At 54.7% G+C, this 66,838-nt stretch overlaps 2 protein-coding genes across 5 annotated transcripts in view; both read left to right on the forward strand.

The window, feature by feature from the left end:
• TBC1D21 (TBC1 domain family member 21) overlaps window positions 1–875 on the forward strand; it is a 13,061-nt gene extending 12,186 nt beyond the window's left edge. For 3 of the 4 annotated variants that reach the window (XM_040493220.1, XM_040493221.1, XM_040493223.1), the window contains 2 exons: window positions 294–377; window positions 525–678. In XM_040493220.1, coding sequence (XP_040349154.1) covers window positions 294–377; window positions 525–617 — 177 coding nt within the window. In that variant the 3' untranslated portion in view covers window positions 618–678. Of the gene's footprint in view, window positions 1–293; window positions 378–524; window positions 679–724 lie in introns of those variants that run through there. The other variant, XM_040493222.1, reaches the window with a different exon arrangement.
• Window positions 876–33,172: 32,297 nt separating this feature from the next.
• On the forward strand, window positions 33,173–57,409 carry LOXL1 (lysyl oxidase like 1). The gene is made up of 7 exons (XM_040493224.1): window positions 33,173–34,661; window positions 48,479–48,587; window positions 51,472–51,609; window positions 52,092–52,248; window positions 53,044–53,139; window positions 54,798–54,913; window positions 57,069–57,409. Exons 1-7 carry the CDS (start codon window positions 33,512–33,514, stop codon window positions 57,073–57,075), a joined length of 1,773 nt encoding a protein of 590 aa, XP_040349158.1. The 5' UTR covers window positions 33,173–33,511; the 3' UTR covers window positions 57,076–57,409.
• Window positions 57,410–66,838: the final 9,429 nt, after the last annotated feature.

The raw sequence follows: 66,838 nt of genomic DNA on the forward strand, positions 1-66,838 counted from the left end.
TCAACACGCTCTAGGGTGGCAGCTCGATTATAAAACGGGCCCTCCTTAGAAGCCCGTGCATCACTCAGTGGAACCCTGGTACTCCCTAGAGCCCAGCAGGAAAGCTACATTTACCATCTCCCCCCATATATCAAGTTCCAGTGGTGAAATATCAGGCACTGTGCTGGGCTGGTTGGAGAGAGATCAGGTGGCCCCAGTGACTGCCATGGGCAGCCGCCTTGTCCCTTGAAGCGGGAGGCAGTCGCCTGTGCCCAAGGAGACCTGCTTCGTCCCAGCTTCCTCTCTCTGCACAGGCCTGCAACAACCTCATTGACCTTGATGCTGATGTGCTGATCTCTGCTGCCTGCTTGATTTACGCTGAGCTCATCCAAAGAGGTGTAAGTTGCCTTGATTATTTGTCTTCCTCCTCTTCTTCCTCCAAGAAGCCTTCTCTGATTTCCCAAGCCCAGCCCAAGCACCCGGCAGGCATATTCGGCTTCAGAGACACAGTTCGTGTCTGGTTCTTTGCTGCTTTCCATCTGCAGCTCCTGCCTCCCCAAGGAGACTGCACTGCCCGAGGACACGGCCCTCGCCCCTGGTTCCCTGTGTCCCTCCCAGTGGATCAGGCACAGGACTGAGCACCCAGGGGTTCTGTAGAATGTCACTAGCTGGACAAACGTGAAGAATGAGCTCAACAGAGCAATGTCTGTCCACCTCAATCTGCCAGAACCCTCCTCTTCCCCAGGCTCCTCAGCCGTTAAAGGATTTCTTTCTCTGAAGACTCTCACGATGGACAGATGCCCTCAAAGAACAGAAGGAAGGTGGTGCTTCAGCCATGAAGTCTGACGGGGCGTTAGGGTGAGAGTGTAGGTAGTACAACTACAATAGAAACAGGCTTTGGACTCACAGTTTGTGGTGGGCAGTGTATCGCCTGGCGACACGTGAGGGCAGAGAGGATTGTCTGATAAGAAGAGAGGCCTGGGGGGCGAGAAGGGCCATCACGAGCTGGAGAGAGGGCAGGCCCACCAGGGAGACCTTGCGGGTCACAACTCTTCCACAGCTGAGGGCTTTCCAAGGCTACGGTGGTTCCACACTCAGACGCAAATGGGTAAGGATGTAAGTGACTTTGAGAGCCTCCCTGCCTCCTGTGGAAGACAAACCGAACGTGTCTAATAGGCCTGATCAATCCCCGAGACCAGGTCCCGAGAGGAGGGCCTGACCGCACAGCTCTGCACACACGACCCGCGTCTTTCCCCTTCCTCCCAACACGGCGACCACACATTAAAGTGTTTTTCCAGGGCTTTCCCTGGCTGTCTGAGGAAGGACACAGCCCAAGTCTCTGGCTAGCAGGCCATTCCCCTCCTGGGTTCAAAGCCTCCCGGTCACGCGGTCCCTTCTCAGCCTGGAATGCATCCTCAAACCAAACTCTCCTCTTCAGCCTCACTCGGTTTCTCCAGAGAACCGTCCCCTGGCCCAGGCATATCGATTGCCCCCTGGGTGCCCTCCCCGGACCGGACCGTGCCACAGCCCTGAGCCCCCTGCCCAGTCTGCTGTGCCCTGGGGGCAGACGTGAAGATTGGCCAGAGGGGCTGAACCTGCAGAGGGGCCGGGGCTGGCCTGGTGCCCCCATATCTGCTCTGCAAGTGTGTTCATCTGCTCGCCTGTGCGCACATGCACGCACACACACACCCCTGCCCAGGGGTTACACCTTCTCAGAGGGGCTGACGCATGGGCAGGAAGGATCCACCGGTTTTGCTGTGACCCTGGCCCTCAGGAGGAGGCATAACTATCCTCACTCTTCCCCAGCTTCCCCCTTCTTTCCCATCCTGTCATTCTCAGCGACCGTCACTCAAAAGGCACTACGTCCCCAACTAATGTCTGGTCTCCTTCCCCTCAAGTGACAATCCCCATCCATGGCTGGCTCTGAGTCTCTTGGCTGCCGTATGTCTTCTGGGGGTGGGGGGTGTTGCTGAAGAGTGCGGCCCTGTTCCCCCACCAGCGTCTTTTCTGCATGGCCAAAGAGCCAGTGCTTGCCGGGCAAGAAGGCATATGGGTAAGTTCATGTACTACGCTTCTTGGGTTTATGTCCCCAAGACAGGTTAATTTAAGTAAGGGTTCCTGCATGGAATACAGTTCTCCAGAAACAAAACTGTGTTTTCATTTTACCAAAGAACCAGAGTAAGAGACATTTCGGCGCGCGAACCGTGACCTTGGGGAGAGTCCATAAGCACAGGAGATGTGCTGTTCCTAACGCATCCTTTGGCCTGGTAGCATTAGTTGGCCTATGATTGTTGGCTCAGACGTATACACAATGCCAGACATCTATTCCAAAACCAAAATACTCAAGAAGTCACTCTCTAGGCTGATGGTTTTCAAACCTGTTTTTAAAAGCATGTGTTTTGGGGCACCTGGGTGGCTCAGTCGGTTGAGCGTCCAACTTCAACTCAGGTCACGATCTCACGGTCCGCGAGTTCGAGCCCCGCGTCGGGCTCTGGGCTGATGGCTCAGAGCCTGGAGCCTGCTTCCGATTCTGTGTCTCCCTCTCTCTCTGCCCCTCCCCCATTCATGCTCTGTCTCTCTCTGTCTCAAAAATAAATAAACATTAAAAAAATTAAAAAAAAAATAAAAGCATGTGTTTTTAAGACCACCGTTATACAATTTTCCTCAGGAGCCCAGTGTTTGAGGTTTGGGTGGGGAGTCCAGGGCCCTCCTCCCTGTGATCTCCCTCAGGCCCCTCCTCGACCCTCGCGTCATTCCCTGTGGAACCTCTGGCCTACTGGGAGCACGTTTGAAACCTCTGTTGGTGTTACACATGACCTGGATTAAGTCCCAACCCTGAATTGACCCAGGGTCAGATAAATTCCAGGCTATGTAGCGATGGGAGTAAAGATCTTAGAAGAGCGGACTTTTCTCGGCTCATCTGCAGCACCCCTGGCCGGTGGGGTGTGGATTAGAATCAGCCCACTGTGCTGCTATGCATATCATAGAGACGGCCCAGGCTTCTCCTCACTTCGTTTATCACTTTATCATCCAGTGTTATGTTTTTCTTAGTAGACCAGAGATAGACCTATGGGAAGCTCTGGAACCCTAGAGCCTGGGGCATCTGGCTGGCTCAGCCAGTTGAATGCCTGACTCTGGATTTTGGCTCAGGTCATAATCCCAGGGTTGTGGGATTGTGCCCTCATTGGGCTCCGCGCTGAGTATGGAACCTGCTTGAGATTCTCTCTCTCTCTCTCTCTCTCTCTCTGTCTCTCTCCAGAGGTGGTTCGCTCTCCCCTCTCTGCCCACCTTGAGTGACCCCCAGCCCACTCTTTGTTCCTGGAGCCAGGATAGTGGCTCTTTACCCACTAAGAGCTTTGCAGAGGCAGCATGTATAAAGATCCAAGTTCTCGGGGCCGCAGAGCCTGTGTTTCAGACTCAGAGGGGGAAAGGAGGTGGAGGAGGCCCACAGAGCCTGGGCCTGGGCTGCGGCTACAGACCCGTGTCCAGCGAGGGGGAAGGGCTCCCCCTAGCTGCAGGAGGACGCATGTAGCTGGGGGGGGGGTGCAGGGGGGGGGGCTCCACTCCCCAGGACCCAGCCCCAGTGACCAGACTGGAGGCTGGAGCACTGGCCTGTGAAGAGGACCGTGAGAAAGAAGGAAAAGCAGGAAAAAGAGAAGTTTTAGCAAACGGAGGGAGGGAGTGAAATGGGAGGGAATATGAAGTCTCTTCTTCAGCTAACTAACGCCTGCCACTCACGTCACGGACCATCCACAGAGCCAGCAATGTAGGTGGAACATGGCAAAGTGACAAATGGCACCTTTGTAGTGATCCTCAAGGCCACTGCTGCTCACTGATGTGTCTCCCAGACCCCTCCCCCGCCCCCAGACCCAATCATACACTCACACTGCAGCCTCCAGGTACCCCTGGAGATTTTGTTGTTTAACCGGATTGGGATGTGACTACGTCTGGTTTGGAAACGTCTTCTCTTTGTCTGCTTTTCAGAAAAAGGCCGTTGGGATCCATCTAGACCAAAGGAGTTCTCCTCCTCCCTGACTGCAGGCACTCGCCACCCCCCAACACACACACTTCATTCAATTCCTCACCTGAGTCCTGCCTGTTCCCTAACCCCTACGTGGACCAGCCGGTTCTGGAACTGCTGGGGGAGGATAGGTGACGACCTGCCCTCTGACCCTCTTCCTTCTGGGCGGATACAGGCCAGGGTCTGCAAGGCCAGAGCTCATCAGTGCCGAGGCCTGAGCCATGGTCAGAGGCCATGCCTCGGTGCCATGGCCAGAACCCCACCAAGTAGCCTGGCCCTCGAATCTGGAGCTGCAGCCCCCACCCCAGAAGACAAGGGAGCACGTCTTTCCAGATCCCACCTTCCCACGGATCCCCGAGGAGCCTGAAGCCCCAGAGGGAGGGGACCATGACAATGAGGAGTGGGCTGGAGCTCCCGGAGGTCCGGAACAGGGAGGGTGCTGTGGCCCTAACCCTCACGGTTGTCATAGCTGCACTTGCTGAGTGATTACTATGTCCCAAGCCCCGTGCTAAGCGCATCATAAGCCTTCTCTCCCATGGCCTCATTCAGAAGACAGACACCATCACTACCCCCTTTTTCCTGGTGAGGAACCAGAGGCGCTGGGGTGCATGGCCCACGATAGCAGAGTCAGAATATGAACGCTGGCAGGCAAACCCGGGAGCTTACACTATTAACACCACAGTACTGGCTCTGGGGCGGTGCCCTGTGTTCACCTCCTTGCCTGCTCCCAGCCTGGCTCAGATGTGCCGTCTACCCCATGGCCCGCACCCGTCTCCCGTCCGGTCCTCTGCCAGACCGCCCACCTCGCAGGCCACCCCTGCCCCCCACGGGGGGTGGGGGTGGGGAGATGATGTAGGGCTGGACAACTGGGGAACATGCAGGAGACTCTGTGCCACTTCCCTCAGCCTGCCCATGCCTGCTATGACCCCCGGAAGTTTGGAGAAGGCCAGACCAGAGCCATGTTTCCCACATCTTGTTTTGCAACCAAGTTCAGGTTACTCCGGTCATTCCTTCTATGGGGCGAGGGCTGAGCTGGGGCTCTGGGGTTATAAGGACGTCGGTGCGCAAGGGTGAACGTGAGGACCCAAGCGGGGCTGCCGAGCCCTCTTTGCCAGGCGCCAAACAGTGGCGGCAAAGCCTGTGAGGCCAGAATGAGCCAGATTGTGAGTGTGGGAGAGGAGGGGTAGAGGAGAGCCGCACAAGATTAGCCCACCCCACCCCAGCCCCTGCCACCCCGCTCTGGACCGGCCCTGGGCCGGAGGTGGTAATGGAACGAGACCAAAGTGGAGAGTGGGGAAGTTCCAGTCATTGCCAAGTACAATGCCACATTACCCAGCTTCCTTACCCAGGAGGGGAAAGGAGTTATTTCTGAGATCTGAAACAAAAGCACTAACAGCCACACTGTCTTGCCAGACCCTGGGGCTAGTGAGCCTATAGTGGGGAAAAGATTAGCAGCAACCAGAAATGAGGGAGGTGGGTCAAAGGGAGGCAACAGAAGGCTGGGGGCAGGGTGGGAAGGTAAAGTCACAAGCAGTTGCTTTTAATCTTGGTGACCCAATGGAATCACCAGGAAGCTTTTAAAAACAACCCATGCCCAAGGCCCACGGATGAAATCGGAATTTCTGGGGGTGGGGCCAGGACACTGGTATTGTTTAGAAATCCCCCCCTCCATGATTCCAATGTGCAGCCAGGAATGAGAACCCCGGTGCTCAGAGCAGGTGTCGGATAGAGTGGGATTCGTGGTTTAACGCCCTCCCTCCACTCAGGATGGGAAGAGACTTGCCCAAGGTCACACAGCAAGTGAATCATGGCCTGGAGAGGACAGGAGTGGCGACACAGGGCACTATCCTGAACTGATACCAATACCATGGGGCAGAGCCCACAAGGTCACTGCAGTTGAGCCCCCCACCACTGGTCCAACCCTGGACCACACCAAAGCCTCCGGCTGCCCCTGCCTCGCCAGCTCTTTCCCGAACTGCTCCACCTCCCCACCTTAGAGCCCTGAAGCTGAACGACTCTAGAATTAAGCATCCCACCTTTTCTGCACCAGTACATTAAAAAAAAAAAAAAAGATCTCTTTAGGGAATTAATAAGTGCCCAAGTCTCAAAGGCCTGACCCTCACTTGCAGTGATATGCAAATGGCACCTGAACACCCACGGTGCAGCACTCAGAAGCTGGGAGCAAATGGGATGCAAATGTATGCAATCATTATGCAAACAAGGGCAGCCCCGGATTAATGGCCTCCATCCTTCAACCAGACAGCAGCTGTCTCTTCAGGTACAGGCATGGCCGGCAGGGAGGCCTGTCAGAAGCATCCCGAGGAAGGGTCAAGAGAAGCGACTGTTCTGACACGGGCCTGTTGATGATCTTCTCTGAGAAATCTGGGGGGCGGGGAGGGGGGCGGTCCGCCAGGCAGGGGGATGTTCTTTGACTGGGCTCCTTGCCCAAGTCCCAGGTTCAAGGCCAGGCAGAGCTGTGGAGGAGAGAGGTGGTGACACGGATGGCGGAGGTGGCTGAGGCAAAAGGAGAGGTGATAGTGGGAAGGGATGGGGTGGAAATCATTGAGGATAAGGCAGAGGTGAGGGGGGTGGTGTTTCTGGCGATGGTGGTGATGACGGGGTGGTGAACATGGGCTGGGAGGGGATGGTAGCGGCAGTGGTGGTGACGATAACGGCATTGGCAATATCGCAGGCGACACTGGGGGCAAGGTGGCGATGACAGAGGTAATGTTAACAGTAGTCGTGAGGGAAAGGAATGCAGTGGGGAGGAGGAGGACAGTGATGCAGGGGTGCTGGGAGAGAGTGAAGGGCAGTGGCGGTGACGGTGGTGGGTGACCGTGGCCACGATGCCGGTAGCATAGGTGGCCCGGGTGGAGTGATGGGTGGTGACGGTCATTGTGTGACCAATATGAGCTGACCGACGGGTGGAGATGGGGGAGTTGGTGAAAATGGGCTCTCAAAACCCTTCACCTCAGCAGCGGAGGGTGTTTGAGAACCTGTCAGATGAAGGCAGGGGGACCAGGGGGGAATGTGAAGAGGACAGACAAGGTCTGCCGTGATGGGGACGGGAGAGTCGGGGGAGGCCCCCAACGACAGACCCAGAGAAAGCTCAGAGACAACTCCTGACTTCTGTCTCCTTGGCAAAGACTCGGCTGTTACACCCCAGTTCCGCTCAGGGAAGGTGTGCAAGTGACCCCACGGTTGGAGAAATCACAGCCCCACTGAGCTCTGTGAAGTGGGAGGAAGTGTGACCACCAAGTGAACAGGTGAGTTTGTTCTCTCCTTCCGTTCCCAGCAGAGGTGGCTGATGGCAGGGTCACGGACTCTGGAATGAAGCTGCCTTGTGGCAGTGGGGAAGAGGGGTGAGTGTCGAAAAATAGCACGCGGTAACTGGGGCTTGGGAGACATTGACAAATGTCTCCTCGGGAGAACTTGTCTCTCCTACCCCATGGCGCGGATCCTCTGCACTTCTCCATCACCCTCCCCTCATCTCGGTCCCTTCAGTGAAGGGTTCCAGAGCTGTGGGTCTGACACTATGCTCACAGCTCTATTTCCCTCCTAAAAGGCCACAGCCTATAGTCCATAGGCTCCAGAATCAGATTCCAGGTAATAGCTGGGTGAGCCTGGACAATAAGCCTCTTTGCGCCTCTGTTTTCTCACTTATAAATTAGAAATAAAAGTACCTACCTTATAGATTATAGTATGGATGTCTATAAATGTGTTTGGCCCAGCAAACGTCAACTTAGAGACCCCATAGCTGTCTGGAAGATACTGAAGGAGTAAGGTGCACCAGTGTCACTTATTCTGTAACCCCAGAAGAAGTAGCCACAGGAGAGGGCATCTCCAGGGCCCATGACTTCCCACAACCCCAAGGCATAGCCTCTACAATAAGCCACCTCCTTCTTGTGGAACCTGCACTTGCACGTTCGTCCTGTAGAGGGCGCGCCTCCTCCACGAACCAGGATCCCACCCGGAAGGCAGGGCCGCTCCAAGGAGAAGGCAACCTGCCCAGAAGTTCCCCTGCTGTGGCTGGGTGTAGGGGTTGCAGGGGAGGAAGCCTAGTCCCCTGGGCCAGAGCTGTTTTGGGGGACTGGAAGGGGAGCAGAGGGAAGGAATCTGTTGTTCTTGGCTCTCAGAAGTCCTAAGCCGCCTACTCTGGCTGCAGATTTGCCTGGAGCTGGCCGTTAGCTTCAGAGGGAGGAGCCCCTGGGATCCCCTTGGAAGCATCTCTGGACAGCCCCAGAGCCCCGTGAGCAGGTGCAGGGAGCACCGTGCCCTCTCCCAGGCCCCCCTTCTTGACTGGGAATTCCCCTCCCTTCCCAAAACACGCACACAGTGCGTGGTCCAGCATCATTCACTGTGAGTGATGAGAATCGTCCTGGTGGCCTGTGGACCATCACCACCCAGGGTGGCCTGAGGAGAGCGGGACCTAGCAGAGTCATCATCTCGGGGTAGTAATGAGGACCACCTGGAGAGGATCTGTCAGACTCCTCCCTGGGCCCGCAGGCCTCCATCCACGACCCCCGCCACTCCCACCCCTCCGCTGTCCCCACTAGCAAAGGCGGTGCTCCAGGACACGCCCCCACAGCCAGCAGCCGCGCCAGCCCTGCCCTCCCGCTGCAGGGTGAGCCTCAGGGCCAGTGCTTGCGGCCAGTTCCAGCTGCCCGCAGGTCCCCATGTGGGCCTGGAGTGGGAGGCCGCCTCTGTTTTCTCTACCCAATTTCTAAACATTACCTGTTTCACCGGGTGAACAACCATCCAGGGACCTCCCCTGTGTTTTCTCCACCCAAGACCAGCAATGTCCAACAGAAACATAACGTGAGCCACAGAAGCATCTTTTAATATTTTGGTAGCCACATTAAAAAGTAAAAAGAAACGGGTGAGAAGATTTATTTAACCCAATATAGCCATAATATTACTGTCACAACTGTGTAATCAATATAAAGAGTATTTTAAAAAAAATTTTTTTTAATGTTATTTTAATTTACATTTGGGGGGGGTAGGGGCAGAGCAAGGGGGACAGAGGATCTGGAAGCGGACTCTGTGCTGACAGTATGGGCTTGATATGGGCTTGAACTCATGAACCGCGAGATCATGACCTGAGCCAAAGTTGGACGCTTAACCGACTGAGCCACCCAGGCGCCCCATCAATATAAAGATTATTCACGAGATTTTTACATTCTCTCTTTTTTCTACTAGGTCTTCGAGCTCCAGTGTGTATTGTACATTTTCGGCACATACGTCTCAATTGGGATGAGACACATTAAAAGTGTGCGGTAGCCGCCTGTGGCTAGTGGCTCCTGGATGGGCCAGTGCCCGTTGGTCGCTCACACTCGCTATCTTCTGGTCCCCAATCCCAATAAATGTGTGTTGACTGGCTTACAAGCTGGTGGTCTCCTGGGAATCCTGCAGCAGCGGTGACTAAAAGGCCTGATGAGCTTTAGTTTTTCTACTTTTGGTTCTCCCAGTTAGGGGGCCCTGGGAGCCTCCCGGGGCCCTGGAAGCCACTCAGAGCCAGAAGGGCCATCAACTCTGCTGGAGGAGGCTGCCATCTGGTGCGGGCCCACAGAGGGCTCACCAGGGGCGCTCTTCAAACCCAGTCCCCAGGGCACTCAAGGCACCAAGCCACACTCCCCGAATCCTTGTCCTGGCCCATTGCCCAGCTGATGCCACATGTCGTTCTGCCCCGCAGGAGCAGAGGGCCTTTGTGTAACACGTAAGGGATGTTAATATTTAGATGGTGGAAAGGATAAGGAAAGAGTTCCGGGAAGGCAACAGTCTGTGCAAAGGTCTGGAGGTGGGATCTGGGGGACAGGAGATGGCAGGGAGCCAAAGGGAAATGAGGGGAGAGAAAGGAGCAGCTGTTGGCCTTGGAGGGTGTGTGTGTGTGTGTGTGTGTGTGTGTGTGTGTGTGAGAGAGAGAGAGAGAGAGAGGGAGAGATGTGCACTAACTGCCAGTCTAGACAAGGTGGAACCATGGAAGTTTCTGAAAGTCTGGCTTTGAGGCACAGCAATCTGGAGCTCACGCAGAGAGGACTGGGAAGGGAGAAGGGAGAGGTGAGTAGGGAAGTGACTGCTTTGGGGTAGTTAATGTGGACTTGTGCCCTTCTGTGGTTGGCAGAGAGAAGCAGTCAAAGGCTCAGAAATGGGCCACGCTGGAGTCCCCAGGCTCCCCCCCATGTATCTCTGGGAGGGCCTGGGTAACACCCACAGAGGGATTCCAGTGGCTTCTGTTACTGCGACAGTGAGTTGGTAGGCATTTGCTTCTTACTTCCCTTCTAGACTCTGGATTCCAGGCTCTGAGGTCTGAGCTGTAACGATGGCCTCCCGCAAAACCAACCCATCCCTGCCCACTGAGAACCACTGCTGGACTTTTGTGACAATGTGAAAGGGCCATCCCCCCTGGGTAGATGAAGCCCCTTGGCAGATGGTGCCTTTGTTTCAAGCAAAAGGTTGAATGGCCTGCCCAACATGGCGCAGCTGGCAAGAAAATGGTGAGTGACGGGAGGCAAAGTCACAGAGCAGTGAAGAAGCGCCAGGCAGACCTAGGGAGCATCTTGGCCCTGAACTTGGGCATTCGTATCACCCTTCCAAGTATCCATTTGCTCATTTGTAAGATGGGAATGCTAGCTAGGGTTCTTCCCAGGATTAACGACAGCGGTGCCTGGACGGTGCCTGGCAGCTGTAGAAACTGGGAATAGAACCCCAGTTCCCTGCTCAGGGAAAGATGTGGACACACTGTGGAGCTCCTTGGTAGGTGAAGAAGCCTAGAATGTTAGAAAGTGGTCCGGTGCCAGGCCTGCAGACCAGAGGAGGAAGGCTCAGGAGGGGGCACCTTCCAGAGCTGCGGGGATACTGAGCTGTGCCCCCAGACCTCCTTCCGGACCAGGTGAGTGTGGCCTGCAGAGGGCTCACGGTCCCTCCCCAAGTACTGCTCTCATCCAAGGCCACACCCCCTGCCCGCCGCAGCCCCATTCAGCGAGTGTGGGTCATGTGCCAAGTGCTCTTGCGTCCATCTGGAACTGTCTGTGACTCCCCAGCAGTTCAGCGGCTCCCTCTACCCACCTCTGCTCCCTTCACTCCCCGCAGGAGAAGGGCACTCTCTAAGAGCATGCAAATCTTCGTCACTGGGTCTGCTTCCTCTGGTGCTGGAGCAAATCACTCTAAACTTGGTGACTTAAAACACACATAAAAAACACATGGTTATTCTCCTACAGTTCTGGGGACCAGAAGTCCAAAAGCAGTCTCATCTGAGCTCACATCAGTCAGTAGGGCTGGTTCCTTTTGGAGGCTCTAAGGGATTTGTTTCCTTGCCTTTTTTAAAAAATTTATTTTAATGTTTTTATTTATTTTTGAGACAGAGCATGAGCAGGGAAGGGGCAGAAAGAGAGGGAGACACAGAATCTGAAGCGGGCTCCAGGCTCTGAGCTGTCAGCACAGAGCCTGACGCGGGGCTCAAACTCACAGACTGTGAGATCATGACCTGAGCTGAAGTCAGACGCCCAACCTACTGAGCCACCCAGATGCCCCTCCTTGCTTTTTCTAGCTTCTGGAGGCCGCCAGCATCCTTGGCCTACCTCTGTTTCTGTTGTCATCATATGTCCTACTTCCTCCTTGCAACTTCTTGCCCCCCTTTTATAAGGGCCCTTGGCATTACATCAGACAAGCAATAGTCCAGGAGAATCGCCCCATCTCAAGATCCCTAACTTAATCACATCTGCCAAGTCCCTTTTGCCATATAAGGTAACAGGTTCTGGGGATCAGGATTTGGATATTTTGCAGGGAAGGGAGGGTGTTATTATATAGCCTTTGACACCAAGAAACCGAACCCAAGCAAGCAGCCTTCTCCCCTCAAGCTGGAGGCCCAATGTGACGCTGCTCACCTCCTCCCAAGCACCCTCTTTTGGACATCTCCCAAACAAGGACAGGCTGATTCCATCCAAGGAGCAGGGGAAGGGTCTGGCTATGGAAGTAGATCCCTGGTCTTGAGGGTGTGTGATAACCAGCTACCAGGAAGGCTTAAGCAGGCTGGGGAGGCTTTGAAGTCCAGGAATGCCCACTCCTTTTCTCTGCTTCTACATGTTCATCTCTCAAGGCTCAGCTGCCCTAGCCCAGGCAAAACAGCTGCCTCCTCTTGGGCCTCCACCGTGCTCGCTGGAGCCCCCACTGGTGCATATGACCCCAAACTGCTGTGTGCATCTCGTTGCTCACCTGCAACTTCCCTAGACTGTGAGGATGGGTCTTCCTCATTTCCTCTCCCCCTTCGATGCCTGGCATGGGATCTGCTTCCCTGGAGAGAAGAGGCCTCGTCTGCTTCCACTCGATCAAATAAATGCTTGCAGAACTGGGTCATGCCGTGCCCGTCCGTGGCTCCCAAGATGAAAGATGGGGGTACAAGGTGTCAGCTCCATGCTCTGGCTGTTCTATGTGAGTCAGTGCAGGCTGGGGCTCCCTGGGGAGGGCCCACCCACCCTTCCATCCATCTGGGGCTGCCAGCTGGTTGAGTAGCGCATTCCTGCCCCTGCGGTTCACCCACTTGCTCTCCCTGGCTATGGGCAACTCCCCAGCCTGCTCCCAGCTCCCCTGCTCCCCAGCCCCCAGTACCTTCCAATAGGGCTCCCATTTTCCATACTTTTCAGAATAGCTTCTATTCTCTGTATTGTCTCTCCTCCTCCCCATGAGTCAGTCCTCTTTGGCTTCGGCCCCTTTATCCCACTGAGACCACCCTCCCAGAGTCACCAGCAACCTCTGTGCCACCTGGTCCAAAGGCATCACTCAAAAGGCACTGACCGGAACAAGCTTCTCTGCTGCTTCCCACCCTGGTGCCCACGCCATAGGCTTCTTGGTCTCTCTTCACAAGGGCATTCTCTGGCCCTGGACTGAACTTGGCCCGCACATAGGTCAGACTGGAATGCCAAGGGCATTAACCACCCCCCCCCCCAGGAACAACCCCCAACCAACAAGGGATGAGAATTGGTGGATGCTTGCCCCTCCATTGGACAGTTCTAAGGCACGTCCCCACTGGGACTGGACCCCCATCGCCAACAGCAGAAGGAATAGCGCACATTTGCTCCGCTTTCCTCGCCATCTGGTCTCACTGCCCCACTCCCTCACCTGCTTCCCGAAATCCTCTCCAAGCAAAGGACTGAACTCAAATCCTTGTCAACAAACCTGTTTCCCGGGAAGCCAAACTAAGGCAACAGATCATGTTACTCTCCTCGTTGCCCACCAGGAAAGATCAGACTCCTTCATTCGGCCTTCAAGGCCCTCAGGGATCCTGGCCCCGCGTCTGCCTCTTCTGTAGCACCTCTCGCCTTTCCCGTCCTCAGCCGTTACACTCTGGCCACACTGAACTGCTCACGGTCACCTGCGCTGCCCGCAACGGCGATTTTCCCTCCACTCTGGCTCTCGCCCTCCGCCTGCAACGCCTTGCCCCCTCTACGCTTCTGTTTTATGCTCAGAGGGAGACTACAGTGGCCGCTCGTTGGCCAGCCCCGTTAGCAGACCCCCAGCTCCTGCAGGCAGGCAGGAAGCCCCTTCCCCTTGCCCGGTGGTGTGCTAAAGTCAGCTTGCACCGGCTCGAAAGAACCAAAGCACATCTTCTCCCACTTCTGCGTTCAACTGACATTGTGTCGGTTAGCTTGCGTCAGCTGTGGTGAGAGTATTTACACCGTGGAAATTGGCAAATGCTGCAAATCAAGGATTTAGTTTTCTTCAGCGAGCCATCATGGCCTTTGGCCCTCCCCCCCCCCCCCCCCCCCTGGGGTCCCCAGGTGTGATGGCATCTCGGTACGTCAGGGATGTCGGTATGTGGTATGTCAGTGGGCTCATGGCACAGGACTCCGCTCAGAGCTTCCTTCAAGAGGCAGGGCTGAATTAGCGGGGGCGGGGAGGGGGAGTGCCTGCTGGGCAGCGTGGTGCCCGGATGGATGCAGACAGGAGCCAGGGACCAGAGTGCAGCCGGGTGTCTGTGTGGGTCTGTGTGTCTGGCAGGGGGGTCTAAGTGTCTCCGTGCGTCTGTGTGTGTGTGTGTGTGTATTCGTGTCTGTGCATGTGTGTCCGCATGGGTCTGTGTGTGTGTGTGGGTCTACATGCGTGTCCGTGTCTCTGCGTGTGTCTGTGTAGTAAAGAGAGACTCCAGGAAAAACAGAGACTAAGAGATACGGGGACGGCAAGGAAGAGCCCAGGAGAGAAGAGAAAGAGAGACGTGGAGAGATGAAGCTCACAGACAAACAACGTTCGCAGAGAAGAAGAGAAGGGAGTGAGACAAGGCAAACAGGGAGGCAGACGGAGAGGCAGAAAGACAGCCGGAGAAAGGGAGAGGACAGAAACGTGAAAGCCAAGGGCAGCGAGGGAAGAATCCAGTGACAAAAAAGGACAACTCAGGAGTGGTGCAAAAATGGAATAAAAACAGGAGCAACAGGGGAGGCCGGAGAGGGTGCCGGGCCAGGGGGGCCCCACGGAGGCTCTGCTACATTCAAGGCCCCGGGGTGTGCGCGGCAACTTGCAAGACAGGCCCAGAGAGCGGAGAGCAAGGCCCCACAGCCACGGTGTGGATGCCTCCCCAGGTATCAGTCAACTACTTGACCCAAAAAGCAAATGTTTGATTGCCTCTTCAATTTAGGTACTAAATTCCTCCGTAATTCAATAACGCGTTGCCCAATTACTCACATGACGAGTGATTTTAAATCAGGTAAAAAAATATTTGGGCAATTAAATCGCGAAGTGATTTGATTGTTTCCGAAAGAAATTCCTTCCCAATGCTCTCTGGGGTTTTTCATTCTTCCTTCTTAAACAGCCCGGGGGAGGGACGTGTAGACCCACAGATCTGCCTGGGGGCTCCCCCACCCTCCACCATGGGATTCTGCGAATCTTTGAGGTTAGGACCCCCAGATTCACCCCCTTCCCCTTAGTCGGTGGCCGCAGTTAGCTTGTACTGGCTCCGAAAAAACTTATTTGCACAGCTTTTCCCAATTCTGCAGGTAGGGGCATCATGTTGATAGCTTGAAATCAATCACGGGGGGCAGCATTTACACCATGGGAATTGGTAGCTGCGACAAACGGGTTCTTTTTCTTCGTTCAGGTGAGTTCCTTCACCCACCTCCCTCACCCCCACCCGTTTAGGGTGCCCAGGTTGCTCAGGTGTGAGCCTCCCTCAAGGGGCAGAGCAGAATGCCCTTTGGGGAAGGTCAAGTGGCAGAGCCTGGATGGGAGTGCTGGGCCGTCGTCCTTCCCCTCAAGGCAGTGTGGCCTGGAGGAAAGAGCCCTGGCCCGAAAGGCAGGCAACCGCAGAGAATCCTGATTGTCAGTCAGGGAAACGCAGGCCGGGCAAGGGAAGTGGCTGGCTCTCAGTCACAAGTGACACGGATGGGATGGGCCAGGCTGGTCTCCGGGTCTCCAGCCCAGTGCCTCTCTGCTTGCCTAAGAGTGTCCTGGAAAGTTGGTGCAACTTCTACACATAGTTCTGTTGTTATTTATAGCTTCACTGCCTTCTCGGGAAGCCGAGGCCTGGGGACCGGTGGCCTATGTGCTGCCCATCTTGAGGGATTTGAGGACAGGCAGGGAGGCTGGAGAACTGAGTGGGGAGAAGGGTGGAGACGGGGTGGAGGGAAATGCCCAGAAAGCATGTCAAGGGCAGGCGGGGGCAGAACCACAGACCTCTGTGTGAGAAGGCCAGAACTCATCTCTCAGTTCCCCTGGAAGCTGACTGCTCCAGAAAACCAAGCCCAAGCATATCTAGAGCAAGTGTCTGGATTTCCTTTTGTGGGAAGAAGAGAGACATCCCGCCCACAAAGAGGGGCAACTGAGGTCAGGTGAATCAAAGCCTGACCACATCTACGACATGTTTGTAGTGCTGAGAGACTCTTGTTTGGACCTTAGCTGTGCCAGGTGCTGGTGGAGAGAGCCCCAGCACCCCCAAGCTGGAATGGCTCGTACACCAAAGTCACGGATGTGGAGAAGACACCCTCAGGCCTGGAAGATTCTCTTCCGCAAGCCCTGTTCTCTGTCCCATGAGCCTGGAGGTACTGCCGGGCCTTCCCTTCATAAAGAGACCTCAACCAGCCATCGTGCTTCCGTGCAAAGCTGGCGACAGAGACCCACTGTGAGGGTGAGAAGCCAGACCAGGCAGCCGGGCACCTTATATTCATTCTCCCTCTCTTTCTTTCTCTCTCTCTGTCTCTCTCATTTCTGTCTCACTGTCTCTGCCTCCCCCTCCTCTCTCCCAGCTTGGGCCCTTACGCCCTATCAGCTGACGAGCCCACAGCAAACTGTTCAATATAGTCTCTTACTCCTTGACTCCTAGAAACTGGCCACTAACAGTCCATCAACTTTCATTTCTCAGCTCAGTCATTCCAGCCACGAGCCAGCTGCGGCTCCGGAAACTTCACTGGCAGGGGTCTGCACGTAAGGAAAACACGAGTTGGAGAAATCCGGTTTTGAGGATGCGAAACCGGCATGTACTTTGGGATCAGAGAGACCAGGGTTCAGATCTTAGCTTCACCACTTCCTAGCTGTGTGACCTCAGACAAGTACCTTAACCTCTCGGAGCCTCATCATCCTCGGCTGTAAAGTGAGGCTACTATTGCCCTGGCTCACAGGACTGTTGGGATGGTCAACCAGGATGACAAGGGTGAGCTTATAGCCAAGACCTACCTGGCCAAGACCTCCAGGGTTGGTAACCTCCCTTCCTGCAAAGTCATTCTTTGCCTGCCCCACAGTAGGACAGAAACTAGAATTATACTGCCTGCCCAGAAAATGGCTTTACTGGGATCTGTAAAATCAGTGGATTGTTATGGACAGAGTATCTGTCCCTATACCCTGATTCTGACCTTCTTGGACGCTGCAGGGGCACCCACGAGGGCATTCGCGTATCTGTTAGCTCAGGGTGCGGCTCAGGGTGTAGGGGTGCAGACCTCAGGCTGAGTGAAGCAGGAGGAATGGGCAGGGAGCCTCCAGCTGCACGCCCCCCCCACCCCCCTAACCCCTGCCCTCCGCCAGCCTGCCTCTCTGCTCTCCCCTCCTGCACCAGGCCTGGGCCTTGGGTGTGTGAAGAGGCTTTGGCGCCCTCTGCTGAGGATAGCGCTGCCTGCAGTCTACAAGGGACCCAGCTAGAGCCCTTGTAGCAAACCCAAGTTTGGAGGGGGGGGGGGGGTTGGACAGGGACAAGGAAACCCCTCCCTCTAGTGCAGGAGGAGAGAAAACCAGAACCTGGGTTCCTTCTACCCTCAAAGCCACCAGGATGGAGGGGCCGGCCACACAGCCACTCCACCGACCACAGCAGGGGCTTCCCACAGAATCATCTCGGATGCTCCTAACCACCCTCTGAGACCTCACGGTGACGCAGCCAGGTCCCAGGGAGTTTCCCAGGCTCTGGCTGTGATGCCTGTAAGTCCACACAGTGGAACTACACCCCAGATCAGAAAGATTCTCCTTCCTTCTCTGGAAACACCAGGGCCCAGCCGTTCAGTCTGGGAGGCAGGAGAGCTTGATGGTGAAAAAGGGTGGGGTGGGGAGCCAGACAGACACGGGCAGAGTGCCAGGACAGCCCCTCACTAGCCACATGACCTTGGGCTCCTGACCTCTCCAAGCTGCGGGACCCTCATCCTCCGAATGGGTGTAAGTAATAGGGTTTCTGTGAGGAATAAAAGACATTTTTCATCCAGAGCACAGCCCAGGGCCTGGCACACAGTAAGCACACAGTAAACACCAGCTATGATTACTAGTTATATTATTGTTGTTTCCCTTGCCATGGATCTCATGAGGCTGAAGGGCACAGTGTCATCAGAACCTCTAATGGGAGCCACGTCTTTGCAGGAGGCCAGCGTCAGACTGACAGACAGCAAGCCTCTTTCTCCCGGGATGGTCCTTCGCTGCTTCTCTGTGGAGCTGCCCTCCTCGGGCCAGGCTAACTGTCCAGGCCTCCTCTGGGGCCACTGGGAGTCAGTCCTGTCTTGTGGCGGAACCTCCAAACTCCAACGCTTGGAAGCTGTCAGTGGTGGTATTCTCTGCCCTGCGAGGAGACCAGTCTACAGTGAGAGGAAACAGCGAGGCTGGCCTGCAGCAGGAAGTAAAAAAGAAGGGGGCGCCTGGACGGTTTAGTGGGACTCTTGGTCAGACTCTTGGTTTCAGCTCGGGTCATGACCTCCCGGTTCAGTTCGTGAGTTCCAGCCCCGCATGGGGCCCCACACTGGGCTCCACGCTGACAGTGGGGAGCCTGCTTGGGATTCTCTAGCTCTCCCCCTCTCTCTGCCCCTCCTGCAGAGAGAGACAGCAGTCTCAACTGTCAGACTCTTACTTAGATTCTGTGAGATGCTCCAGGACCCTTCCAATAAATCCCACTTCTGCTGAAGCTAGTGTGAACCAGGCTTCCGTCACTTGCAAGCAAAAGGGCAAGACGTCTCATCCACCCCCTCGGTCCCCTGCTGATGGCCTCTCTCCATCCTCACTCACAGATGCTCCCATCCCACACCTCTGTGCCTGCCCCACCCTACAAGGTTCCAAAGCTCCGGGTTTTTGTTTTTTTTTTTTCCTTTTTATTTTTAAGAATGATTCTGTTCCCGTGTAATACGTTTATTTGAGTCGCAGCTTGTTGAGGTATAAAATTGCTTTCTAACAGCCACCCTCCTCACCGCACTCGCACTGGGTCCTGCTCAAATCCCCTCTCCTGCTGGGTGGCAGGGCTCTCAATGACAAGGGCTGAGTGGCACAGCTCCCCGCCATTTTCTTTTTCTTTTTTTAATTTTTTTTTAACATTTTATTTATTTTTGAGACAGGGAGAGACAGAGCATGAACAGGGGAGGGTCAGAGAGCGGGAGACACAGAATCCAAAACAGGCTCCAGGCTCTAAGCTGTCAGCACAGAGCCTGACGCGGGGCTCGAACTCACGGACCGCGAGATCATGACCTAAGCTGAAGTCGGCCGCTTAACCGACTGCGCCACCCAGGCGCCCCCCATCCCCGCCATTTTCCCCTATCGGAGCAGTCTGGTTTCTGTAACTGGACCCGAGAGCAGAGCCTGTTCATCCCCTCTAGGCACCCCCGCCTTTGCTCAGACAGAGTGCTGCCCCCCTAGCCGCAGGACCCAGAGCAAGGGGGATCCGGCTACACCCATCCTCCTGCCCTCTCTTCCGGGGATCTCTGGGACAGAGGGATGTGGAAGCAAATCTCACAAGACTGTCCTGTCCTGGCTGGATTGTCCCCTGCGTCTCTGGCTCCTCCAACTCATCCTCTGCTCAAAAGCTGGCTCCCTCTGGAGGGCCTGGGCACACCTTAAAGCCCTGCACGAGGTCCGTCCGGGCTGGGCACCAGCGCGTGGCCTTGAACCCAGCCACCTCACACGGCTCTCTCCACCTGCCATCTGTCTCCTCTTTCCCTTTCCCCTATTCAGGCAGCTCAGAGGAGCGTCACAGGGTCCGCAGACGCCCACCCGGGGGAGGACATGCTGGTCTGCCTTACTCGAAATTCCCTGTGGCTTCAGAGAGAAAAGGCAGTCCTCCCCTCTGAAGAGGGGAGAGAGCAGCCTCTGCTACAAACCCTGCACCCCCCACAAGGCAGATGACTCCCCACCCCCCTGCCCTGCCCCTTGCGCTGGCTGTGGGAGGAGGTGGTGGTTGATGAGAAAAGAGCCAGCACAGCCCCCCGCCCCTGCCCCGGGGCCAGTCGTGCTGAAGGGAGGTGTCCGCTCACTGGCAACTCCCTGAGTGTAAGGACACAGGCTCCCTAGTGTCTTTCATACACAGTTTTGGGTCTTAGCTGCATTCCGGAACAGAAGGAAAAGTCCCACGCAACATCCTGTTGTGCTGGTGCAGGGCTCTCCTCCTGCTCAAATCCCAGCTGAATTGATCAAAAGAATATAAAGAAGGGAAAGCCTGTGTTGGCCGGGAAGCCAGGGAAGGCGCATCCCTAAGCCAGAGACGCGAGGGATCTGTGGGAAATGGGCAAGGTCCAGACTGAAGGGAGACCCCGAGGGCCGGTTCACAATTCCAGTTTCTGCAAAAGCAAAACTTCCCTCATGAGAAGCAAGTGGATGAGATCCTGACAGCATCGGCTGACTGCCCCTGGCTTTGGAGGGCAGGTGGGAAGCACGGGGATCTACAACATCTGGGAGAAGCTCACTGAGAGGTCGGTGGGCACAGAGTTGCCAGACCAAGTAGTTAAGCGGGGCAAGCTCCTCCCTGGATCAGTTTCCCCCGTGTTACCATACCTCTCCTGCCGTGCCAGGGTGAGCTCAAGCCTTGGGTTGGCTTCATCAGTTACCTAGAAGAGGAGCCTAGCATACAGCTCGCCCTGGTGCACAGGCAAAGTTCCCCACTGCGCCTGCTCCCTGCCATGTCCACCCCTTTCCCTCAGCTAGATCCCTGAGCTCATCATGGCCCTGGGAAGCCTTGACCTGAGTAGGGAAAACTGTGTGTGCATGAACATTGACACACAAACACACATACAAACTCTGCAGCCCCGGAGACCCACATGTCAACTCGGGCAATGGGGGGGGGGGGGGGGAGGGACATATGTCACAGGCAATTTGTGTTCCCAGCCACCTGGTGACATGAGTTTGCATTGACCAGCCCTTCAGCCTAAGCTATGACAAGACAATTGGAAAAATGTCCAGGTGGATGGTGAGCTAAAGACAAACTTCTTTCCCTCCTGTTTTGGGGAAAATAATAAGATTTTACAAAACACTCTTTTTTTAAGGAGGAATGAAAGCAAACACACACGCACACACACACACCCACATGCAAACACATGCTTGCAAAGCCTTTGGAAAGATTCTGTATCGTGAAGGGACAAGATCATGTCCCTCAAAAGGCAGAGAAAAAGAATTCCTTTGTAAAAGGTTTATCACAGAAACGTGAATAACTTTCAGGCCACATTCGCTTTGTACTCAGTTCATTTAATTAAAATGTGAACTCCAAGAAAGGAGAGTTGAAAACATGATGGAAAGAACGACGGGAGAAGGTTTGCGGGCTCAGAAGCAGGTGGAAATCCAAAGCAAACCATACAAGGAAAAGAAAGGCTATAAAGAAACCAAAAAGCAGCAGCAGAATTTAAAATTGCATTTGGGGGGCGCCTGGGTGGCGCAGTCGGTTAAGCGTCCGACTTCAGCCAGGTCACGATCTCGCGGTCCGTGAGTTCGAGCCCCGCGTCGGGCTCTGGGCTGATGGCTCAGAGCCTGGACCCTGTTTCTGATTCTGTGTCTCCCTCTCTCTCTGCCCCTCCCCCGTTCATGCTCTGTCTCTCTCTGTCCCAAAAAAATAAATAAACGTTAAAAAAAAAAATTAAAATTGCATTTGGATGGTGAAGAACGCACTGACACGGCAGCAAAGAGAATCCGTAAATGTGGCAGATAGGAGCGCTCTGAGAACGCACAGGGAAACCCAAAGGGAGAGACACATGGGAGAGAATGTAACAGACAGTGAGGCTCAAAGAAACCAAACCAAAGCAGGAATCAAAGTAGAAAGGAGACAGCAATGCTCCTGAGCTGATGAAAAGCCTGCGCCTCTAAAGTTCAAAGGATCCTTTTTATCTAAGTCTAATTAATAAAACGAAAGGCATCCTTGGAAATACCACGCAGGATTTTGTCCATTTTAAGGGTAAAGAAATAATCCTATAAACACCCATGTGGAAGGGAAAGATGTGGGGAACACCTACAACATTTCTGAAATTGTATAATCAGAAGAGAGATTCCGTGGAATGTCGGGAAGGGCTTCTCTGCTGGAGAAAAGAGCCTTCTGCCATAAAACAAACATGGGAAATGCTGAATGAGACAAAAAAAAAAAAGAGAGAGAGAGAGAGAAAATCTCAGACTGAGGCTGTCTCAGGGCTTTTAAATTGTGCATATTATTAGCAAGATTAGCAAGCACAGTTTTTTCACATTTATTTGATGATGAAACCCTTTTCCACTGACCGTGTGGCAAGCTGGACTACACTTTAGGAGCCCCTTTTCTACAGAATTTTGAGAGATCACAGCTGTGACCTAAAATTGCAACAACCTGCCAGGGGCATTCGTACATGAAGACAAGAGAGAAAGACTTTCGTACATACCAGAACTTAGGACACATTGTCACGCGTGGCTCTACCTTCTGTGGGGGAAACATATTCAGCCATGCGCTCTTAGCAAGCATGAGAGGATCCAAATAAGCAAAATAAATCATAGTGAACAACAACAAAAAAATCTGTATGGGGAAGCTGTTGTGTAAAAGACCTGGAAATGGATATTTAAAAGGTGTTAGGCACATGATTCTGCAGGGATATGTGAGGCTCCAGTCACGGAAACTACATCCTTCCCTGCCTAGTCAATTGCATGCGGCGGGGGTTGGGGGGGGGGGGGTGGCGCTGACCACACAAGCTGCATTTATCAGGCCAGGCTCAGGTCCTCCAGCTTTGGGCTGGGTTCCGACAGCAGGAGGCATGGGCAGGAGCCTGGAGGGTGAGAGGTGACAAGCTTTAGTAGATCCTTCCTGCTCCCTCCCTACTTTAGTGCCCTCTCTCTATGCACTGTCACCAGCTTCAGTGCCTGTGTGGATCTATCTCCCACCCTGTCCCCATGGCCCCGGGGATGGCAATGGCTCCTGGTCATTGCTAGTCTCTGGGTGCCTTGCCATCCCTTGCCTGTTCCCTTCACCTGATTCGCACTTCTGTAGGTAGTCCCTTCATTAAAGTCTCTTTATTTAAAACCATTTGGGGAGAATGTTTCATGCCAGGACGCTGACTCACACACTTCTCAATTCTTTTTGTAGAGCCAGAATAACCCGGTTATTAAAACCCGACAGGGCGCCTGGGTGGCTCAGTTGGTTAAGCATCCGACTTCAGCTCAACTTAGAATCTCGTGGTTCTGTGAGTTCAAGCCCCGGGTTGGGCTCTGTGTTGACAGCTCAGAGCCTGGAGCCTGCTAAGGATTCCGTGTCTCCCCTGCTCATGTCCTCCCTCTGCCTCTCTCTCAAAAATAAATACACATTAAAAAAAATTAAAAACCTGACAAATGGCACCAAAGAAAGACAGAATGAATGAATGCATCATATACTAGTCTTATTTATATCAACGTAAAGTCCTAATAAAATTTTAATCAGATTAAGTGGAAAGTTTAAGTCCATGAGCAAACACTCCTGGAATACACGGATGATGCTATATTAGAAATGCAGGAGGGGCGCCTTGGTGGCTCAGTTGGTTGAGTGTCTTACTTTTGGTTTCGGCTCAGGTCGTGATTTCACAATTTGTGAGATCAAGCCCCACATCAGGCTCCGTGCTGACAGTGCAGGGCCTCCTTGGGATTCTCTCTCTCTCTCTCTCTCTCTCTCTCTCTCTCTCCCTCCCTCTTTCTCTGCCCCTCCCCTGCTTGGGCATGTGCTTTTTCTCTCTCTCTCTCAAAATAAATAAACTTAGAAAAAAGTTTAATTAAAAATATGCAGTAAGCTGATTAACCACATCAATAGGTCAGAGAAGAGAAAAATCATTTTATATGCCAAATAAATGTTAGGTAAATGTCAAGATCCATTCCTCATTTTCTTTTTAAAAAGCTCTAGTGAACTGGAAATTGAAGGGTACTTATTTCACATGATAAAAAATACTAACTCTCAAACCCATAGCCCGCGGCAAAAGAGTGGAATTCAAGAAGCATTCTCATTAAATATGGAGACAAGGCAAAGATTTTTACTGTCTTGTTATTCAACATTGTTCTAAAGATCTTAGTTAATGCAATTAGACAGGGGAAAAATTATAATATTATTACATATCTGTAGATACGATGATCTTCTTGGAAAAACTAGGAAAAGAAATATAAAATACCAGAATAGAAGAGTGGCCAGACATAAAATAACTACAGAAAAGTTAATGTCTTTTCTACTTGTTAGAAAAGACTAACCTGTTAGAAAATATGCACAGGGGCGCCTGGGTGGCTCAGTCAGTTAAGCATCTGACTCTTGATTTTGGCTCAGGTCATGATCACACAGTTCATGGGGCCGAGTGCTGCATCAGGCTCTCTCTGCCCCTCCCCCACTCGTGAACATTCTCTCTCTCTCCCCCCTCTCTCAAAATAAACCAATAAATATTTTTTTAAAAAGAAAATATGCACAAAAGATACTATATTAATTATCCATTGCTGCATAACAGATTACCCCGAAGCTTAGTGGTTTAAAACATTTACTATCTCGGGGAGCCTGGGTGGCTCAGTCGGTTGGGCGTCCGACTTCGGCTCAGGTCATGATCTCACGGTCTGTGAGTTCAAGCCCCGCATCAGGCTCTGGGCTGACAGCTCAGAGCCTGGAGCCTGTTTCGGATTCTGTGTCTCCCTCTCTCTCTGACCCTCCCCTGCTCATGCTCTGTCTCTCTCTGTCTCAAAGATGAATAAATGTTAAAAAAAATAAAATTAAAAAAAAACATTTACTATCTCACAGCTTCTGTGGATCAGGCATCTGGGTGTGGCTTAGCTGAGTTCTCGGTCTCAGGGTCTCTCATGAGGCTACAATCGAGTTTTTAGCCAGTGCTGTGGTCTCATCTGAAGGTTCACCTGGGGAAGTGCACTCGGGTGATTGCTGGCAGGATTCCATTCCTCATGGGTTGTTGGACTGAGGGCCTCAGTTCCTTGTTACTTGGTGGTCAGAAGCCACCCTCAGTTCCTTGCCACATGGGCTTCCCCTAAGGTGGCTCACGATGTGGCAGGTGGATTCATCACAGCAGGCGGGTGAGAGGGCCAGAGAGAGTTGTAGCAAGACAAAGTCACAGTGTTTTATAACATAATCACAGAAGTACATCTCATCACATTTTGCCATGTTCTATTCATTAGAAGGCAGTCACTAGGTGGAACCCACATACAAGGGGAGAAGATCATACACGTGAGGACTTTCAAGGATCCTTGGGAGCCATTTCTGGAGCCACCAACCACAGACACACATTCTATATTTCATGAAAAGAAGCACCAAACACACTCATCTATAAAATAAAACTTCACTGAAGAATAACAATAAAAGAGACCTTCACAATAAAAAGAAACTCCATGTTTCTGGATGAAAACACTCAAATGGTACAAAGAAGTTGATCATCATTGAATTAATCTATACATTTTAGCCAATTCCAATTCCCAGAGGGATTGTTTCGTTTCTGTTTACTTTGGCAAAGAAAAAAAAATCTAGAGTTCATATAAATGACAACCGCAAAACATAATTTAAAAAAATAATAAAGGGGACTTGTCATAATTATTGCAATGGACCATATCAGGGCAAGAATGATCTGATAGGCCAATGGAACAGAATGGAAAGCCCAAACACATAAAATATATTCAGCATATGATTAAAAATGGCCTTTAGATGACTCAAAAATGATTAATTCATTTATGATCCATATTGGGATAGTTGCTTAAGTTGTTTTAAAGCTATGTTCTTACTTCTCACCATACATGAAGACAAAATACACTAAAGGCTTAACAAATGAAATCATAACATCATGAAAGAAATTTTAATTGAAAATGTTTAGAGGGTGCCTGGGTGGCTCAGTCGCCTAAGTGTCCAACTCTTGATCTCAGCTCAGATATTGAGCTCACAATTGTGAATTCAACCCCAGCACTGGGCTCCACACTGGGCATGGAGCCTACTTAAAAAAAAAAAAAAAAGTATATATGAGACGCCTGGGTGGCTCAGTCGGTTAAGCGTCTGACTTTGGCTCAGGTCATGATCTCATAGTCTGTGAGTTCAAGCCCATCGTCAGGCTCTGTGCTGACAGCTCAGAGCCTGAAGCCTGCTTCGGATTCTGCGTCTCCCTCTCTCTCTGCCCCTCCCCTGCTCACATTCTGCCTCACTCTCTCTCAAAAATAAACATTACAAAAAAATTTTTTTTAATGTATATATTCTTGAAAGCAAAGGCCACACAACAATAAAGTCTGGGATCATAAGGTAAAATTAATAATTTGACAGCTTAAAAATGAAGTGCTTTGGCACATCAGCAAAGTATAAAAAATGATGAGGCAGGGTGCCTGGGTGGCTCAGCCAGTTAAGCATCCGACTCTAGATTTCAGCTCAGGTCATGATCTCACGGTTCATGGGTTCGAGCTCCACGTAGGGCTCTGTGCTGACAGCTCAAAGTCTGGAGCCTGCTTCAGGTTCTGTGTCTCCCTCTCTCTGCCCCTCCCTCACTCATTCTCTCTCTCTCTCTCTCACACACACACACACACATACACACATACACACACACACACACACACACACACACACACACCATTAAATAAATAAACATTTAGAAAAAGGCTCCCTCTCACAGGTAATCAAAGAAATGCAACTAAAAAAATACATTGATGTGTTTTTAACCTACCCAATGTTTAATGCTCTTTAAGAAGATAGCACCCAGTGGCGATAACAGCCAGGGCACTCTAGAGACAGCTGAGTAACTTGTTTCAAAACCTTAGAAATATTCACACCCTTTCTCCAGAAATCCAGCTTCTAATAAATGAATCTAAGGAACTAATAATGCCTGATGCTTATTGTTTGTAAGCACCAGACTCTGTACTAAACACACCCTATATGTCACCTCATTTAAGTCCTTACCGTTATTCCCATTTGACAGAAAGAAAAAAGGCATAATGAGTCCTGCAGCTCACAAAGGAGGGCTGGACCCAAACCCAGGCACTTGAGGCTACTACATAGCAGAGGCAGACAAAGGTTTACGTGCAAGGTTGCTTATTACAGCCTCGTTTATAAGAGCTAAGAAAGTAAAATGAAACCAACAAAGGGAGGTTACTAGTTAAATTATGATCTAAACATAGAATTCAGTCATCAAAAATCTTGTTGAAGAAAAATCATTTTAGATGTAGCCAAGTGCTGACATAAGCAGAACTTCAAGGAGCTTCCTGCCGGAAGTTGCCAGCTGCTGTGATGTTCCACTTCTCGATCTAGGTGGTAGTTCCATGGGTGTCTTCACTCTGGGATCGTTCATCAAACTTTACACTTTGCATGCTTTTCTGTGTGTACATTATAGTAAAACAATTTTTTTGAAAATAATTTATTTTGAGAGAGAGAGAGAGAGAGAACAGGGGAGGGGCAGAGAAAAAGGGAGAGAGAGAATCCCAAGCAGGCTCCATGCTGTCAGCACAGAGCCCCATGTGGGGCTCTCATGTTCAGGATCATGACCTGAGCCAAGATCAAGAGTTGGATGCCTAACCAACTGAGCCACCTGGGCTCCCCTATAGTAAAACATTTTTAAGTTATTTTAAAAATGTTGTCAGATGCTTCTCCTCCTGGGGAACCCGGTCACGTCTATGGAGCTAGTCTTCTGGGGTCCCCAGAGTCCCTCTTGGTTCTGCAGGCATAAGGCTGGCAGCCACCAGCCTACTCCTTGGGGAGTTTGCTACCAAAGGAAGGAAGCGGACGGACAGAAGTTATGGCAATCCTTCCATCGGCACTTTACCTTCCATCTTGACCAGTGGGTCAGGATGCCCCAACCTAGACGCGAGTTCCCCCCGCCAGAGTGAAACTGAGGATCTGACTGCAGCCTCAGGATCCAGGTTCAGTCCTGAAGGGGAGGAGGGCTTAACAGGGGAGGCTGGAGCTAGCCCCAAACAGAGGCATCTAGAGGGAACAAAGTCTTGGCCACCTCTTCTTCTGGGCAAGGAGGAGCTCCCAGGGGTCAGTGTGAATGCTGAAAGGGGAAGCAGGTCGTGACGGTTACCCTGACATGAGAAAATGGTCATCCAATATCGTTGCGTAAGCAAAGCAGGTTATAAAGCAATGTGTGCAGCATGATCTCAATTTTTTTAATGAAGGCAAAAGCCTGAAAGAGTGGTCACTCTAAAGAGTGGTTACAGTGTAAGGTTTGTTTTGTTTTGTTTTGTTTTGTTTTTGATTTGTCTATATTCTAAATTTCCTGTAACTCATTTCTTTTGTAAACTGAAATAAAAAGCTATAGAATACGTGAAGGAGAGATTGCTAGCACCTTGCCTCCACTCCTCTTTCATAAGCTGTGACCCCCTACTTCCAGGCCCCGGGTGGGCAAAACTAAACTCCTGGAGGGCTCCTGGGGTGGGGGCGGTGTGGGGGGGAAAGGTGGTCCCACACACTAAACTACAGGAAACACCATCAGTGAAGAACCTTGTTTTGTCCAGTCCCGTGGCATACAGTAGGAGCTTAATCCATACCCATGACCACCACTAACCGCCTGCAAAGCTACACCCTTTGAGTAGAATCCCAGGCATCAGTCTCACGCCTCAGAAGCGCACTGGAGCGCCGGGCCCTGGCCACCCGCCCCAGAACACTGGCCTCCCCCCACCAGAGGGAAATAAGCAAACTGCATGAGCCCTAGGGAAAGCAGAAAGCGAGCCACCTCCCAAGGGTGAAGTCACACACAGAGTCACACATGGACAGGGACCATGGTTGGATGGACAGACAGATAGAAATTCTCTCGAAGGTCACAGAGAGTTGGCACAACGCCCTTGCCTCCACTGGGGGCTTGTCACTCTGGTCTTGTCTATTGTGTTGCCCTCACTAGATTGCTCTTTGGGGCTCTTTGGGGACCAGCCAGGTGAGGCTTCTGTCACCCCTGCCACCAGCCCGGGGCCTGGCCTTCAGCAGGTATGCAGGGGACATGCTGACAGAATGTGAAGATGAAGAGGGGCGCCTGGGTGGCTCAGTCGGTTAAGCATCCGACTTCGGCTCAGGTCATGATCTCACAGTTCGTGGGTTCGAGCCCCGCGTCGGCCTCTGTGCTGACGGCTCAGAGCCTGGAGCCTGCTTCGGATTCTGTGTCTCCCTCTCTCTCTGCCCCTCCCCTGCTCACACTGTCTCTCTCTCAAAAATAAAAAATTAAAAAAAAAAAATGTGAAGATGAGTAGTTGGGAGACAAACTGGGCAGACAGAGACAGAGCGAGTGGGGAAGACAGACAAAAGGACAGACAGATGGAAGAGACCGCGGGCCACAGAAATGGAGATGGAGAAGGTAAATGAGTGAATGAATGAGTGAACAAATGAATGACAAGATGGGGGAAGGTGTGGAGAAAAAAGCAAAAAGCTAGAGAAACCCAGTGAGACCCAAATGAACAGGGGCAGGAAAATAAAAGCAGAGAGAGGAGAGGAGAGAGACTTCCCTCAGCCTTGCCAGGATGTTATTAGTCAGCATCACTGGGTTCCTTCCTCAGTTTCTCCCCTCAGGGTTTACAGGGCCGTAACCCAGGGGACTGGCACCCTGCTTGGTCTGGCTGGCTCTCTCCTTTGGGCAGGGGACTGTTAACCTCCTTCCCCCCCACCCCCACTGCTTCCTGGCTGAGGTCCACCCCCCACCTCGACAGAAGGGGCTCTCCCGCTCAGCAGGCCCCAGACGGCAGTTTCTGCACAATCCCTTCACTGAGGAAGGCCCCGGGATGAGATCCCCTCTCTTCCTTCCTGGACTGAGGATCAGCTGGGCCTCTACCAGCTCCGGAGTCCTGGGCCAGAGGGGTCTGGGTGGGAACAGGCAAGGTTAGCCATTCAGCAGGCCGCAGCCCCGCCTGCCTCTTGAGAGGGGGAGAAAGTCAGGAAAACCAGAAGATGGCCAGGTGGGTGGCTGAGGGGGATCTAGGGGGCTTCCTGCCTCCATGGAGACTTGCCTCTGTGCCCAGACTGTTATTTCAGCTCTGGTATTTCCAATTCCCCAGGGAACCACAGGGGAAGGGGCCCAGAGAGCTGGGAGGGAAAACCGAGTGGGAGGCGGCCAGGGCTACTGAGTTCCCCTGGGTCCTAGAGAAGGATGGGTTCCTTCCCTCCCCCCACTCCCACCCCATCTGTCCCCCCCCCCAAAGGTCCCTCACCTCCCCCCCCCCCCCCCCGCTTCCGGACTTCTCCAGAGTTCCAGCCCTGAGGAGAGACACTCCAAACCAAAGGGCCCCAGTCCCCACCATGGGCCCCTCCCTTGGCCTGGCTCTGGGGACCAAAGCCCCCCTGCTTCCCCAACCATTGCGCCAGATGTGGCTGCTGGGGAGCGGAGAGCACAGGCCTCAGCTGGCAATGGTCACTCGGTGGTCCTCTCCCTGCAGAGTCAGCAAGTTCCGTGCCAGCTCGCCAGGCCTCCTCGTTCAGCACTTCCTTCAGCCCCCTTTCCAGAGGCAGCGCCATGTAGTTCGTGGTCCAAGGCTGGCTGGGCTGGGCCTTCTGTTCCCGATTCAACACAAATCCCATCAATGCCCTTTCCTGAGCTGCCCGCCCAGGTGCCAGGGCCTGGGCTCAGCAGTCAGGGATCGAAGGGAGGAGGGGGAGACCAGGCCCTGCCCTGTGTGGGACACATCCCTACCCCCCAATCACAGAAACATTCGGACCCACAATGGGCCTCCTCGCCTCTACAAAGCAGTGAGGCGTCCCACACTCGTCCCTTCTCTGTTCCCCTCTGCTGGTCAGGACTGACACTCTCTCACTCCTGCATGGATTTTCCAGAACCTGGACTTCCATCACAGGATCACGGGACACTAACTGCTCCATGAGAGAGCCCCAGCCACAGAGCAGCCCAACCCAGATCCAAGAGCATAGTAAGTGCTTAGCGAAATCATGCGCTCTCAACAAGCTTCCAGCCCTGCATCGCCAGCCCTCCGAGGTCCCTTGAGACTGGTTCCTAGTGCCAGGGACTGGTAACATGTCTCAACCGTATGGCTAGATCTTAAAAATGTGGGTGTGAATCCCAGCCTGTAAGGACAGGACCTAGACAGGAGCCCCCACCCCACCCCCTCAGGTCCAGACAGCTCAGCCCAGCCCAGCCTGGTGACTCAAGGCCTTCCCTGGAGCCAAGCTCTGCACCCTCTACAGCCCGCCCAGGTCTCTCTCAGATGGCCACTCTGAAAGTTGCAGTCGAAGGATACCAGGACACCTCCAGCTACTGAGGCAAGGCCTGGCCCTGGGGCTGGAGAGGGGAAGCCAGGCAGGCTCCCCTGGGCTCCCAGAGCTGCATGCAGGAGATCCAGACAGGAAGGGAGAAGGAGGCTGAGGGAGGGAGTGGAGAGGAGGGAAGAAGAGGGGTGGCACTCAGCCCCAAACTAGGAAGGATGCTGAAGACAGATAAAAACAGGAAAGGGACAGAGAAAATGGGGGGAGGGGGAACACCCTCGGGAGGTGCCGCAGGAAGAAAATGGTGGCCGCGTGCCTGGCACTGTGCCTGGGGGACTTTTCGTGATGTCATTTCATCCTACCAAATCGACCACAAGAAAGGTATTGTCACCCCCAAGAGACAGATGAAGGCTGAAGCTCTGAGTTTAACAGGCTTCTCCAGGGAATGGCCGAGGGCCAGGCCAGGTCCCCAGCAGGGTCACCCTAGGGACCCCAGCTCTCTGGTCTCTGCAGAGGTGGCCAGCAGGGCCACAGCCCTGGCCCGGAGGACCTACGCAGAGGCCCAAGCTATGTTCCGAGCGGGGTTTATTCCAACAGAGCCTAACAGGAAACTTGGCTCCTCTGACTCACTCTGATCCGACCTTATTAAGAAAAAAAGGATCAGGAGCCAGCACTGGGTAGGGTTTCACGCCAAGAGCTGGCTCCGAGGCAGGGGCCAGCCGAGCACGATAGCCTGTGCCCTGATCTCCCCACAGCCCCCAAACGCCTGAGGCAGCCCCTGCACGCTGCCTGGCTCTAGAAGAGGGGTCCTGCCTTCTCCACTCTTGGCTAGTGGGGCTCCCCTACCTCACAGCCATCCTCTGTCCACCCTCCATCCTTTCCCTTCCCTTCCCCTCCCTGACTGGGGGTACCCTGAGGCCTGTTTCCACTTCTCCTTCTCCTCCTCCTCTCCTGGCTCTGCTGCCCTTCTGGCTGGCGGGAGGGCCCTACAGGACCCCAGGGATTCCAAGCAGCTGGGGCCAGCACTGCAGGGGGCAGGCAGGAGGCAGGCAAGGCTTAACCCTCCAGGTCCCGGCCCCCAGTGAGCCTGGCTCGGCATGAAACCTAACCCCACGCGGGGTTGCTGAGGGGCCCATGTCCATCGGTTGCTGGCTGGATCAGGAGGGTAAACAGATGCCAGAAGCCACCTGAATCAAGCCCCACTCCGAGGCACAGCACGATGGGTGAATGAATGCTGGGGGCCAGGGCTCCAGGGCCCCCCCAGGAATGTCTACACTGGCCATCTTCCCCCAGGGGGGCTCCAGGAGTTTCCAAAGTAGAGGAGGATCTGCAGGGGCCAAGTTAAGGGCAAGTTCTTCCTAGGTGCTGTATAGGCACAGGAGGGAAATTTCTGCCCTTCAGTTCAGGAGCAAAGTTGGAGAAGGCAGCCCAGAGGAGGCCTGCAGAGGGTGACTTCTTGGATGCTAAGACATTCAAACTTCTGGAACCTCCCAGCTCTGCTGTCCTCAGAGAGGACAGAGAAACTCCCAAAGCACTCTTGAGGACCATCTCGTCTCATTCTCCAGGGATCAGATGTGACAACTGGATCAGAACGGAGAAGACAGAGGTTTGCCCAAGATGACCCAGACAACTTAATCACAGCAACAGGACCGGGCCTAGTTCCCCTGAATCCCTCTTTCTGCTTTTCTATGCTGACAGCACTTAAGGCCTCCTATCTCATGTCAAAGATAGCCCCTGGGTCTCGTTTTTAGCAACGTGCACACTCAGGTTATTGCCAGGCTGTGTTGACTCAAAAGACACAGAACCGAAACTTCGAGTGAGGTGATGCGTGGGAAGCTGACCTCTCCCAGGATTTCACAAGTTCTGCTCACCACAAGGGCATGCCCCCATTCTATAGACTGGGCGAGTAAGGCCCAAGAAGGAAAAAGCTACAGCTCCAGCCCCTTTGTACTCAGCCCAAGGAACTGAGGTGCACCTGGGGTCCAAAATTCAGCATGTCCCCAAATAGCCCACCAACAAGGAGGGGGTCTCTTAGCACTGACTTAGGAGAAGGGGAGCTCTGGAGGTCCTGGGGAGAGGCTGGAGTGGACAGGAGTCAGGGGCTCAAGCCCAAAGAGACCAGAGATGCTGGGTCCAAAGCAGGGAGAAATGGCCATAGTGGTAGAGACACCCCAGCCTTGCTCCGCCTGCCAGGGCCCCACTTACAGACACACACCCCCAGAGGCTCCTTTCTACTCCCTGCTCCATTCCCTTCCTCAGAGGCAGGTCTGTGGCTTGGCTAGGAGCTCCAGGGACTGAGGGAGCACAGCAGCTGTGGGACAGGCAACATAGCTAAAAACCGGCGGGCCATAGGGCCCCGCGGAGGAGGCCCCAGCAGGCGGACCAGGCTGCCCGAAACCTCCCAACGCTCCCAGCCTGTTGCTTATTCATTCAGAGTGGGAAAGCGCCAGCCCAGCGGCCAGCCAGTACCGGGCTGGCCATGTAAGGCCCCCAGGCAGTCCTGCCTGTCCGGTGCCCTGCAGAGAGCCTCGTGCAGCCCTGGGCACCGCCCCTGCCCTGCCCTGACCCCTTGGCCTCGAAATGCTGTCATCGGAGGAGCCGTCCCGCTCGGGACAAGGCCAGGATGGACAAAGCTAGAGCTGGGGCAGGCAAGGAGCCGTCCTGTCCTCGAGGCCGTGGGAAGAGAAGCACGTACAGGAGTACACTCCTGAGAGCCTCTCGGTCCACCAGGCCTCTGCAGAGGGGCCACCATGGCTGTACCCCGAGCATGCTGGCAGCTGGGGGCCCTGGTGTGGGGCGCCTGCCTCTGCGTCCTGGTGCACGGGCAGGAGGCGCGGCAGGGGCAGGGCTCGGACCCGGGGCGCTGGCGGCAGCTGATTCAGTGGGAGAACAACGGGCAGGTGTACAGCCTGCTCAACTCCGGCTCAGAGTACGTGCCGGCCGGGCCCCAGCGCACCGACAGTAGCTCCCGGGTGCTGCTAGCCGGCGCACCCCAGGCCCCGCAGCGGCGCAGCCAAGGAGGCCCCCGGCGTCGGCAAGCCCCGTCGCTGCCCCTGCCAGGGCGCGTCGGCTCGGACACCGTGCGCGGCCAGGCGCGGCACCCGTTCGGCTTCGGCCAGGTGCCCGACAACTGGCGCGAGGTGGCCGTCGGGGACAGCACTGGCATGGCCCGGGTCCGCACCTCCGTCTCCCAGCAACGACACGGGGGCTCCGCCTCCTCGGTCTCGGCCTCGGCCTTCGCCACCACCTACCGCCAGCCGCCCTCCTTCCCTCAGCAGTTCCCCTACCCGCAGGCGCCCTTCGTCAGCCAGTACGAGACCTACGACCCCGCGTCGCGGACCTACGACCAGGGCTACGTGTACTACCGCGGCGGCGGCGGCGGTGGCGCGGGGGCGGCGGCCGTGGCCTCGGCGGGGGTCATCTACCCCTTCCAGCCGCGGGCGCGCTACGAGGAGTACGGCGGAGGCGAGGAGCAGCCCGAGTACCCGCCGCAGGCCTTCTACCCGGCCCCCGAGAGGCCCTACGCGCCGCCCCCGCCGCCGCCGCCGCCGCCGCCCGCCGACGGCCTGGATCGCCGCTACTCGCACAGCCTGTACCACGAGGGCACCGCCGGCTTCGAGCAGCCCTACCCCGACCCGGGCCCCGACGCGCCGCCCGCCGGCGGCGGCGCCTACGCCGCCGACCCCCGCCTCGGCTGGTACCCGCCCTACGCCAACGTGCCGCCCGAGGCCTACGTCCCGCCGCGGGCCGTGGAGCCGCAGCCCCCGTTCCGCGTGCTGGAGCCGCCCTACCTGCCGGTGCGCAGCTCCGACGCGCCCCCGCCCGGTGGGGAGCGCGGCGGCGCGCAGCAGGGCCGCCTCAGCGTGGGCAGCGTGTACCGGCCCAACCAGAACGGCCGCGGTGAGTACCGTTCCGCGCCCCGCCGCCCACCCTCCGGGGGCACGATCGGTCACGGTCATGGCCGGCGGAACTGTTCCATGGGCCTCCCCTGAGCTAAGAAAGGAATTCCACAGCCACCGTGCGTCTCACCTCCCGACCTTCCCCGGGTCCTCTCATCGTTAGTGGCAGCATTTGACCAGGGAGGCCTGGGCTCTGACCCTGGCTTGATGGGTAGGGGCTGGAGGCCAGGCTTTGGGAGGAGGCACCTTCCAGACCTGGTTTGGGTCATCTGGGGACAAAGGGAAGGAGCCCTTCTCCCTGGCCCTCCCTCATTTCAATCAGGGCACCCTTGGAGATGCCCCTGAGCCAGCCACACAGGGTGAAGCAGGGAGCATCAACATCAGAAAACTTCAGGGTCAGCAGGGTCCTAGGGGATGCCCCTGGAGGTGTGGCAAGGTCCCAGGCACTAGCATCTGTGAGCTTGGCCTGGTTGAGCAGGAGGTTAGGGAGGAAGCCCTTCCCCTAGGCAAGAGTCCAGACTAGATGACAGGAGTTCCTTCAGAGGGACACAGCCAGGGCCAGACTAGAGAGGTAGTGAGGCATTGACCTGGGTGCAAAATTTAAGAGGATATCAAAAAACTCAGTAATCAAGAAAAGTAATATTTTAATGGCACTTTTAGATCAACAATAATGCAAACATTAAAAAAAAAACCTGTGATGAACAAAATATCCAGCCTTTAAGTAGAGTTAGTGGTGCCATGCCAAGCCCTATTGGAGCCTGAGGCAAACTGAAAGCTCAGAAGTACTGATCCCGTCTTTATTTAAACTTTTGATATTTTGTTCATCACAGATGTTTTGGCACTAGCTTTGGTTTTTAAAAGTATTGCCTCAAATACTACTCATCTTGGTTCCTTGAGTGTTTTGGCGCCCAGGCCAGTGTCTCACTCGTTTCGCTCGGCTCACTCTAGTCCTGGGCGTGGGGGAGAGTCCTGGGAGGGAGCTGCCGACAGGCCTCCCTTTTGGCATCTTTTGGGGGGAGAGGGGACGTGAAGACAGGACCTAGTCTAGGGAAGGCCCAAGCCGTCTGTACGTGAGAACACAGCGAAGGGGCAGATTTCCTTCTTCAGAGGGACAACTCCACACATGCTCTTAGCAGGCAGGCTACTGTGGTGAGGGCCCACTTGTGGTCTGGCCAAGGTTAGCTGACTGTTGGCCCATCTTCTGCTGTCCTAGAATTCCCCCTTTCCGCCTCTGTAGCTGCCAGTCCAAAGTCAGCTTTGGTCAAGGTTTTCCATGCAGTCCCCTGTGTGTCCACATCGCAACCCTGGCCTGCCTCCTTGAGGCGGCAGTCGGTGCCCCGATTCTCTGCTCGGCGCTGAGGTCGCTGCGTGGGACTCACCAGGGGAGGGCTGAGCCCTGCAGGGCCCAGGGGCACAGGTACACCGCCCACCCCCCTCCGCCAGCCTTTGCTACTCTGGCTCTGTCAGCACTGGGACTGCTGTCTTGTCTCCAGCCACACTGACCTGGGTGAGAGGCTGCCTCTTGGGGGTGGAGGTAAGGTTTCTGTCTCCCTAGGGGCAGCTGGAGCCCAAGGCTAGGGGTGAGGAAGGTCCACACTGGTAGCACCCACTCCTTCACATCCCTGGCATAGCACTCAAGTTGGGTGCTGAATCCCACTTCGAGAACCTGCAGGAGCTCAGGACAGGAGCTGGGGGCGGCGGGGGACTTCTGTGATGACGAACATCCTCCTGCCCAGCGTAGCCTCACACACAGCTGGTCCTCACCAGGACCATCCTGCAGCAGGGTGCTTCATAGTTGTGCCTCATTTGCTCCTAGAGCTCCTTGGAGGAGAGGTCATCCCATCTAGAGGGAGCTAAGCTTTCACGGTGGCTCTTCTTGGAATACACAACCTCAGAGTGGGGCTCAGCCAGAAGTGCCCCACTTTCTGGGCAGGGGAGAAAACTGAGACCTCAGATGCCATAGAACTGCTGGCAGAGTCAGGCCTGGGACTCCCATCTGTGCTCCAAGCCAGTGTGTTTTCTAGGGCCCCCTCTTTGGCCCGACAGTTCTTAAAGTTCAGAGGCCACCGGCCAGGGCAAGGCCAAGTCTGGACTGGGGGTGCTTGGCGCTTATCAGGGCCTCTGGTCTTGCTCTTGAGCCCCACAGTTCATTTGGGGTTAAAGACATTTCCCCCTGAAGGTAGACTACCAGGCGCCCAGTGTGCTGGTATGCATCCAATCCAGGCCGTGCTCTGGGGGAGGCATAGCATAGGGGACACATCAGTGCTATGGTTGGGCAGGCATTAGAGGGATGAGCTAGGGAGGCCCACACAAGGGGCCTCCCCAGTTAGGGGCTAGGGGCTCAGAGAGGACTTCCCGGAGGAGGAGGTACCCATGCATTGCTGCAAGCGATGGCCATCAGCATCCTCCAGGTGCTCCTTCCCCTAGTCATGGAGGGGATGGTGGGAGGGAGTTGGGGGGAAGGAGGGTACAGGCTAGTTTGGGGCTCACTGAGAAGCCAAAGAGGGAACAGGACCTTCTCCCCGATCATTGGTTCCCCCTCCCCACCCTGCTAGGCCCAGACCATGGAAAATCCCAGTTAAGAGAAGGCCAAGCCTTGTGCTTGAGATCAGACCCCCAGGCCCGGTGTGGGAGTCCAGGGCAGATTCTCCGGGACTGACCTCATTCCTCCTGGCCACACACCCAGGGGTCTGAGGCTAGGTGCTGGCAGCTTGTGTGTGTGTGGGCGTGGATGTGTCCTCACAACACCAAACACATGTGCGCACCGCCCACGTCCCTCCATGTTTGGGCAGTTTCCAAGTGCCTGTCCAGAGCCCGGTTTATTCCTCTGGCGCCTTCACCCTCTTCCCTCCCACCCAGGGCTGGGGCTGCCCAGGCCTCCTGCAATACCATTGTCTCTGACTCTGAAACTTGTAACTGGAGAGAAAACCAGGAAACAGAGGCCCAGAGAGGGTCACATACTTCGCCTGGCTCTCGGCAAATCCACGCAGAGGCCTGGAGGGTGACTGGTGGATTCCCGGGCCCAGCTGTGGCCCCTGCCTTTCCCTTCACCATGGCCAGGCCCTCCTCTCCCAGCCCCTCTTCTCTGCTCCTGCCTCCCCATAGCCTCAGCTTTTCTGAGCTGGTGGTCTTTGGGCTAAGCTGACTCCTGGTCCCAGAAAACCACAACTCTTTTCACAGGGCTCCCCTTTCCAGCCCCGGCCTCATTCCCCGGCCCTGGCAACCCTGTGAAAGCAACAGGGAGCCGCCTCCCTGGCCATTCTCCCGGGGCATCGCTGATGGCTGTGCCAGCCTTGCCTGGCGCCGTCCTCCGTCCCTGTCCTTGCATGGCCAATCAGAGCCCAGGAGGAAGCTGGGGCTGCTCTCAGCCTGTCCCTGGCCAGTCCCTCTACATGTGGGGCGGATAAATCCTTGCAGTGTTGACCATATTATTCTCCCGCTCGAGAGAGTTTTATAACTCCCGGAGGCCTTCAGGATAAAACTTAAATGCCTCAGCCTGTTGCTCTAGAACCAGAGGCATCTCTTTCCTTTTCGCCTCCCTGTCTCACGCCCCCACAGTCCCATGGGAACTGGGCTGCTCCTCAACCTGGATGTTTCACCTCTCTGCACATCCAGGGATGTTCCTAGGGTACTCCCCTCTCCATCTAGCGTCCTGCACTCAGGAAGCCAGACGGGGCCCCTTCGTCCCTGAGAGCAGCCCCAATGCCTGGCCCAGCCCCTACCCCCTCCCACGCCCCCCAGGCCACCTCCCGATCTCCAGGCCACCTCCCTACTTCCACAGGGCTTGGAGTAAATGCAGGGAAGGACAGAAACAGACCTCTACCCAGAAAGTGTCCAGAGTTGAGGCCCCAAGGCAGGGAAGATAATAACAACCCAGCCATTTGCTGAAGGGTACCCGCTGAGCTGGGTGGCTTAAATGTGCAATTTCATTCATTCTCACAGCCTCCTGGAAAGGTAGAGGTTATGCTCCTCTGGCACAGATGAGAAAACTGAGACCTAGGGAGGTCTCACAGCTGTGCCGCTGAGCCAGAATTCAAACCGAGCCCGTCATCTCTGCCTTGCACGGAGATGACCCCAGGAGGACCCACACTCCACCTACGAGTGGGGTGTGGGGGTGGGGTGGGGGGCAGGGAGAGAGCCTGGGCCTCCTCCACCAGCTCTCTGGGCCTCAGTTCCTCCAACTGCAACCCGGGGACAGAGAATGGCACTAGCGTTTGTGGGCACTTTGCACATCACCCTTCTTCATTCCCGCAGCAGCCCCACCAGCCAGCTACTGCTCTTTGCCCCGTCTCATAGATAAGGTGACAGGCTCATTTGCTGATTATCACACGACCTCTTAGTAGTAGTGAAACCGGGATGGCGGTCCCATCCTGGGTTCTTAACGGCCATACGTAATTTTTTACAATGTTATGTATTCTTGCTTATCCCGCACTCCTCATTTATCCACTCATTCATTTGGTACTTCAACAGAGATTTGACTGTCTGCTGTGTTCCAGGCACTGTGGTGACAGGGTGAGATGGGACAGTGGATCTGCAAGGCCCTGGACGCAAAGAGTCCCTTCTCGGCGTGGTGTCCACAAAGCCTTGCAATTCTCGCTGCAGATTCCAGGGCATTTATTTCACAAGCACTTCTGTCTTGCTCACTAAGTGTCTTATACTCTTCCTGGAGCTTCAGGATTAGAGGCACCGAATCCTCAGGACAACCCTGGGTATCATTCATCCCCATTTTGTAGATGAGTAAACTGAGGCCCTCAGAGGTTAAGTGACTTGTCCAAGGTCACATCACTGGTGACCGGGAGAGCCGGAATCACAGCTCAGCCTCCCTTCTTCCTTCCCTGAGGTTGCTTTGGGTGCTCCTTCAGGAAGAAATGGAGCCTTCAGGCCGAGGAAGCTGTTGTAAAGGCTCAGGCGAGCTGTGGCAACAGAGGGGCCTGGGTCCTCTTCCTGCTCCCTGTTTGGCAGTTGAAGGTCACTAGTGTCGGAACAAACAAGTTGTGTCCCAGGCAGCCTCGGCTCAGGCAGACTTCCTGTCTCCTCTGTTATCATCCAGTCGTAAGGCCACATCCTTTCTCCCCTGCTCTCAAACCCTCCATCCCTGCAAAAAGAGACAGTTCCTATTCTAAATAGTAATAATAGCCGCTGATATTTCTTGAGCGCTGACTATGCCCCAGACACTACGCTAAGCATTTTGTTTCCTTTTTTTTTTTTTTTCTTTTTCATTTAATCCCCCCAGCAACCCTGTGAGGTAGAGAGTATTATCCCCGCCATGGTGCAGAGCAGGACTAGGCTAGAGAAGTTCACAGTCCCTCATCCAAGGACCCCAGCCGACTCTCTGGGAAGGGTACGGCTCCTTGTCCGTTGTTTCTCTCAGGTCTACACCTCCCGGAAAGCCAAAATTTGGACGTCTGCCTCAAGTTCGCAGGCCCCACACAGCCTTCGAGCAGGGTGGGGCGTCATCAGAGCCTTACGGGCACCAGGCTGCGGCCACACTCGACCTGAGAGTTCTGGCCTCTTGTCCCCCCTCCTCCTTCTCCCCTAACCCCGAGGAGCCCCCATCTCAGTGTCCTCTCATCTCTGAAGGGGCCCCCCCACCCCCGCCAGCAGCCCCGGCCTGAGTCCACCCCACTCGTGTCCAAGCCGGGAACACAGGGGACGCTCCCCAGGGCAGTGTTGGAATGGCAGGAGAGGAAGGGAGGGAGGAGGCGGGTGGGCCGCCCAGGCAGCCCACACCTGCTTCCAGTTCCCGTGCCGGGCATTCCTGCGGAGCAGCAGTCGGCTCAGAGGCCGGAAGGAAAGGCTGGGTCTTGTCGCCTCCCCTGCTCTGACCTAACAGCCTCCCCGCCGCAGGCAGCCGGACCCGGAGGGCCTTTTTGTACGGATTCGGGATCACAGGGCTAGGGTCGGGTCCGGGTCCTCTCCCCCTTGCTGATGGGCACTCCGGAACTGGGCATTTTAGTGCCACCTAGAAATGAGGTGTCGGAACGCCAGAGCAGGAAGGGACTCGGGTGGGGAAGGCTTTGCCATCAGAGCCTCAGGAGACAACCCACCCTTCCTCCTGCTTGTAGACCAACTGGAACCGTGAGTTTTCCAACCCCAAAGCTGATCCTTTGTCAAAAGGAAGGACTTTTGGAGTCAGTCCCAGCCTTTGCTTGGTAATGAAGTCTGCTCATGCAGGCAGATGCTGCCAGACCCTGCAGGTACTGAGGCATGTGCTCCCCAGGGCACACAGGTGCCAGGCCCCGAGCTGGGTACAGAGAAGTCAGGGGTGCATCAGACCCAGCCCTGTCCCCTCCGAGATCTCGGCCCAGCAACCAGAAACCAGGCTACGGGGTGCAGGGGCCCAAGCCCACCGCTAGCTCACCCGTGTCTCCAGCCCCCACCTGCCGTGCACCAACCCCCGGACCCACAGCTGGGTGGCAGGTTTCTCATGAGGACACTCATCCATTCAAGAAATATTTATGGGTTGTCTTACTGCATGCTGGGCACGGTCTAGAGCTGGGTCTTCATTAGTGAAATGAAAGAGACAAAACCGTTGCCTTTGTGGACATTGTATTTTCATGCATAAACATAATAAATAGGTACAGAATAGAATGTGGTGAGCACTGATAAGATCTGGAGGGAGAGGGGGGATGAGCAGGTTGCTGGTTAAGGTCGGCCTCAGGAAGGTGACATTGGAGCAGAGACTTGCAGGAGGCAAATGAATGAAACACGCAGCAATCAGGAAGAGCATTCCAGTAGAAGAAACAGCCAGTACAAAGGCCCTGAGGCAGGAATTCCTGGGGTGGGGGTAGGGGGGTTCAAGTGTGTTCCCGGTTTGCTCACAGCAGAGTAGCCCAGGAGTTAGGGGCGTGATAGGAGGCAGGTCAGAGAGGTAACAGGACCCTGGAAGACACTGTGAGGACTTGGGCTTTTACTCTCTATCCTCTGGAGAGCTACTGCAGGCTTTGAGCTGATCAGTGACATTTAAACAAGGTCTCTGACCACTAGGCGGGGATGGGCAGTGGGGAGGCCGGCAAGAGGCTGACAGGAGGCTGGTATAGAGATCGAGGCGGAGGTGACAGCGGCAGGCAGGGCAGGAACGATGCGGGGGGGCGGGGGGGGAGGGTAGTCAGATTCGGGATCTATTTTGGAGAGGGAGCTGATGGGGTTTCCTGATGGGCCGGATGTGGGGTGTAAGAGAAAGACGGGCCAGGCGTAAGACAAAGGCGTGTAGCCTGCACAGCAAAGTCGCAGCTGCCATACGCTGAGATGCGAAGGCGGTGGCTGAGCAGGTTTTGTAAGAACGACGAAAGTTCAAGTCCCTATGAAGGGTCTGAGGGGCAGGGAGGGACCCAGGGGACAGAAGCACCCACAAAGACTTCTGGAGGTAGGGGCAGGGGGCACCCCGCCGGCCTGCAGGGGAAGGGAGGGCCGCAGGGGCGGAGGCTGTGTTCACACGGAGTAGAGTGTGAGGGGGTGAGGCGTGCAGGGAGGCAGCAGAGGGAAAGGCGGCTGACCTCCCCAAAGGTGAATGTCCGCCTCCTGCCAGCTCAGCCCCAGCCTGTTCCCATTGTCACTCATCTGAACGCACAGCCCCAGATCCCCTCCTCGGAGTTGGGCCCTGCGGCAGGGAGGAGTGAGGACTGTCTCTCCCAGTCGAGCGGGGGGCAGCAGACGTGAGCTGGCAGAGCGGTGGTCAGGACTGACAAGGTAGGCTTTGGGGCCTGAGGACTGTGTGCCCCTGCAAGGCTCTGGGTGCGTGTATAAGCCCGGAATTCCAAGACGAGACACCGTGGTGTCAGAGGCCAGGGGCAGAAGAGGTCAGGTTTGCTAGCGAGTTGCCTCCTGACCCTGCTGGCTATGAGATCTGAAAGGCCCGGTGAAGGCCAGACCACAAAAGGCCTCAGCTGCCACCCTGAGAAGTCTGGGTTTGATTCTGTGGGCAGTGGGGACCCACTGCAGGCTCTGGGCCTGGCTTTATGGCTCTCGTGGCCCCTTCTCCCGGGCCGGGATCGCCCCTTCATGGTAGGATGTGGCGAACCCCACAGCCACCTCGCCGACCTGCTCGCCACACAGGGGTGGCACCCCCGGACCAACCCTGACAATTTAATGTCCTGATTATCAGATGATGATTTCACAGGGCTGGGAGCTGCCCACCTCCACCCCGGAGGGCCTGTCAGCTCATCTCTGTGTGAGCTTGCTGCTTTCCCTACCTAAGGGCTCCTCTGGAGTCTGGCTGCTGAGCCAAAACATCCTGCTGCACACATATTTCACAACCCACTGACCGGTTCCTGCTGGACATTGTTTATCCTCCAGCCCCAGGCTCAAGAGATTAGGGCTATTTTGCATTCCACTTTCCTTCATCTGCTTCTTGTGAGCAGGAGGCCTGGGGAGGAAAGAGTTCAAAGGAGCTGAGGTTTATGGAACCCACAGAAAGGGGCAAGCCAAGAGGGAAACAGGTGAGGTGTGGGCAAGGGACAGGAATGTAACCACAGGCCCTCTGCACTGGGCAGCCTCCAGGAACCGCTGAGCAGGAGGGAACAGATTTCTCATGAAGCAGGAAGGATTTAGGTCAGACAGTGGGAGAATTTCCTGGCTGCTGAAGTATCGTCTGTAGAGGTTGTGAGAGGTCTTGGGCTCTTGCCCGAGGCTGGGGAATAGACCAAAGAGCTCCTGAAAAGTCTTTTAATCTCCAAGTGTTTTGGGAGCCATCAAACTGCTCATGGGCAGGTTAGGCTAGTGTGTCCATAGTCCAGATGGGGGAAACTGAGCCTAAGGAAAGGGAAAGGACTGTACAATGGGGGATTGGATGGGACGGCAAACTTGCCTTCCGATGTCTTTCCAGAGAAGGTCCCAGCCAAGTCCTGCCAGGGAAGAGGGAGACAGGCCTCAGCTTCCCCCAGGCTGGCATGTAGGTCAGCTTGGGGTGGGGAGCATGGCCGACTGTCCAGAGCACCTTGTGAAGGGGCCCTGGATGCCCACTCAGAAGAAGCTCCAGGGACAGAGCAGGAATGCAGAAGATCCTTATCCTCGGCTCTGTGTCTTCCCTGCCCTGGAGGGTCTGACGGGGTCCCCTCCAAGGCTGCCTGCAGCATGGCCTTGGGACCTGATTCACCTATGCCCAGCCCCTCCCCAGCCGAGCAGCAGCCTGGCTTCAGCTACCCCAAGGGCCTTTTCTGCCCTCTGACTCAGTGTCCCTCTAACCCTGGCCCAGACCCTGGTGCAGCCTGAATCCCTATGTGCCCAACCCCCACAGTCAGCACATTGCTTCTGGGGAAGGGTGCCCAGGACTGGCCCAGAGCTCCAAAAGGCCTTGAGTAGGATAGAGAATGATCAGAGCTGGATAAATGGAGGCAGTGAGGCCTGGAGAGGACCCAGTCCTGCCTCGGGTCACGTAGAAAGTCTGTGACAGAATAGGGTAAGAGGCCAAGCTCCTGTGTGCCTCCTGGGAGCAGAAGGCAGGATGCTGTTGGTGACCAGGGACTCCTTGGGTAGCCTGGGCAGACTGTACAGCCACACTTTCCATGGTTGGCCCCATCTTGGGTGTCCAACCCAGAAGACTGGCCATATTGGTCACGGAGGGTGCACACTGTGGAGTCCTATTTAGCAATGACAAATAATGAGCTAGGTAGATCTTAAAAGTTTATACATTGACTGAAAAATCAAGAAACAGGATGAGACTGTGAAACAGTATCATTTATGTACTTTAAGGATACATACCCACCCCCAACACGGTGCAGATTTTATACAGAGACACAGATGTTCAGGGACATATCTGAAGGTCAGGGGTGATGATGAAGGTTAAAAAGAAATGTTATTCTGGGGCACCTGAGTGGCTCAGTCAGTTAAGCATCCAACTTCAGCTCAGGTCATGATCTCACAGCTTATGAGTTTGAGCCCCACCTGGGGCCCTGTGCTGACAGCTCTGAGCCTGGAGCCTGCTTCGGATTGTGTCTCCCTCTCTACTCCTCCCCCACTTGTGCTCTGTCTCTCTCTCTCTCTCTCAAAAATAAATAAACACTAAAAAAATGTTATTCCAAAAGGGGGAGCCTTGTGTAGACCAGTGATAATGGTTTGTTTGCTCCGAAATGAGAATTATGCTTAATTCAGTCTCTGCATTTAAAGAAATGGGGGTGTCTGGGAGAAGTTCCCACTGGAACCCACTCTGTAGAATCTCCAGTGCTGGGTCCAAGGGTTGCATGATTCCATATATTCTGGATAAAAGGTTCCAGGCCCTCCTCAAAATTGTATCTCCACGACTGAGGGTTCTCCTGCCTTCCGAGTAAGCCTTACCCTCTCTCTAGAGACTTCCTTTTAAAATGCACACTTTTGGGGATGGGGGATAAGCACATGGTCCAGTTATAACTGTCTTTCACTCCACATTGGCCACCCTGCCTGGAGGGCCTGGTTGTACCCCATAAGCCAGAAACGGCAGACCAGTCCCCTATTCCTGCATCCGCGAGCCCCCGCTTAAGCCTTCCCTCACCCCCTTGTGACAACACATGGGCTGCCCCCCAAGTCCCGGCCCTTGGGGGCTGAGATCTCAAGCCTACAGGTCCCACTGCTGATGGAATGCCTCCTGGGAGAGCAGGAGGAGAAGGAGGCATTGTTCCTTCCTAGAGAAACATGCCAGCTGAGGGAAGGGCCTGGGGTTCCCAGGGGATCCCCTCCTCTGAAAGGCATAGGGGGACCAAGCCTGAGCTCCCAAGGCTACTTTATTTTCCAGCAGCTTCCCCCAGTGTGACAGAGGTAGAGTATGGCCAGGGGAAGTCAGTTAGGGGAGTCACAGGACCCCTGTGATGATCAGAGATACAGAACAAAGAAGATAAAATAATAGGAGTGATTCCATTTAAGTTCTAGAAAAGGCATAACTGTCTAAGGTGATTGAAAAGCAGATCAATAGTTACTTGGGGTGGTTGGGGGAGGAAAGAACTTACTGGGAAAGGCAGGACAGAACTTTCAGGGATGATGGAAACAATAATTAGCTTGAGGGTCGTGGTAGTCACGCTGTGTATGCCATTTGTCAAAACTTATCAAACTGTGTATCTTAAATCTGCATTTGACTGTGTATAGATTATACTTCAAAAAAGTTCATTTGTATAAAAACAGTGATAAGTAGAGCCCTAGGAGGGGGTGGGGAGCTCCTCCTAGGGCTGCTGCAACTCACTGTGCCACCATGGGCAAATTCATTGCCCTCTCTGAGCCTTGGTTCCCTCCAGCACCTCCATGTGCCCTGGTGCCTTGCAAGGAACAGGGTAAAATATGAAGTATTAAGCCACTAGTCACTAAAGAAACTTGCCTGACAGAGGCCAATGGGACGGGGCAGTTAGTCAGCCCCAAAGCATGGTGGGTTGCCTGCTTAGGGCGTGAGTGGTACCCAGTGCAGGATCTGGAGGGAAGTAGACACAGGTAAATACGATGGCATCTAATTATAGATCAATACAGATCCAGCGGGGAGACAGGAGAAGTATGTGAGCCTGGAATGTCACTGCCAGTCACGGGAGACTTCTTGGAGCAGAAGGCACCCGTGTGAATCTGAGATTCCTCAACAGTAAGAGGAAGATGGTCACCTGTGGCCAGGGCCAGGGCTCGGATTGTGACCAGCAGCTCTGAGCTGTCTGTCCTTAGTCTTCCTCCGGAATCCCCACATGTAGATGCTACAGGTGCCCCTCCCCCCATGGCTTTGAAGTTTACAAACAAAAAACAAAAAACACCTCCACCCACTCAGTTATAACCAACAAGGATTAATGATGTCAAAGCAATTCCCTAAAAATGGTTGTAAGTACAGAGTTTTTAGTCCATAATCTTGAGGTTCCGAGTTGTTGATAGGTGTCAGACCTCAGTGTGTGGCCAAAATTAGGGCTCAGTATAGGAGCAGGGTCGGGGCTCAGTCACAGGCCAGGAGTGTCACCAGCCCTCGCTGGCCCTGAGTACTTCTGGCCTCTTCCATAGCTGGCTTTTCTAACTTCCCTGGACTGCACAGCCACTCCATGGAGTGGCCTAGAGAGGAAGGGTCGGGCCAGAAAAGCTTTGAGGAGCCATCTGTGCATTGTTTATTGAAACCGGGCCTGGGGTGGGGGAGGCAGGCCGTCTGGCGCCAAATACTGGATCTCGTGAGGCTTCAGGCCCAGCTAACCCACCCCCACATAGTTGCTATGGGAAAGGCACTTTGATGATGGGGAGAGGGACCATTCCCGTCTTCCTCACCTCCCCCGCCCCCGCCCCCCCACCCCACCAGAGGCTTCCGGGGACCAGAGTGCGAGAACCAGCTTGGCACCGAGGTGGGCCCTCGCTTTGAGGGCCCTAGGATCCCTTGGGAAATGACTACAGGCATTCCTGGAGCTTGAGTAATGGGACCTAGGCTGGCCAAGACGGCCCCCCTCAGCCAGGAGCCACCTCATCCTCACCCACCCTTGTGCTCCAAGCTTCCTCTCCATTCCGAGTAGGTGAGATCACGCTGGCTGCCTGGACCAGGCTCCCGCGTGAGGCCCGGGCCCAGGGTGAGCGGGGCTGGGGTCTGGAGCCCAAGGGATGTGTGTGTGTGTGAGGGTCTGCCTCACCTTCGGGACCGGGAACCTGACAAGAGGGTTTTGGCAGCAAGAAGAGTGGCCGGAATCCGGTCTGTGTGACTCAAGTCCCCGTACCTTACTTGTCCCCCAAGAGCAGAGAGCTTGAAAGAAACTAAGCAACCTGTAGGCTCATGTCATTGCTTATCTACCAGAATCCCCGAAGCCTGAGGGTGAGGGGACAAAGAGCCCCCGGCGCGCAAACCCTGAAGTCAGTGGCCAAGCTGGGATGGAGCTGAAGGCTCTGGAGTGCTCCCTGCCCACCTCCCACCCCACCCTGCCCCCACCACTCCTGCACGCCCGGCACCAGATCAGATCTTTCCTTCTTTATTCCAGTGCGGAGACGGTCTAGACACCTGAGTTTGGTTTCTGCTAATTCCTAATTATGCTCCCTGGGACCAAGTTGTGCACAGACGTGGGGGAGGTGCAGGGTGGACAGATCCCTGGCTCTAGCATGTCCCAGGGTACAAGTGATCACAGGAGCTGAGCACACTCCCGACTTCCCTGGGTCCTGCAGGGGAGGAAGCCGGGCCCCTCAGGTTGCAGGCCAGAAGCTGCAGACAGGGGAGGGTGTGGTCAGGTCTGGGGGCCGATGGCAGGAAGAAAGGAATCCTGAAGAAGGTCGGGCTGGGCGCCCAGTCCGAGAATCCTGCCCTGTCAGCAGCCTGCTCTGGGGATGTGTTTTCCCACTAGCCCTTCCCTTCCTGTCCACCCCACTTGTGCCAACCAGCACTTACCTGGCCCTGCCCATGAGCTCTCTGGGACCCACGTGGGGCCAGGACCCAGGGTTCTCCTGGTGGTTCAAGAAGAAAGCTGTCTGCAGACGGGGGCTGGGGTCCGGAGGCCTGGGGAACAAGGACAGGGAGGCAGTGTCTGGAAATTGCTTGCTTCAACTTAGTCCTGCCTCCAGGCCCTTGTTCGTGCTGGTCGCCCTGCCAAGAATACCCTTTCCTTTTCTCTAGCTCACCAAACCTTATCCTGCCCCCCAGACCTCGCTCACGTCCCAGCTCTTCCAGGGGGCGCTCAGAGGCTCCCACAGCATGGAGCTCCCCCACCTCTCTGGCCCACACCTGAGCCCAGGGGAAACAGTTCCAGTCACACCCCTGGCTCAGGTTGGGAGGCTTCCTGGAGGAGGCGACAGCCTGTGTAGAGGAAGGAGAACAGCAAAGGGTGCTTGGGGCTGGGGAGGTCTCTGGGCTTTAGCCGTGGCCAGCCTGACACCCCTCGATGCCAACTCTTTCCCCCACCTCCATCTACCCCACTCCATCCCCAGGTCTCCCTGACTTGGTCCCGGACCCCAACTACGTGCAAGCATCCACTTATGTCCAGAGAGCCCACCTGTACTCTCTGCGCTGTGCTGCGGAGGAGAAGTGTCTGGCCAGGTAAGGAGGTGACGATGAAGCATGGAATGTCCGGACAGGCTCTGGGACTCACCCTGAGCCTGTGCTCATGCCAGCCAGGCTGCCTACAGTCTGAAAGACCCTGGCCAAGCCTCTGAGCCTCTCAGGACCCTGACCTCTTCATCTGTGAGCCTTGCCTGCCCGCAGGGAGTCAGGAAGAGAAGGGAACAAGCGAGCATTTCTGTATAGGTCACTATACAAGGAACTTTACTGGGGCATTTAATCTTCACTCCAGCCCTGAAAGTTTGAAGTCGCCCCAGGCGACTGGGGAGCAAAGAGAGGAACTAAAACTTTTCCAATCTGAGCTGCCTCACGAGAAGGTGCTCCCACAAGGACCCAGGGAAGTCCAATGGGGGAACGAGCCTTCAGGATAGAGGGCAGGAGTACAGAGCCCTCTCCAAGGAGGACAGGTGTGGCTCTCCAGCAGGGGCAGTGGGCGCGGGTGACAAAGGGGCCCCAGTTATGCGTGGCAGTAGAGAGACCGGGAAAGGAGACCAGTTTGCAAGAACCGGAAGGTGAGCACAGCCAACTCTCCGTTACTCCTGGGCGTCTCTGCCTCCTGTCGCCCTTGCTTCTGAATTTATTAAAGGCGAATATTCTGTTCAAATACATATGCTTTGGGGACATCTCCCTGTGCTAAAAGAATCTGTTAGAGATTACATTGTCCTGACTCGTTTGTTGACATCTCTCTATGTTGAGAACATCTATTTTTCTTAATTACTTGCTGCCTTCCCCCCCCCACACACACTTTGGAGTCTTCATTTACTTTCACTTTTCAGTATCTGGGAAGCCCTTTGGAATTTCCACATTTTCCCACTTACGGACTTGCTAGTGCACTGCCACTCAGTAGCTGACCACAAGGCCTTATCTGTCTGTCACGGGATAAGACGCTTACACCAGATTGTAACTTCACCCACCGCTTCCTAGGTCCAGAATGTCTTGCCCTTGATCGTGGGTGACCAAAAGCACGGAAAACGAGACTGCGGATAAGGAGGTCCACTGTACCACTCCGCTGGCCTGCCCAGTCAGGTCTGGTCTCCCCTCAGTTGTCCCTGGGAAGGGAGCATAATGATCGTGTTCCTGCTGTCACCAGCCCCTCCAGCAGTGAGCCCCTGACAGCCTGCAAGGCAGTCCACTGAAGCTGAGTTTTGAGGAGTTTGAGTCAAAGCTAAATTATCATCCCATCTTCATGAAGCACCCTGTGGGCCCAGACCCGAGCTCCCAGATGGGCTGGGGAAGAGGCAGCCCGGCCCCCTGTCCTGGGCCACTGGAGAGCGGCCCCTCAGCCGCCCCGATGACAGGACCCAGTCACAGAGAGTGGGAGGAGAGCTGGCATGAGTGGCTCACGGTCAGAGGAGGAGAAAATGGTCAGAGGAGGAAAGGCCAGCAAGGGCCGAGGTGGCAGAGGAAGCTGGGCGTGGGGCACAAAGCTAGAAGAGCCAGCGGAACTGAGGCCTGGGATGGTGGGGCTCTCCGGGATCACGGGCGGCGTGGGCTGCAGGCAGGGCCCAGACCAGGGAGGGGACGTGCTCCAAGTCTCACCGCGAGTCTGTGGCCACGCCGGGCCTAGAACCTAGACCCTGATGGGTTCCCACGGTGTGCCGGGCTGAACAGAAGGGCAGGATTTAACTGAACAGAGGGAAGGAGGATGTTTTGTTCCAACCCAGACACAGACAGATTCCAAGCCTCCCCCAGACAAGGCCAAGGGCCTTACGTCCTGGCAGACAGGAGCCTGCACCGCCTGTGGTGCAGACATCCTCTCAGAGAGAGCTGATCCCCACAACTGGCCACCTCCTGCCTCTGGCTTTAGGACCCAGACCTTAATGAGTGCCAGGGGAGTGCCCCTGAGGCCGGCCTGGACGATTATCAGCAGTACTCTGACGAAGGGGGGGGAGCTCCAGTCAGCCCTTCTGCACGTGTGTGTCTCTGTCTGCCTCCCTCCCCTCGCTCCTGTCCCTCACGCCTCTCCTCCCCCTCCCTTTCTCTTTTCACAAAGCCCATGTCAGCTGGGAATTGGGGGTCAGCAAGCAAATTGTGAGCAGGCAGTCTGCCTCAGACCTGTGCTCCCCAAACAGAAAAGGGCAGATCGTTGCTCCAGAAGCCACACCGTCAGGGAAAGGACCTAGTCACACCGACCTAGCTCAGAGGAGCGTGTGGCATCAGGCTGTGTATAGGCAGTGCTGTTAGAGCTCACAGGCCATCAAGGGTCTTCTTGGTGGGGCAATCAAGGCAGACTTCCTGGAGGAGGGAGCCTGTGTCGCGCTTAGGAGGCTGGGTGAGTTCTGGGTCCGACGAACAGCACGGGCAAAAGTATAGATTAGCATGAGTGAAGTGCGTTTTTGAGAAACAGTGTCTGAAGCTGGAACCCAGGATGTGTGGGGGAGCAGCAGGGCAGACAGGAACGGGAAAGTGAAGGGACTCTGACATGGAAGAGCCCGAGCCTGTGTCTTAGTCCTGCACCTGAGACATGGTACTTTGGTCAACAACCGGGGCCCCATCCAGAGGAGGGACCACTTATCAGAATCTCCTGGATGGGCCATTCTTAAAAAGCCCTCCAGAGATATCGATAGGTCCCCCCCGCCCCCAGAGGCTGTCCCCCACCGAGAGTCACCTGCAGATGAGATTGTCATCGCCAGACCAGACGCTGCTTTAGGAAGACTCCTCTGGCAGCTGCCGGGCCACAGGGCGGAAGCCGCAAAGGAGGGTACAGCCAAGCCCGTGTGGTCAGGAGAGACGGGGAGAGACCTGAGTCCCAGCCTCAGTACAGGGAGTCAGTTGTGAGGACGGTCAGGGACAGGTCAGCTGGCTCTGGGCGTTGGTGACACGGCACCCAGCCCCACCCCGGTCCCCCACCCTGTCCGTGCAGCACGGCCTACACTCCGGAGGCCACTGACTACGACGTGCGGGTGCTGCTCCGCTTCCCCCAGCGAGTGAAGAACCAGGGCGCCGCGGACTTCCTCCCGCACCGGCCACGGCACGCCTGGGAGTGGCACAGCTGTCACCAGTGAGTGGGGCCCTCTTCTCCCCCATAGGTGCCCGGGGAGGGGCAGGGGCTGGTGGGAGGGCCCCGGGTGGGGCCCCTCCTCTCCCCCCCCCCCCCCACCGCGTATGTGCTCGGGGCGGGGCAGGCGCTCCCGGGAGACATTTGCTGCCATGGATCCACCACTGGGGCAAGAGTTCCTTAGCAAAAGCTAGACTGCAGGAGGGGGACCTAGGAGGATCCGTCTTAGGGGACAGAAATGTCTAGAGTACGGGGAATTGCCCGAGGGAGGCTGGTACAGGTGGGAGCCCAAGAAGGACGTGAGGAATCCTGAGGGGGTGCCCTCCCAGGGGACCTGGCCAGGTGGGGAGCCCCAGAGACGCTGCCCTGAGGGACACGGGGAACCAAGGAGCCCCAGGAGCCCAGACTGGTCAGGAGGCGGTGTCACAGGAAGCCCAGGGGTGACTAGGCCCCCTTCTTTCCCTCCTCTTGTCCTCTGCCCCCAGACATTACCACAGCATGGATGAGTTCAGCCACTACGACCTGCTGGATGCGGCCACAGGCAAGAAGGTAGCCGAGGGCCACAAGGCCAGCTTCTGCCTGGAGGACAGCACCTGTGACTTCGGCAACCTCAAGCGCTACGCATGCACCTCTCACACGCAGGTCCGGCCAGGCGAGGGCACCGCGGTGGGGACACGGGAGCATGGGGGTGAAGCCTGCCCAGGGGAGTGGGGCCAGAGGGGACCAGGGAGCAGAGGGCGATGTCCAGCTGGGCCAGGCTGAAGATGGGTCAGCGCCAAGGCTCCACTCAGCTCCGTCAGAGCAAGGGTCTTCTCACGGGTCATCAGGCCACCACAGGGCCCCCCACCCCCTCCCCTGCCTGGGCCCCTCCCTGCATTGCCTCCCAGGCGTGCTGCCCAAGGAGAGAAAGGAACATTGCAGCGAAACGTAGATGGCGTGGTGTTCCATTGCCTGGTCGTCCACCCAAATCCACCTTTCTATCAGTCTGTCCAAACATCCACCGAGTGTCTCTCTGTCCTGCCCCTCTGTCTCTTCATCCAGTCCTCCATCCATCTCTCCAGCCATCCCCCTCCTTCAGTCCCTTCCGCCTGGCTATTATACCTCCCTGTTGTCTCTCTGGTCCATCCACCCACTGGTTTCAGAAGGGACACACCCTGGGGCACCTGGGTGGTTAGGTCGGTTGAGCGTCTGACTCTTGATTTCAGCTCATGTCATGATCTCACGGTTCTTGGGTTTGAGCCCCGCACCCGGCTCTGGGACTCTCTCTTTCCCTCTCTCCCTCTCTCTCAAAAATAAAGAAATAAACTTTAAAAAAATTTAAAAAAAGAAGGGACACACCCACTCTGAACAGCTACCCCGGGCCAGAGGAAGGTGGGACCAGACTGCTGGAAAGGCACAGGGTGGCACCCCAGCCTTGATCCTGTCCCCTCTTCCCAGGGCCTGAGCCCCGGCTGCTATGACACTTACAACGCGGACATCGACTGCCAGTGGATTGACATAACTGATGTGCAGCCCGGGAACTATGTCCTCAAGGTGGGCCTCCTGGTCTGGGCCACTCCCCCTACTATTGCTTGTGCTCAGTGCCCCTGCCTCTGGGATATGCTTTAGCCACTGGGGCACCCCCTCCTCCCCCAGCTGCTGAGGTGGCATCCTGGACATCAACCTGGAGTGGGGGTCTCCTCTTCCTCCTGGAGGCTCTTAGCCTCAGGCCGACAGAGCCTCTCTTTCCATAGAGACACCAAGGCACCTTCGGCCCAGGTGCGGTGATGCTACAGGAGGCAGTGACACTGTCTTCCCTAAGCGACAGAGGATTTGAAGTGCGGTGCACCCCCCTGTCTGCAGACAGGGCAGGCTCTGTGCCATCTGGAAGGGGACCCTGCCATTCTCTGAAGAGACCCTCCACTCCTCACAGCGACCCCTGCAAAGCCCAGGGCTCCTGTGACCAAGAGTCCCTTCTGGCCTGAACCCCTCCTGCAATGAATGCTACTCCAGAGCCACTTCCCTGGGGGTGGGGTGAGAGTGGGTAGAAAAGCATGTTAAGGACACACAGCCCCATGTGGTACATCCATGCAGGCTGTGCTGGGGCCTGGGCATCGCGGTCTCACCTGGGGAAGTCAAAGGTCAGCCTCCTCTGTGAAGGTGCAAAGCAAAGGTGGGGAACCATTCCACCAGGGCCCCTGGACCCGCAGCTCCACACCCCAGAGCAGCAAAGACAGAGCTGTGAGCAGTGACGATGGGCTTGGGAGGTGCTCTAACCTGCATGAACACAGCCTGCCGGGAAACCTGCATTCAGAACACAGCAACCCGGAAGCCACTGGTTACAGTCCGGTCCCAAGCACCTCCCAGCAGGCTCAGAGGCCCCTCTGCTCAACTCACCCGGGGGCCAGGGTTCTTCTCCTTCCCTTGGTTCATCCACTCACCAGACATGTACAAAGGACCCTCTGAGTTCCAGGCAGTAGGGACTGGAACCGCATAAGTAATGCACAATTCCTGCCCTTGGGGAGTGTAAAGGATTTAAAAGTAACACGTTCTTCCATGTTCTGCAAATATTAGTCTGGGTGTAGCCTACCCCAGTGAAGCGCCCCCTCCCCAGTTAATCCGACATTTAGAAGGCTTCCTGTGTCCCAGTGGTTCTTCAGACAAAAGGCACGGGTGGGCCATCATCTCACTGAGCGTCAGGTTCTCCAGCTCCAGGGCGGGAGATGCCACCTGGCAGCAGACAACCCTTCCATCGGTCATGTAGACAGGCCTGGGTGGTAACAGGGTGCCAGCCTCAGACTCAGGAGACCAGCCTTGGTATCCCTGCCCAGCCCCTGCCCCCCATTCACTGCTGTGTTCCCTGGGGCAGTGACTCAACCTCTCTGACCCTGAGTGCCCAGTGGAGGGCCCCACCTGGCCCAGGCTCTGGCTCCGGGGAAGCTTCCCACATTCCTATAAGGGTGATCTGGCGATGTTTTCTTTGACCACGAGCTGTCTCTTCTTTCCTCTCTCTCTTTCCATGTCTCTCCACCAGTGTGGCTCTGTCTCCGTATCTCTTGGTCTTGAGGGGTCTTCCTCCATCATCCTATATCCTTCTGTCGTCTGTCTCCTCCACGTCTGTCTGTCTGCGTCTCCGGGGCCTTCCCTAATGACCAGGTGAAATGCAGCCCCCTGACCAGGTCCCTTTGCCCTCTGCTCCCCTTCTTCTTCAGGTTCACGTGAACCCGAAGTATATTGTTTTGGAGTCTGACTTCACCAACAATGTGGTGAGATGCAACATTCACTATACAGGTCGCTATGTTTCTACAACAAACTGCAAGATTGTCCAGTAAGTGCACACCCACCACCCTCCCCCCCCCCAGCCCCTTTTCTACCCTTGAGGTCGGGGGGGGGGGGGGGCGGGGGGCGGGGTGGCCAGGGAGTGGCAGGCAGGGCTGCATGAAATACACAAGATACCTGTGCTTTGAGTCACCTTCCTAGCCAAACCCAGCTGCGGCTGGGCCCAGCCCACAGGCTAAGCAGGAGGAGCCTCGTCCATGCCAGCCCCAGGCTGAGTGCTCGCGGTGGAAGCCGGGCCCTGGCGTGCTGATCTGGGGCCAGATTGTGTGGCTCCAGGTGGGAACCAGCAGGAGGCAGCATAATTGGGTGGAAGTCTGCAGTCCTGCCTCTGAGGCTTCCTCGCTCTGTGACCATTGGGCAGTTCGCCTCACCTCTCCGAACTACTTTTCGCAACTACAAAATAGGCCCTTCCCCTGTAGGCTTGTGAGACTGAAAGATTGAAAGGCCTGATGTCTGCGGGTTGGAGAATCCTTCATAACGGTGCTCAGTGAATCGTTAGTGGCCTTATCAAGTGGATTGAGTTCAACAGCCCCGAGTTAGAACTGATACTGGCTGGAATGAGCTTTCATCCACGCCTGGGCCCAGTCGTAGGGGAAGCTGATGCACTCTGGCCCAAGCCTTTGGCGGGGTCCTCAGTTGCCACTTTGCAGAGGGACCCTCTGCTTACAAACTCGCAAAGAAACCCCACCCCACCCATGTGAATTTAAAATGATCAGACCACAGCAACTCTTTTCCACTTAAAAACAAACAAACAAAAAGCCCAGGAGTTGCTTTAGGCCATCAGCTGGGTGACAAATGGCAGAGATTCCAAGGCCCAGAGAGTCAGCATATGCTTATCAATGATTCACAGGTGTGAAGTTTAGCCTGTGACCAGGCTCAAGGCTCAGTGTGTGACCAGGGGCAGGGCTCGGTGTGTGACCAGGATTAGGGCTCAGTGTGTGACCAGGATTAGGGCTCAGTGTGTGACCAGGATTAGGGCTCAGTGTGTGACCAGGGTCAGGGCTCAGTGTGTGACCAGGATTAAGGCTCAGTGTGTGATCAGAGTCAGGGCCCATTTAGATACAGCCCTTTTACCCTTGGCTGCTACCATTAAGCTAACTGTTCGCACACACCACCCCCACCCCCACCCCCACTACACCACATATGCTAAAAATGAGAACAGCAGCCTCTAGTTGAATACAGAGATCAGATTCCTCATAAATTGAATTTGATCAAAATTGTCAAGGTCACAGAGTCTGTCTAAAACAACTGACTCCTGCCCCATCCCTGGCAACTTGGCTCTCTCATAGGCCTGGGTTTCTGACCTCCTTCCTCCTCAGGGCCTCTCTTATTCAGCCATTCCCAGTTCAGGGGCCATCTCAGTGGTAGAGGGCCTCTGGGAAGCAATTCTGGGGAAGGAGAAAGAGGAAGGAAGGAAGGAAGGAAGGAAGGAAGGAAGGAAGGAAGGGGCACATAAGAAAAAAGGGGGTCAAGGGATACGCAGGGAAGCAGGGAGCCTGCATCCCTCTCTTTTCCTGCCTGCTGCTGGGAAAGGTGGATTGAAAAGCATCCCATTTTCTGGTGATGCCATGAGCTAGGCCCCTCAGCAGGGCAGACAGAGAAGCAGCCCCATGCACCCCTCCAGCTCCCCTGGGGCCTGCGGGCCAGGGAAGGCTGAGGCCCTTCTTTCCAAGCCCTTTACATAAGTGCTTGGAAAGGCTCAGGTCTTATTAGAGCGTCTCTGCTACCCTGACCGCAGGCGGGCGGCCGGGCCAGCGCACAGGAAGCCGGACGCAGTGTTCCCAGAAAGGCCATGGGACTGACGCCTGTGGGTTTCGCTCATGTTTCTGAAAAGGAAGAAGGAGGCTTTTTTGAAAAGTACTGAGTTAGAAAAAAAAAAAAAGTGTTTCCAGACAGTAGCAGCTCTACTAATGGCCTAGAAAACACTGTGGAACTCGGGGCATGGGGAGGGGGTGGTGCAGAGACCGCACCCTGGGTGGGTCGGTGAGTCCATGAAGCCCCTCTTCTTGAAGCTGGGGCCTCCCGTCCCAGGGATCTGGGCTGTGGAAGAGGAGCCCTCAGCTTGGGAGGCAGAGGTGGGCTTGCTGACAGTCGAGTGAGGGGTCCTGCCCTGCAGCCTACCACTGTTCTCTTTCTTTCCTTAGATCCTGATCTCGGAGAGAATGGACACACGGCCAATGTCCCCACTTCCCAAAGCCAGCCCGGCTCCCCAGGAAGCCTCCTGCCAGGACAGACCTGGCCCCGAGGGGCCCAGCCCCCACCCACAGGCAGGGGCAGCTGGAAGCCACAGGCATCCCTCCCTGCCGGCCTCAGGGAGCAAACGCAGACCGAAACCACAGGGATTCCGGATGCCAGGCCCAATTTTGTACTTAACTCTTCTCTACAACGTTATTTTGTCGATGGTTGGTTTTTATTTTTTGTATTTTGGCCTTACCACAGAGCAAGATTGCCCAGACCCCGGGCTGAATAAAACAAGGTTTTTCTACTCTGTGGTTCTGCATGTGGCCTGCCGGCTGGACTGGCCAAAGCAAAGTTGGGCTCAGGGGACATCCTCGGGCTTCTTCCTTCCCCTAGCAGAATGTGGAAATGGCAGCCGCCACCTTCCAGGACCACAGCTTGACCAAGAGGGCATCCAGCCCAGTGTGGAAACCCCATGGGTTTATCCCAAGGCCAAGTCCACAGTGTGGGAAGGGGTCCACATCCCTGAGAGAGGGGTCCTGGCAGGATGGGGTGGGCAGCTCTAGCCCACTCACCCCTCCTTGGGGTCTCCTTCCTCTGCCTCCCCTCCTCCTGCAGCCTCGCCCCCCCCCCCCCCCCGCCCCACTTTCTCCCACAGTCATTCACTCTTCCAGCCACCTGTCTTACTCACGTATTGAGTTCCAACTGAATGTCGGGCCTGTGCCGGGGCTGAGCATCAGTCTTGCTCTGGGGCAGTTCACAGGGCAGGGAGGAGAGTGTTCACCACACCTAGTGAGACAGCCCCGGGAAGATGGTAGAAACTTCTGAAGGCAGGTGGCATCTCCCAGGAAGGGAAGGGACAAGAATCTACTTGGCCGAGGGGAGTCCTGGCAGGAAGAAGCAGAAGGAAGGCACCTCCCCTCTGTCCCTCCCAAGAGCCCTTAGGCTATCTCGGCTGGCCCCTGCCACCTGCTGCTGCTGCCGGCCTCCTTCTTTCCTAGGGGATTAACACTAGTGAGAAAGGGCAGGGCACTTGGTCCAAGAACCAGGGCTCTAGGGTCCAGGGCCAATTCTGCTGCTCACTGGCTGGGTGACATTGTGAAGGACATTGTGGAGAGGGAGGGCTTCTCGGAGCCACACAGTTCTAGAAGGGTCCTGGCCCCAGCCCACTGGAGCCCTTGGACCACTCCCCAGCCCCGTCAGCAGGACGGGGCGAAGCATGGCTGCACCCTCCCACCTTCCCCGACTGAGCCGTGGGAGGCTTCAACTCTCCCCTGGCACAGGGTGGGTGCTGAGACCCTGCCACTCTCTGTGAGGGGCTGGAGAAGCCTGTCATCCAGGGGTCCCCCCATTCTGCTGTATTTCTTGCCCACGTATGCCTCAGGGATGCTGTCTGATTCCAGCCCCACCCCTCTCCTTTCTAGGTGTCCCCAGGAGTGAGCAAGGGAGGTCTCAGACAAGGTCCCCAATTCCAGACAGAAGGACCCTATAAGGTAGAGTCAAAAGTCCCCAATTTCCAGGTCAGACGGCTGAAGTCCAGAATGCGAGCCTGTCTGAGGCCACGGGTGAGTTCAAACCAGACCCAGTGCCGGAACCCATGCTCTAACCCAGGCCAGGGCCACATGCCAGGTGTGTTCGGGGTGGGTATATCTGTGCTTTCAGCTCAAGAAAGGCCCCTGGGATGCACAGTGCTCAGGGGCCGGGGGGGTTGCTGCTCTCCAGGGACCAGAGGGTTGAGGAGCATCACAGCAAGAGGAGCAGGGTTGCCTTCCCCACCTGAGCCCGAGAGGGGTGATTGCCTGGAATCCTTCAACATTCCAAGAAAACGCTATGGGGTTTGACCGGTCAGTGAGGTCCTCAGTGCCACACAGGGTCCCTCTTGGTCCCTGGCAATGCTTGCGTGCCCCACCTGAGCTCGGCACTCAACCCCCTCCCAGGGGGGAAGAAGGGAGACCTGGTGGGTGAGCCATGACTCTCAGCACTTCCCTCCGGGGGTTCACAAAGCCGGAGGGTCTCCACCAGCACATCTAGGCACTCACATGCAGGAAGCCACCTAGGTTGCAAAGGGCGTCCCGGACACCTGCCCAGTACCCCCCACCCTGGGCTTGCTCAGCGCCCATGCAGAGAAGCTTACGACTCTCAGATGACGCTGTTAGAAACATCTCGAGGCACAATGGGCTTCCCTTCAGCCTCCTCTTAGGTCGAGGCCACAGAATGTTAGGTACTAACAATCTGGGATGGGCATGGCCGGAAAGCAGGAAGGACAGAGAGCAGACGCCATGCAAGTGGCAGGGGACCTGCCTGTGGCCCTAACTCTCCCTTCCAGTAGGCCCCCATCTCCCCATCTGTGCCCTAAGGGGCTGGGCTCCTAGGGCTCCAGTGCTGATCCTCATCTGCCAGCGAACTGGGCAGGAGAAGAGAAGAGAGGGGAGGGTGGGGAAGGGGAGGGAGAGGAGGAGAGGAGAGGTGACCCATGCAAAGCCCAGGCTGTGTGGGGACAGGCCTGGGGACTGCTGCTGGGCTCAGAGCAGGGCAGCCAAGGGAGAGACTGCAGCCTGGGGAGGGCCTGGGGCATCACTGGCCATGGGGGACACCACAGACGGAGGCCTGAAGCGGGGGCATCAGATGCCAAAACAGGTTGCATCTGGAACCTTCAGAAAGGCTGGCAGTCCGTAGGCCCTGGGCAGGGGGAGGTGTGGCTGGGTGGACCCTGGCCAGGGACGGGGCCTCTGATGAAATCCCGCTAATGGGGCAGCTTGGACCCAGATCCCTCACCACCCCCGCCCCCCGCAACAATGAAATCCCGCTAATGGAGCTGCTCGGGCCCAGATCCCTCTGCTCACTAGTCACAGCCTCCATCCTCTCTCCATTCCCTCCCCAGAGGAACATAGTTCCACACCTGTTCCTTACCCAGGACAGCAGCACTTTTTTCGTTAGGGCAGGGCCTGGGAGAAAACATTACCGGTCCTGGCTCCCCCGGCTCCACAAAATTCCCACCTTTTTTGAGAAGCTACTTAGGCCTGTCTCATGGAAGCATCTGGTAACCACAGTGTGAACGGCAGAGCTGGTTCTGACGTTTAGGCAAGGAGCTTTTCCTCTGTAGAACTGACTCAAGAGAGAGCACCTTCATAGACTGCTCAGCAAGGGGCGGGGGAGGGGTGCCGTGAGGCTATTTACAGATTTCCCGAAAACAAAGCCTCTGAAGTTTGACCCTGAAGAGATGGGGCCCGGGGCCCAGCCCCTACCCCTCTGCATCGGAGGTCTCTCAGCCCGATCCCGCAACACCCACGGTGGCCCCAGGCCACATCTTACGCCTGGTGCCACCCCTCAGGCCAGCCTCCTGAGAGAGGTTCCTGTGGGGCCCTGCAGATTCCAGACTGAGTGAGGTTGATAGCACCTACCCCTCCAGCCTGGGGTGGGGGGCCCTACTTCCCAGTTCCCACCGGGTATCTCTTCCCCTTCGTGCCCACAACAAGAGGCCAAAGCCCCCTGGCTGCCCAACCACAGCTTCTGAGCCCTGTGGCCACTGATAGGCCCGGGCCCTCCCCAGCTGCTCCTCCCTATGGCCGCATCCGGGTACCTACAACAACCAAGGCACTTCTGGAAAGTGCCACCCAGCATCCCCCAGACTGAATCGTGCAGAAGGTCCCCGTGGGCAAGGTTGGCACCAGCTGGCCAGGGAGAATGAGTGGTGGCGCCCGCACCCCAGGAAGCTCACTGGGGCCTGGGGGTATGGGTGAGCAGAGCAGCCAGAACCTGAGACCCAAGGGTGCACATGACACACGCCACCCTGGAAACTGTCGTGGAACTTTCTGAGAATGAAAAGGTCCTGAAAAGGCTTTAGCAGTGACACTCAAAATACTCAAGGCAAGGGAAGTGGGTATGGATTTGGGTTTCCACATTCCCTGGCTGTGTGGAATCACTTCTATTTTTTTAATTCTTCAAAATGAAATTTAGTTTTGAGCCGCTGGCTACTGGGTGGGAAATCTGATGTCCTGAGTCGGTTTACTTTAGGGGTTTCAAAAGGCCCAGAACAACAAGGAGGGGCCCTGAGGTCTTCAGTCCGCGGCGGCAGGCAGCACCCGCTGGCCCACTGACAACTCCCCAGGGAGGGCATCCCTGCTTCCTGCAAGGCTGGGCACAAGGACCCCACGCAGCCATGTCCCTTGAGGTCCACCACACCGCCCAGGGCACTGCCCAGGCAGGACACTGTCCTTGCTACTAACAGAGGGACAGCCCATCTCTCGGTCGTGGGGGAGGGGGTGGGGGAGGGGAGGTCTCCCATCCCCCTTCCTCTGCCGGCTTCCACCATGTCCTCCCTAATCCCTCCCTCTTTTCCTCTTCCTCTTTGGGGCAACCTTCCCTCACCCCCATGGTGTGTGCCTGGGTTCACGAAGCCACTTCGATCACGAAGCCAAGGGCTTGGGGAAGCACAAGCACCTTCTGGGGGTGGGGCAGGGGAGGAGAAAAAGACAGGGCAGGAGGACATCAGTAATGATAATAAGGGGGGGGGGCGCCTGAGTGGCTCAGTCGGTTAAGTGTCCCACCTTGACTCAGGTCATGGTCTCTCCGTCTGTGAGTTCGAGCCCCGCATCGGGCTCTGTGCTGACAGCTCCGAGCCTGGAGCCTGCTTTGGATTCTGTGTCCCCCAATCTCTCTGCCCTTCCCCCTTTTACACTCTGTCTCTCTAAGATAAACATTAAACAAATAAATTAATAAAAAAATTTAAATGATAATGATGGCTAACGTCTGGAACACAGCCATGTGCCAGGCTCTGCTCTAAATGCTATACAAATGTTAGTCTTTACTCCTCACAGTGACCCTATAAAGGCAGCACTGTTATTATTCCCATTCTGCAGATGGGGAAGCTGAGGCACGGAGAGGCCATGTGGCTTGCCCCACTATCCCCCAGCTAGTAAATAAGAGAGCCAGGATTCAAATGCAGGCACATTTCTGGAGATGGGGGCGTGGCTTCCACCAGATCCTCAAAGACATCTGGGACCAGACCCAAAGCCACATGCCTGTGCTTTGAAGCACAGCCAGACCACTGTTCAAACCTTCATCTCCTTCCTCTGCAACTCTCTGGAATCATGACTCCTGGAAACAACAGTTCAAAAAGTGGCTGGGAGAAGGAAAACAAAATTCCTCTTAGAAGTCGTATAAATCACACTTAGATCGTTCTTTATGGGAAGTGGCACCTGGGTGGCTCAGTCGGCTGAGCGTCCCACTTGGGCTCAGGTCATGATCTCATGGTCTGTGAGTTCAAACCCTGCATCAGGCTCACCACTCAGTGCGGAGCCCGCTTTGGATCCTCTGTCCCCCCTCTCTGCCCCTCCCCCCACTCACGATCTCTGTCTCTCTCTCTCAAAAATAAATAAAAAGCATTAAAAACAAATTTTTTTTAAAGGAGGGTGCCTGGGTGGCTCCGTTGGTTATAAACATCCGACTTCGGCTCAAAGCCAAACCAGCCCGGCGTTGGGCTCTGTGCTGACGGCTCAGAGCCTGGAACCTGCTTCAGATTCTGTGTCTCCCTCTCTCTCTGCCCCTCCCCTGCTCATGCTCTGTCTCTCTCTCTCTCTCTCTCTCTCTCTCTCAAAAATAAACATTAAAATAAATAAATAAATAAATAAATAAATAAATAAATAAATAGAATGCTTATAAGGTAGGGGCTAATTAAAATAGACAAGTCATTGGGGCGCCTGGGTGGCTCAGTCGGTTGAGCGTCTGACTCTTGATTTTCATCTCAGGTCATAATCCCAGGGTCGTAGAATCGAGCCCTGCGTTGTGTTCTGCACTGGGCGTGGAGCGTGCTTGAGATTCTCTCTCTCTCCCTCTGTCCCTCTCCCTGGCTTATGTGCATTTTCTCTCTCTCTCTCTCTCTCTAAAAATAAAAACAAAATACATTTAAGAAAATAAAATAAGCAAACCATCAACTAGTCCAGTCAAGAAAAATAACAACACAAAATACGAGATTAGAAAGGGAATGTTAACACAGCCATGGCGATTATTTTTGAAATTTAAGAGAACAGTACATACAACTCCACACTTATTAATTAGTGTTTCAACATTGAATAATAATATTCTAGGAATATATTTGCAAGTTGCCAAAATTGGCTCGGTGAGTGAAAGGCCAGTCACCGCAGAAGAAATTTTACAAGCTGTCGTCTCTAAAAAAGACACCACCGGTAGAGCGTTTTAGAATGAGTTATTTCAAACGAGGGGAGGAGGTCATTTCTAGGCTAGACTTTTCCAGAGCATATGGGGGAAACGACAGAGAGATTTTATGCCTCTGAGTTGATTTCATGAAGCTAACGTAATCCTGACACAGAAATCTGACAAAGATCACCGTGTCACCCTGCCCGCCCTCATGATGAATAACCACAGACCAGTTTTATTCTTGGCACTGGATACAAAAGTCCTGGAGCAGAACCCCGTATTATCGTGTTCTCTACTGCAGTCAGTGATGCCCACAGTTATCCAACTGTGGTGTTTGGCATGCTTTCCCGCACCCCTGCTCTGTGCTGGGGCTAAACTGGACCCTAAATATCTGGGTCCAAACAAAAGGGACCCAACATTCCCTTACACTCTTAACTGCCCCTCGCAGGATGCAGAGACAGGATGCAAAGCCCGCAGAAATACAAAAAGGCTACACTTGAATTACTGCTACTTGCTAGAAACTTGTGGTCAGCTGGAGTACCCTGTGAGGTTGATGATTTGTCATTTCTTTTTCTTTTCGAGAAGCTCTTAGGTCTTTGCTTGTTTGCTTTTAAATAGGTTACGTCCTCTGCCTTCTCCCTGCTGGGCTTGGTAACATCTGATTAAATAATCAAGTCTTGATGGAATTCCCGTCTTTGAGGTATCAAGACACATACCCCCAAAAAACTTGGGGACAGTGCCTGTGGTGACTTGGGCAACCAAATCCTGGGCCCAAGGGATTTGATCCAGCTGGCAGTGCACCCCCACGCTGGACAAGAGGTGCGGGCCTTGGCCTCTGTCTGGGGTCCCAGCTGTCTGGGAGCTTCTTAGCCAGAAAACAAACTGTCACTGTACCTGGAGGCCACCAGAAGGTGCAGGACTCTGTTTACAGGCTATGTGACATCAAAGGCCACCTTGTTTCTGATTCACAGCAATTGTCTCTTTCACTTTTAAATTAATGCAGATATAGTAAGGAATAATTTACATACAGTGAAATTCACCCACTTTAGGTGTACTGTTTGATAAGTTTTGACAGGTATGTGCAGTTGTAAAACACACACACACACACACACACACACACACAATCAAGATATAAAATATTTCTATCACCTTGAAAGTTCTCTCATGCTTCCGTGTGGCCAATTTTCTACCCCCACCTCCAGCCCCTGGCAACCACTAATCCGTTTTCTGCCCCTATGTTTTTGCCTTTTCTAGAATCTTATATAAATGAAATTATATAGTGTATGGCCTTTTGTATGTCTTCTTTCACATAACATAATGCTTTTTTTTTTTTAATGTTTATTTATTTTTGAGAGACAGAGACAGAGTGCGAGCGAGGGAGGGACAGAGAGAGACACACACACACAGAATCCAAAGCAGGCTCCAGGCTCCGAGCTGTCAGCACAGAGCCCCACGCGGGGCTCGAACTCACCAACCGTGAGATCATGACCTGAGCTGAAGTCTGATGCTCAACCGACTGAGCCACCCAGGTGCCCCAACATAATGTTTTTGAAATTCACCCATGCTGTCGCATGTATCAACAGCTTGGTCCTTTTTACTGCTGAGTGGTATTCCATCCCCTGGACCACAGTTTGTTTTTTCATTTACCAGAAGATGAGTATTTGGGTCATTTCTAGTTTGGGGCCGTTATGAAGAAAACTGCTGTTATCATTCACATACGGATCTTTGAGTGGACACGCATCTTCAGTTTTCTTGGGTAAACATCTAGGAATGAGGTTACTGAGTCATATGATACATGCGTGTTTGACCGTACAAGAAACTGCCAAACTGCTTTCCGAAGTCACTGTTGCTCTACAAAGTGGCTATTGCCAGAACTTTGTATTGTCTTTTTTTTTTTAATTTTTTTTCAACATTTATTTATTTTTGCGACAGAGAGAGACAGAGCATGAACGGGGGAGGGGCAGAGAGAGAGGGAGACACAGAATCGGAAACAGGCTCCAGGCTCCGAGCCATCAGCCCAGAGCCTGACGCGGGGCTCGAACTCCCGGACCGCGAGATCGTGACCTGGCTGAAGTCGGAGGCTTAACCGACTGCGCCACCCAGGGGCCCCGTCTTTTTTTTTTTTTTTTAAGCCATTCTAATAGGTATGTAGTTGTATTTGGTATTTCATTATGTTTTTAATTTTCCATACCCTAATGGCTAATAATGGTAAGCATCTGTTCATGTACATATTTTCCATCATATCTCATCTTTGATGAGGTCTCTCTTCAAATCCTTTGCCCATTTTTAAATGGCCTGTCGTATTATTGAGTTGGAAGACTTCTTTATCTATTCTGGATACAAGTTCTTTATCAGTTATGTGTTTTGCGAATATTTTCTCCCAACCTGGAGTTTGTATTTTCATTTTCTTCCTAGTACCTTTTGAAAAGCAGAAGTTTTTAATTTTAGTGAAAGCCAATACAATCTTTTTTTTATAAATGGATTGTACTGTTTGTTCTATCTAAGAAATCTCTATCTAAATTAGGTCACCCCAACATATTCTTCTACATTTTTTTTTTATTTTTTTCAACGTTTTTATTTATTTTTGGGACAGAGAGAGACAGAGCATGAACGGGGGAGGGGCAGACAGAGAGAGAGACACAGAATCGGAAACAGGCTCCAGGCTCTGAGCCATCAGCCCAGAGCCCGACGCGGGGCTCGAACTCACGGACCGCGAGATCGTGACCTGGCTGAAGTCGGACGCTTAACCGACTGCGCCACCCAGGCGCCCCTCTTCTACATTTTCTAATATAAACACGTAATGCTATCATTTCCTTCTAAGCAGTGCTTTAAACTCTGTCCCACAAATTTTGCCAGGTTGTGTGTGTTTATTTTTAATTCAATGAAAATATTTCCAATGACTTTCATGGTTTCTTCTTTGAATTATGAATTATTTAAAAAATATATCGTTTAACTTCCAGATATCTGGGCATTTTCCTGGTATCTTTCAGTTATTGATTTGTAGTTTTATTATGATGAGAGAACATACTTGTATGATTTTCATTATTTTTAATTTGTTGAGCTTTGTTTTATGGCTCAGAATATGATCAATGTTGGTCCAGTTCCACGTGCTTCGAAAAGAATGTGTATTCCACTGTTGTTGGGTGGAGTGTCCTATAAATGTCAGTCGGGTTTAGTTGGTTAACAGTGTTATTTGAGTTATTCCCATCCAGACTGATTTTCTGTCTACTCACTCGTTCTTTGAAGTATTCAGAGAGAAGTGGATCTGTCCATTTCTGCTTTCAGTTCTTTCCGTTGTAATTATATGTATCCTGGGGGTCTGTTGTCCACCCTGAGGTTGGTTTTCCTCCTGATGAACTTGACCCATTTATCATTATGTGTTTTATTCCTGGAATTATTCTCCGTTCTGGGGTCTGCTTTGTCTTAGTATAGGCACTTGATCTTTCTTTGGATTGGTGTTTGCATGGCATGTCTGTTTTTCATTCTTTTGCTTTTACCCTAATATCTAGGTCTGTATATTTAGGGCGGGTTTCTTGGAGGCACAGCCTAGGGTTCGCGAGGGATCCCCGCCCCCCCCCAC

Source organism: Herpailurus yagouaroundi, unplaced genomic scaffold (assembly GCF_014898765.1).
Source record: "Herpailurus yagouaroundi ecotype Mexico unplaced genomic scaffold, PumYag 184, whole genome shotgun sequence".
Taxonomy (NCBI): domain Eukaryota; kingdom Metazoa; phylum Chordata; class Mammalia; order Carnivora; family Felidae; genus Herpailurus; species Herpailurus yagouaroundi.

Coding starts and splice junctions, on each gene's coding strand:
- LOXL1 (XM_040493224.1), top strand. CDS start 33,512: ATGGCTGTACCCCGAGCATGCTGGCAGCTGGGGGCCCTGGTGTGGGGC. Junction 34,662..48,478: donor GCCCAACCAGAACGGCCGCG/GTGAGTACCGTT, acceptor CTCCATCCCCAG/GTCTCCCTGACTTGGTCCCG. Junction 52,249..53,043: donor CATGCACCTCTCACACGCAG/GTCCGGCCAGGC, acceptor CCCTCTTCCCAG/GGCCTGAGCCCCGGCTGCTA.